Source organism: Orcinus orca, chromosome 13, assembly GCF_937001465.1.
Source record: "Orcinus orca chromosome 13, mOrcOrc1.1, whole genome shotgun sequence".
NCBI lineage: Eukaryota > Metazoa > Chordata > Mammalia > Artiodactyla > Delphinidae > Orcinus > Orcinus orca.
Window position 1 is genome coordinate 43,787,462 of NC_064571.1, and position 72,089 is coordinate 43,859,550.

The 72,089-nt window shown below is 36.5% G+C and overlaps 1 pseudogene; it reads left to right on the forward strand.

The window, feature by feature from the left end:
- Positions 1 to 5,951: 5,951 nt before the first annotated feature.
- On the forward strand, positions 5,952 to 24,645 carry LOC101278191 (proteasome maturation protein-like; annotated as a pseudogene).
- Positions 24,646 to 72,089: the final 47,444 nt, after the last annotated feature.

A 72,089-nucleotide genomic window follows, 5' to 3' on the forward strand; every position in this document is an offset into this window, starting at 1 on the left:
ACCCAAGCAATGATAAATTTAAGTTTATACTTCAAATTATATACAGAAATCAACAATTAAAATATAAGAACTTTTCTATATGTGATACCCAGAGGCTTACCTATTTTTGAAAATGAATATTCAGATATTAATAATAATTCTGAATGGTATGCCTTAATTGTATTACTGATATTGTTACAGTGGTTAGATATGATGCTATAGCCTATCAGATTACACATTTATTATGCAAACTCTAGACCTGCCATTAACAATGTTGAAGGAGACATTCATCATTAAATGATAAAATCCGTTGACTTGAAATAAATAGTCTGCGAGACATTTCTCCAGAAAAGATGGGTTTATTTGGCAGCAGCAGAGAATTGTAATTTGGGGTTTGCAACCATGGTGAGCCATGTGCAAATCCCTACAAGGCAAGGGAGGTGTAATCTTTTATAGAGAGGAATAGGGGGCTGGAAGGGCTATGGTAAACAGAGTCCACGGCTTTTCTTGGGCTGAGCTGTTGCCAGGAAAAGGAGTCTCTTTTTCCTGTTGGGATCTGCTATCATCAAAGTCTATAAGAGCGCCCCCTTCTGGTCTCCTGACTTCATTTAATTGAGATTTCTGTTAATTTCTTACAAATGAAAGCCAAATGGTAGATTGGGACAGAATATTAGCATGTCGTCAAACTTCAATAAATGCCCAAGTCAAAATGAACCATATATTTTTTTTAACATCTTTATTGGGGTATAATTGCTTTACAATGGTGTGTTAGTTTCTGCTTTATAACAAAGTGAATCAGTTATACATATACATATGTTCCCATATCTCTTCCCTCTTACGTCTCCCTCCCTCCCACCCTCCCTATCCCACCCCTCCAGGCGGTCACAAAGCACCGAGCTGATCTCCCTGTGCCATGCGGCTGCTTCCCACTAGCTATCTACCTTACGTTTGTTAGTGTATATATGTCCATGACTCTCTCTCGCCCTGTCACAGCTCACCCTTCCCCCTCCCCATATCCTCAAGTCCGTTCTCCAGTAGGTCTGTGTCTTTATTCCTGTCTTACCCCTAGGTTCTTCATGACATTTTTTTTTCTTAAATTCCATATATATGTGTTAGCATACGGTGAACCATATTTTAAATCTATATCTGCATTTATCTTCTGTATTTTATGTGTTGCTTACTCATTCCTGTTCTTTTTTTTGTAGAGGTACTTATTTTTAAATGACACATAATTACCATTGAAAAATTACATCCATTGTGGAAAATATTTTAATCTTCTGGAGATTATCTAGGAAGTAAGCTGCAAGATTTACTGGAATTCTTTTTTTTTTTTGCGGTACGCGGGCCTCTCACTGTTGTGGCCTCTCCCGTTGCGGAGCACAGACTCCGGACACGCAGGCTCAGCGGCCATGGCTCACGGGCCTAGCTGCTCTGCGGCATGTGGGATCTTCCCGGACCGGGGCACGAACCCGTGTCCCCTGAGTTGGCAGGCGGACTCTCAACCACTGCGCCACCAGGGAAGCCCTGGAATTCTTATTTAAACTTCTCTTTGTTGAATTAAAATTGATTTTACTTAAAGCCTTGTGAACATGTACTCTGATAAGTGTAGATTTTCTCGAATTTTTAAACATCTACTGACTTTTTTGCAGTGTATCATCTCTTTACAGTTTATTTTGTCTTCTTAGATGAGTTAACCATAACCCTAGCTGGCTGACTGAATGAGAAAGTAATTTTGAGAAAGTTAACTGTGTAATTCTTTTTACGATTTTATACTGATATGGGTAAAACAAGATCGTTTTTATGAATTTAAACTGATTTTAATCAATATCCCAATTATACTTCATAATTCATCAATTCTCAAATTTTGTTTATGTGAGGAGAAAAAACTGTTTGGAACTAACTTTCTATCACAAATATCTATATAAACTAATTTTCAACTCCTCCTTAGTTGGAACCATGATTTCCATTTGGAGAAAATGTATATCCCTAATATGACCATCATTTTATATAAGCCCACAAAACCTAGAGGTGATAAAAAAGAAGAAAGAAAATACATACATATACAGCTTTTTTAAATTCAATTTTTTTTATAGATAACCATTTTCAAAAAGTGTTCCTCTGTTCTGACACTAGCCAACTTCAATCAAAATGTGTCTTCATAAATTCATATGTCTTACTGTCTGTACACATCTGATTCAATATTGACCTTGAAAAATGATTTAAGAACACTACAATATGGCTAAACAACATAGTTATCAAATTGTTTAAAAGATAGCAATTGACTGTCAAATACTACTTATCTTCAAGTATGTCTCTTCATTTTTCATTGCTTTTGCATGGAAAGAGAACAAAAATATCACTGATATCAATATATCTATCATCTATATCTATATTATCTATTGATATATATATACATAAATATAATACTTTACATATAGGTATACATGTATGTATATAGATAAAGAGGTATATATGTGTGTGTATATATAAAAGATAGATTAAAATATAGATATAAAACAATTATAATTTTGGTTTTCTACCTCCATTAATTATTTTTAGCCACTTTCAAAAATTAAAAATTACCTTTCTTCTCCAGGCTTCCTTTTTTGACTATTAAACTGTTGAGTGCATGAACCTAAGAAAAACATAATTATAAGGAAAATGCACTATACATATAATTAGAAAAAGAAATATATTAAAAAATCTGACGTCTTTATACCTTTATGTTTAGATCATTTATATTATGCCACATTTTATTCATTCTAAGAAGAAGTTAAAAAAAAATCTCCAAATCAGTTTGCATTTTGCAATCCCCTTTGATCAAATGGCAATCCTTACTTGCCTGCACATGCACATTAAAACTTGTATATGGGTGCCAATGGATTGGAAGAAAATCTTAAAGCCTATTGAAGTAAGGCCACATTATAAATGCTCTTGATGGCAGAAAGGACAATATTTCTGATAAAGCATGCACATTTATGATGCAGAGTTATAAAATGGTTCAGAAAAATTAGACATTGAAAGTGACAGTGTTTTAGTAATATCTTAATTATTTTTAAGTTTTATGTATGCATGAGAGTGATATATGATAAAAATGTAAATAAAAATAAGTCTAAGAGAACTCTTTAAATGTTTGCAAAGCAAAAATACTAAATGTGATGAAAGCTTTGTACCAAGGTTAAATTGTGTCAGTATATTTTATTCACTTATAAATAGTGTTCCATCTATTTACATCTAATTACAATTAATGGGGTCTTAGATTTAATGACATATAGTATTAACAGTATTTATTTATTTTTAAAGTTTCTTCTTTTCTACAGCCATTTTCTCTTAAAGCCCTGGTTTTTTATTTTTCAGCTTTATTGGGGTATAATTGACAAATAAATTGTAAGATATTTAAAGTATACATCACGGTGACTTGATATGCATATACATTTTGTAAAGATTCCTCCCATCCAGTTAATTAATACATCTGTCACTTCACATATTGATCTCTTTTTTTTTTTTTTGCAAGTAGATTTAAGTTCTAATCTCTTAGCAAATTTCGGTTATACTATACAGTGTTATCAACATATTCACAGCCCTTATTTAAATGAAGGAATCTATACAGATTGCCAACAAACACATGAAAGGATGCTCAACATCACTAATCATTAGAGAAATGCAAATCAAAACTACAATAAGCTATCACCTCACACCAGTCAGAATGGCCATTGTAAAAAATCTACAAACAATAAATGTGGAGAGGATGTGGAGACAAGGGAACCCTCTTGCACTGTTGGTGGGAATGTAAATTGATACAGCCACTATGGAGAACAGTATGGAAGTTCCTTAAAAAACTGAAAATAGAGCTACCATATGACCCAGCAATCCCACTACTGGGCATATACCCTGAGAAAACCATAATTCAAAAAGAGTCGTGTACCACAGTGTTCACTGCAGCACTATTTACAATGGCCAGGACATGGAAGCACCCTAAGTGTCCATCGACAGATGAATGGATAAAGAAGATGTGGCACAATATACAATGGAATATTACTCAGCCATAAAAAGAAATGAAATTGAGTTATTTGTAGTGAGGTGGATGGACCTAGAGTCTGTCATACAGAGTGAAGTAAGTCAGAGAAAAACAAATACTATATGCTAACACATATATATGGAATCTAGAAAAAAAAAATGGTTCTGATGAACCTAGGGGCAAGACAGGAATAAAGACACATATGTAGAGAGTGGACTTGAGGACACAGGAAGGGAGGAGCGTAGGCCGGGATGAAGTTATAGAGTAGCATTGACATATATACACTACCAAATGTAAAATAGATAGCTAGTGGGAAGCAGCTGCATAGCACAGGGAAATCAGCGCGGTGCTTTGTGACCCCCTAGAGGGATGGGATAGGGAGGGTGAGAGGGAGACTCAAGAGGGAGGGGATATGGGGATATATGTATGCATATAGCTGATTCACTTTGTTATACAGCAGAAAGTAACACAACACTGTAAAGCAACTATACTCCAATAAAGATGTTAAAAATAAATAAATAAAGGAAGGAAGGAAGAAAGGCATCGAAGGTCAGCATCATGGAGTAACTTGCTCATAGCTGCACAGTTACTAATTTGGTGTATTAGTTTCTTTTTGTTGCTTATTCACACAAACTTAGTGTCTTGAAACAACACAAATTTATTATCTTGCAGGTCGGGAAATCAGAAGTCTGTAATCAGTCTTACTGGGCTAAAATCAAGATGTCCACAGGGTTGTTTTTCTTTCTGGTATCATTTTCTAAGGAATAATCCATTTCCTTGCATTTCCCAGTTTTTATAAGTATCCACATTTCTTGGCCCCCTTCCATCTTCAAAACCTGTAGTCGCTGATTGAGCCTTTCTCATATCACATCATTCTGACACTCTTCAGACTCTCTGTTTCACTTATAAGGTCCCTGTTATTACATTGAGCCCATCCAGAGAATTCAGGCTAATCTCCTTATCATACAGTAAGATGATCAGCAAACTCAATCCCATCTACTACCTTTATTCTCCTTTGACTTGTAACATAACATATTCACAGATTCTGGGGATTAGGATTGAACTTCATTGGGGGCCATTTTTCTCTCTGCTACAGGTCATGAAGAAGGATTTAGAAATGCGTTTGACTACAAAGCCAATGCTCTTTTTCACTGTGCCATATCACTTATTAAGATGTCAATGTGTGAAGTTTTCCTTTGGGAATGTGTATGTTATATCACTCTGGGATGGATAAAGCATGGCCAGTTATTTACTACAATTTTGAGCAGGAATAAAGGGTGAGAGACCTGGCACTACCTCTGTTAATTGATAATGGACATCAAGGGTAACAGATCTGTAGCCCTTGATTGTAGAACATTAGTTTCTTCTAGCACAGCATCCAAAGTGTCAGGTAAAAGCAGAATGCAATTCCGGTAGCCAACTGGTAATGGGAGGGGGGAGTGAGAAAGGGATATTCCAACAGATAAGTTAGGTACAGAGCTTGAGAACAATAGCTAGAAACATATACAATTGAATAACGTGGGAACTAGGGTCACCGACCTGCTGTACAATCGAAAAGCCACCTGTAACTTATAGTCAGCCCTCTATATCTGAGGTTTTGAATCCCTGGTTTCACCCAACCACAGATCATGTTGTACTGTAGTATTTCCTACTGAAAAAAAAAAAATCCACGTACAAGTGGAGGTGTGCAGTTCAAACCCATGTTGTTCAAGGGTCAACTGTACTTAGAAGTATGGGCAAGTAAACAAGACTCCCACCATCTATGTAACTGGGCTCCTGTAACCTGCTAGGGTATAGGGCAGGTTCTGAGCCATAGGACTTGAAAGAACAACAGATTTCAACTCCAAATTTACAAAAAAGAGTCAGGAGTGCTAGGGAAATAATCAGACATCAGAAACAGTAACCAAGGCTGAAGAGCAGATGAAAGCTGGAACAATTATGAGTGGCTGTTGGCATGAGGCTTGGACTTGTGTTTGAGGAAGAAATCCAGTTATCAGAATTAAGATACAGATTAGGGTCAGATGATCTGTAAGAATGATGGTGCTCATTCAAGCTATGGAGCAAGGACTGTTCAACACTTTCTGATTCATATCAGGACTGGCCTTGGGAGTTGAGATGTGTTTGAGTGCAGAGGGAGAGAGAAACATACAAGATTAGCTCTGGGGAGCAAGAAGGTTGCAGATGCTGGGATTAAATCTCTCTCTTTCCCTCCCACTACCATTTCTTTTTCTCTCTGCCTTCTCTAATCTTTTTATATCTTACTTTGCTTCTAGGCTCTCTGAAATTTGTTCATCCATTCCACAAATGCTAGCTGACTATCTATCTACTGTGTTCAAGTACTCTGTTAGTTGTTGGGAATACAACAATGAATAAAATGTAGTCCTACCAGCTGTAAAATATCGTTGCCTGCTATTTGGTTTATTTTTCCTTCAAGTACACAAGGCAACTATTGCTGTTAGTTTTTTTTAGAAACTCCATCAACTTCTTCCTGCTTTTTTCGATTCTTGTGTATCTATAATATATTAAAATAGGTGCCGTTTGGATTAAAATTATTATTTTGTTTTATTTAAAGGATAAATAACTGTAGGGACAAAAATCATAATTCACTCTCCTGCACTCAAGGGGCTAAAATCTCTCCTTTGTTACTTGATTTCCATCTCGTTTATGTAAAACTTCACACACACACACACACACACACACACACACACACACACACACAAACGCCTTTGTTGGATGTAACAGCATTTTATTTAATTTTATTCTTTTTTAAAAATTTTTGAATTTATTTTTTATACAGCAGGCACTTGTAAGTCATCAGTTTTATACTCATCAGTGTATACATGTCAATCCCAATCGCCCAATTCATCACACCCCCACCCCCACCCCCCTCCACTTTCCCCCCTTGGTGTCCATACGTTTGTTCTCTACATCTCTGTCTCAATTTCTGCCCTGCAAACCGGATCATCTGTACCATTTTTCTAGGTTCCACATATATGCGTTAATGTACGATATTTCTTTTTCTCTTTCTGACTTACTTCACTCTGTATGACAGTCTCTAGATCCATCCACATCTCAACAAATGACCCAATTTCGTTCCTTTTTATGGCTGAGTAATATTCCATTGTATATATGTACCACAACTTCTTTATCCATTCATCTGTCAGTGGGCATTTAGGTTGCTTCCATAACCTGGCTATTGTAAATAGTGCTGCAATGAACATTGGGGTGCATGTGTCTTTTTGAATTATGGTTTTCTCTGGGTATATGCCCAGTAGTGGGATTACTGGATCACATGGTAATTCTATTTTTAGTTTTTGAAGGAACCTCCATACTGTTCTCCATAGTGGCTGTATCAATTTACATTCCCACCAACAGTGCAAGAGGGTTCCCTTTTCTCCACACCCTCTCCAGCATTTATTGTTTGTTGATGATGCCCATTCTAACTGGTGTGAGGTGACACCTCATTGTAGTTTTGATTTGCATTTCTCTAATAATTAGTGATGTTGAGCAGGTTTTCATGTGCTTCTTGGCCATCTGTATGTCTTCTTTGGAGAAATGTCTATTTAGGTCTTCTGCCCATTTTTGGATTGGGTTGCTTGTTTTTTTTAATATTGAGCTGCATGAGCTGTTTTTATAATTTAGAGATTAATCCTTTGTCCATTGACTCATTTGCAAATATTTTCTCCCATTCTGAGGGTTGTCTTTTCATTTTGTTTATGGTTTATTTTGCTGTGCAAAAGCTTTGAAGTTTCATAAGGTCCAATTTGTTTGTTTTTATTTCCATTGCTCTAGGAGGTGGATCAAAAAAGATCTTGCTGTGATTTATGTCAAAGAGTGTTCTTCCTATGTTTTCCTCTAAGAATTTTATAGTATCCGGTCTTACATTTAGGTTTTTAGTCCATTTTGAGTTTATTTTTGTGTATGGTGTTAGGGAGTGTTCTAATTTCATTCTTTTACATGTATCTGTCCAGTTTTCCCAGAACCACTTATTTAAGAGACAGTCTTTTCTCCATTGTATGTCCTTGCCTCGTTTGTCATAGCTTAATTGACCATACGTGCATGGGTTTATCTCTGGGCTTTCTATCTTGTTCCATTGATCTGTGTTTCTGTTTTTGTGCCAGTACCATATTGTCTTGATTACTGTAGCTTTATAGTATAGTCTGAAGTCAGGGAGTCTGATTCCTCCAGCTCCATTTTTTCCCTTCAAAACTGCTTTGGCTATTCAGGGTCTTTTGAGTCTCCATACAAATTTTAAGATTTTTTGTCCTAGTTCCGTAAAAAATGCCGTTGGTAATTTGATAGGGATTGCATTGAATCTGTAGATTGCTTTGGGTAGTATAGTCATTTTCACAATATTGATTCTTCCAATGCAAGAACATGGTATATCTCTCCATCTGTTGGTATCATCTTTAATTTCTTTCATTAGTGTCTTATAGTTTTCGCATGCAGGTCTTTTGTCACCCTCAGCAGGTTTATTCCTAGGTATTTTATTATTTTTGTTGTAATGGTAAATGGGAGTGTTTCCTTAATTTCTCTTTCTGATTTTTCATCATTAGTGTATAGGAATGCAAGAGATTTCTGTGCATTAATTTTGTATCCTGCCACTTTATCAAATTCATTGATTAGCTCTAGTAGTTTTCTGGTGGCATCTTTAGGATTCTGTATGTATAGTACCATGTCATCTGCAAACAGTGACAGTTTTACTTCTTCTTTTCCAATTTGTATTCCTTTTATTTCTTTTTCTTCTCTGATTGCCATAGCTAGGACTTCCAAAACTATGTTGAATAATAGTGGTGAGAGTGGACATCCTTGTCTTATTCCTGATCTGAGAGGAAATGCTTTCAGTTTTTCACCTTTGAGAATGATGTTTACTGTGGGTTTGTCGTATATGGCCTTTATTATGTTGGGGTAGGTTCCCTCTGTGTCCACTTTCTGGAGAGTTTTTATCATAAATATGTGTTGAATTTTGTCAAAAGCTTTTTCTGCATCTATTGAGATGATCATATGTTTTTTCTTCTCAATTTGTTAATATGGTGTATCACACTGACTGATTTGCATATGTTAAAGAATCCTTGCCTCCCTGGGATAAATCCCACTTGATCATGGTGTATGATCCTTTTACTGTGTTGTTGGATTTCTGTTTGCTAGTATTTTGTTGAGGATTTTTGCAAATATATTCATCAGTGATATTGGTCTGTAATTTTCTTTTTTTTTAGTATCTTTGTCCGGTTTTGGTATCAGGGTGATGGTCGCCTCATAGAATCAGTTTGGGAGTGTTCCTTCCTCTGCAATTTTTTGGAAGAGTTTGAGAAGGATGGGTGTTAGCTTTTCTCTAAATGTTTGATAGAATTCACATGTGAAGCCATCTGGTCCTGGATTTTTGTTTGTTGGAAGACTGTTTTTTTTTTTTTTTTTTGGCGGTACGCAGGCCTCTCATTGCAGTGGCCTCTCCCGTTGCGGAGCACAGGCTCCAGACACGCAGGCTCAGCAGCCATGGCTCATGGGCCTAGCCACTCCACGGCATGTGGGATCTTCCTGGACCGGAGCATGAACCTGTGTCCCCTGCATTGGCAGGCGGACTCTCAACCACTGCGCCACCAGGGAAGCCCCTGTTGGAAGACTTTTAATCAGAGTTTCAATTTCATTACTTGTGATTGATCTGTTCAGATTTTCTCTTTCTTCCTGGTTCAGTCTTGGAGCATTATACCTTTCTAAGAATTTGTCCATTTCTTCCAGGTTGTCTATTTTATTGGCATAGAGTTGCTTGTAGTAGTCTGTTAGGATGCTTTGTATTCCTGCGGTGTCTGTTGTAACTTCTCCATTTTCATTTCTAATTTTATTGATTTGAGTCCTCTCCCTCTTTTTCTTGATGAGTCTGGCTAATGGATTATCAATTTTGTTTATCTTCTCAAAGAACCAGCTTTTAGTTTTATTGATCTTCGCTACTGTTTTCTTTGTTTCTATTTCATTTATTTCTGCTCTGATCTTTATGAGTTCTTTCCTTCTGCTAACTTTGCGTTTTCTTTTTTCTTCTTTCTCTAGTTCCTATAGGTGTAAGGTTAGATTGTTTATTTGAGATTTTTCTTGTTTCTTGAGGTAGGCTTGTATAGGTATAAACTTCCCTCTTAGAACTGCTTTGGCTGCATCCCATAGGTTTTGGATTGTCGGGTTTTCATTGGCATTTGTCTCTAAGTATTTTTTGCTTTCCTGTGTGATTTCTTCAGTGATCTCTTGGTTATTTAGTAACGTATTGTTTAGCCTCCATGTGTTTGTGTGTTTTACGTTTTTTCCCCTGGAATTCATTTGTAATCTCATAGTGTTGTGGTCAGAAAAGATGCTTTATATGATTTCAATTTTCTTAAATTTACTGAGGCTTTATTTGTGACCCAAGATGTGATCTATCCTGGAGAATGTTCCATGTGCACTTGAGAAGAAAGTGTAATCTGCTGTTTTTGGATGGAATGTCCTATAAATATCAATTAAATCTATCTGGTCTACTGTGTCATTTAAAGCTTCTCTTTCCTTATTTATTTTCATTTTGGATGATCTGTCCATTGGTGTAAGTGAGGTGTTAAAGTCCCCCAGTATTATTGTGTTACTGTCGATTTCCTCTTTTATAGCTGTTAGCAGTTGCCTTATGTATTGAGGTGCTCCTATGTTGGGTGCATATATATTTATAATTGTTATATATTCTTCTTGGATTGATCCCTTGATCATTATGTGGTGTTCTTCCTTGTCTCTTGTAACATTCTTTATTTTAAAGTCTATTTTATCTGATATGAGTATCGCTACTCCAGCTTACTTTTGATTTCCATCTGCATGGAATATCTTTTTCCATCCCTTCACTTTCAGTCTGTATGTGTCCCTAGGTCTGAAGTGGGTCTCTTGTAGACAGCATATAGATGGGTCTTGTTTTTGTATCCATTCAGCAAGCCTGTGTCTTTTGGTTGGAGCATTTAATCCATTCACGTTTAAGGTAATTATCGATATGTATATTGCTGTGACCATTTTCTTAATTGTTTTGGGTTTGTTTTTATAGGTCCTTTTCTTCTCTTGTGTTTCCCACTTAGAGAAGTTCCTTTAGCATTTGTTGTAGAGCTGGTTTGGTGGTGCTGAATTCTCTGAACTTTTGCTTGTCTGTAAAGCTTTTGATTTCTCCATTGAATCTGAATGAGATCTTTGCTGGGTTGAGTAATCTTGGTTTTAGGTTCTTCCCTTACATCAATTTAAATATATGGTGCCACTCCCTTCTGGCTTGCTGAGTTTCTGCTGAGATATCAGCTGTTAACCTTATGGGAGTTCCCTTGTATGTTATTTGTCATTTTTCCCTTGCTGTTTTCAATAATTTTTCTTTGTCTTTAATTTTTGCCAATTTGATTACTATGTGTTTCAGCATGTTTCTCTGCAACACGCAGAGAAAATAGGGAGCAATAATGTATTAATAAAATTTCAGATTTTGTTTTCTCATTTACAGGGTTCTCCTCATATTACTTGAAATTGAAAATATTATCTCAGTGGATTTACTTTCTTAAGGTATCTTTCACTATCCTATCTGAACTCTAGAAGTTTGGGAGAGAAACCATCGTAGACCTTTTAAAAAATTTACTCTGAAATAATTTTAGACTTACAGAATAGTTACACACATAATAAAGGGAATTTCCATATGTATATTGTTCACCCAGCTTTCCCTAATGTTAATGTCTTAGAAACCATTTAAAACTATCAAAAGGAGAAATTAACTTTGATATAATCATATTAATCTACTGATCCTATTTGAATATTGCCATTTTTCCCATTATTGTGCTTTTTCTGACTCAGAATCCCATCCTGGACCTCACATTCTGTTTAGTTGTCATGATCTCTTCCTTCAGTCTAGGACAATTCCTCATTTCCTCAGTTTTTTGTTTTTTGTTTTTTTTTGTCTTTCATGACCTTGACACTTTTGAAGACTCTAGGCCAATTATTTGTAGAATACCTCTCAATTCAGGCTTGTGCCATATTTTCTTATAATTAGGTTATGCATTTTTGCCAAGAACACCACAGAAATGATATACCCTTCTCAGCACATCATTTCAGGAAGGCCATAAAGTCAATATGTCTTATTTCTGGTAGTATTAATTTTGATCACATGGTTAAGGTGGTGTCAGTTTTCTCCACTGTAAAGTTATAATTCTTCTTTTGTAATTGACAAGTCTCTCTTAAGGAGATACTTTAAGACTATCCAAATGTCCTGTTTCTCATAATACTTCTATCCAGTTATTTTATCATCCATGGATAATTCTTGCTTGCCACTATTATTGTGGTATTTGTCTAATGGTAAATTTCTATTTTGTTTATTTCTCCTACATTTGTTAATTGGAATTTCCTATTTAAAAAACAGCAATTTTCCTCCTGCATTTATCTATTTATTTTATTCATCCATTCATTTATACTAATATGGATAAATGTATATTTATTTTACTTTATTTCTTGTAATCCAATATTTTCATTGTTTATTTTGTTGCTAACTGTGTGCCAGATTTAGCCATTGGCAGCTCCTTTGAGTTGGCCCCTGTGTTCTTTCAACATGCCCCCCATTTCTTTGTGTGTATGTACTTTTTTATTGCCAATTCAAGATGTTCCAGGGGCACGTTGTACATTTCTGTGCCCCATCTCTGACATCAGACATTTTCCAGGGAGACCTAGTTCCTTTTATTGGAGAATAGTATTGAGAAGCCAAGGTCTGGGCTAAGTAGTCCTTTTAGAGATTTTATTGTTGAGACTTCAAGTCAGAAACATGTGGTCCTTGATGTGAGTCATCTTCAGAATAATATTTTCCAGAATTAAAACCTTAGAAACTTTACAAAAACACTAAATGAGTGTGTGAATGTGACTCAGTGTGAGAAATTTACAGTGGCAAATAAAACTCAAAAAGGTAGTAGAAATCCATTACGGGAACTATTTAACTTCATTTGTAAAGGAAGAAAAAGTCAGTGAACTTCTGATGTATCAGAGGATAGGTAAGACCTAAAACAGGGCACATTCTTACATTAAATGTAATTATAGGTTAATGTAAGGGACTCTATTAGTCACTAAAAGTTTAGGGTTCTCATCCTTTCAGTGAGAAAATAGAGAACATGATATTACTGTGAATATGCAAGTACCAAAGGCTTTTAATATTGTGGTCCCTAACACCAAAATGCTAGTTGATGAACATTTTTTACATAAATATAAGAAGAATAAAATAGTGTCAAGACTATTTTCACGACTCTGAATTAATGAACTCATTGAGTAACAATAGGTATATTAGAAAACTGTGGATAATCATAGATAATAGACATTAATTAGAAATTATGATAGGGCAAGTAAAAATTTTAGATAATTACCATTTTTAGAGCTTTGCAAGTATTTTCCCTCTCTCTGGCAATATATATATATATATATATATATATATATATAATATATATAACTTATAAGAAAGTGAGACATTTTACTCATTTAAAATCTATTTCTGAAAAAATACAGACTACCTAAACTCAAAGAAAACAAAAATTATTGTGGGACTTAGAATTATAGTGGAAATATTTCCTGAATTATTTGTACTTAAGTTCAAATCCTACTCATATTCTCCTTTATAACACAATTCTCAGATTTGAGGTAACTCATCTTTTCTAAGAGTGTATTTATTATCAGTGTTGTTAGGAATATCATGATATTTTATTATCAGAAAACCTGCTGTAATCACTGCTAGTTTGGTGTACCAACTGAGAATGCTCCAAAATGACACCATTGTATCCATTGGTTGAGTGTTCTCTAATGGGCATGTGACATCTAAGATGCCAGGGCTTGTATTCAACACAACTCACAACTTTATTTGGCACCTTAGATTCACCTGAATTCAACCAAATGACAAAATTATGAAAATATATTGCAGTTCATTGTTAATTAGCACACAATCTCTGAGGGAGATTCCAAATTCCGAGATAGGATACATATACAATTCTACCAAACTGACAATGAGACTTGTCAGTCTCCAGCTATCAATCAGGATCATGTGTTCTCTCTATATACTGTCCCATGACTAATGTTAAGATGTAAAATTCAAATAAAGATTTTAAAGGAAAGTACACAAAATGTTAAAAAAATGAGGTGGAAATGAATTATTTGGGAGGATATTCTGCTTAAAAATTACTAACACATGAATCATGTTTTTTAGAGAATTTCTTGTCAAACTCATCAACTTCATTCTAAGAGTCTCTTCATATTGTTAAATCTGAGGAATTCTAAGTTTAAGAATTTAATAGTTTGTGTAATTGTAGGTATTGTATAACTTGAATCATTGTGATTTCCATTTCACATACCAAAATATAGTGTTTTTAATTTCATGGTATACTTTAATCAACTTTGACCTTTGACAGATAGGAAAATTATTTGTCCAGCTAGTCATTTACATCTATTCCTCCCTTCCCTGTTTATCACTGGAGAGTGGTTTTGTGGGTCAGGTGTGGTGCAGAAAATCAGGCCTCTTCTTCTGACTCAGGATTGAATCATAAACGGGCATATAATCTTAGAAATCCTTTAGTCCAGTGTTTTAGTCTATGTGCCTTTGGAAGTAGTAAAGTGAACTGTTTGCAATGTACTTTTTGAAAAACAATTAAAGTTATGCATTTTAATTATAGTCATAAGATTATGCTTAACAGTTATAATTATGAGAAATTGTAATGCTGTATGAGACAGCTGATTGTTAATTATTTTTCTTCTTTTGGTCAGAATTTAAATCAACTCAGAGATAACATTGGAAACTCTCTTTGTAATTTTCTATGACTTTAATTAAAACAAAACATAATCAGGGAAATGGAAAATGACAACTTAATAAATGAAATTTTTTCATAGACAACAATTTTAAAACATGAATGATTTGGGGGAAATAATAATAATTTTAAAAGGCACTGGTAGTATTCACATGTGCCGTAAAATAAACAAACATTTAAAACCAACCGTGATGTGGTGGGAAACAAAAATTGAATACAGACACTAACAAGTGAATTTAACTGCATTACAAATGAATAACACACACCCACATTGAATGGAGTGGAGAAGTCAAGAACTAATATAAGTATCTGTGGGAAATACTGTAAGGTAAAGTTAAGCTCTGGTCAGTAAAAATGTTTTTCGTAGGGGTATGATTTAGCAATTCTGAAACTATTTTATGTGTATGCTAAAACTTATAAATAAGAAAATGTAGTGTAGATGTAATGAAAGCCAGATTTCTCATTTCTCACTTTTGGAGAAAGAATTTTTAAATATGGAAAGAAGGGAGGCTAGAATGAACCATGTGGTGTTGCATTCGAATTGGAGGTGTCAGTATAAACTCATGGTTTTTGATAGATTAATAGGCAGAACAATAGACATGGTGTGTGTTTGTGTGCATCCACCCATGCAGGGGTTAGTACACAAACACATATTTCCTAGTTCTGTCTATTAATATGGCCTGGAAGCCATGACATCCCAGTAGCAATTAGCATGCCAAGGATCCAGATCTTGGTTTAAAAACCCCATTCTCCAGTAAAAGGAGCTAGGGCTCCTCGAATAACTGTTTGATTCCAGAACTGGGGCAGGAAAATACAAGAGGAGTCTGAAACTTCTTCTCATCCCAGAAAGTAAGAAAGTGTTACAAAGGAAAAAAAAAAGAAAAGAAACAACACAAGAGCCATCCTGAAGGAGCCCTGATGGAAAAAACTGGAATAAGTTTCCCAACAGAATAAAAAGTGATAGTATTGGAATATAACTCAGAATAAAATACATATTCATGGATCCTTACTAATGTAAGTAAATAATCAGATTAACTAAAAAATGGGGGAAACATGACAAACCTTCCTTACAGTAGAATTCTAATGAAAACATATAGAAGGAAGAAGGGAAATAAAGGATCATCATGAGGCAATAACTACAGTCACAGTTGTTACAGACAAAAATCCACCAATGAATACTAAAATTAGGGAAATCTTGGGAAAAGGTTTGAGGAGGAAAAGATTTACATAGTCTCAGGTATGTCCCCCAAGATACTTACCAACTACAAAGGGAAGGACGGTAACTTTATATTGGAGAAACCTAGCGGATACCATCTTAACCTAGCGATCCAGGTAAACATCACTAGGAATAAGACATATTGATATCACGAAGCCCTTGATGTGAAGCACTGAGAAGGGTACAACATTGTTCGTAGTATTTTTGACAATGATGTATAACCTCAATCTGTGAAAACACCAGATGATCCCCAATTTATGGGCATTCTACAAAATTGTTGATGAATACTCTTCAAAAGTGTCATAAGCATGAAAGGCAAGGAAAGCTGAAGAACTGCTACAGATTGTATAACAAGTATAAATAACAACTAAATATAATACAAGATCCTGTATAGAATGCTGGAAAAGAAATATTACATTAGTGGAAAGTTGGTGTAGTTTACTTAATAACATTGTGTCAATGTTAATTTCTTGTTCTCTACAATTTTACTATGGTTGTGTAACATAACATTAGAAGAAGCAGCATGAGAGGTAGAAGAAAACCCTTTGTACTACTCTTGAACACTTATGTAAGTCTAAAATTAGTTTTTAAAGTAGTTAAATAAAATTTTAAAAGGAGCTTTGTAGTAAAGAACTTGGGGACCAATGTCTTCAACCTCCTCATTTTGCACATTAGAGGCCCCAAAATATTAAAGGATTTATCCACAACACAGAGTTTGGGGGAAGTTAAGATGAGATCTAAGGGTGTTGTCAAGTTTTCTGGGAACTTCTTTCCTCTGGTCCAACACATGAAAATGGAGCTTTATTTCTCAGAAATTGATAACTGCTGGTCAGCTTGTCTAAATTAGAGCTTCTCGGTTTCAACTCCCTCAGTGTTTATGCAATGTGAAGATGAATGCCAAAATTGTTTTCACTATCTCTTGTCATACTGACAGTTTACAGTATGCTGAATAAATGTGGCAGTGACAAAAATGCTTTATCTCAAGTAGTCCTGTTTGTCTATGTTGAAGAGTTAGTAAAGCTACCAGACTTTATCAATTTAAGAAAAAAACCCTAAATTTATAAATTTAAAAAGATATATTTAATAATATTTATACACATTAAAAGAGTGTTCAGGGCTTCCCTGGTGGCACAGTGGTTGAGAGTCCGCCTGCCGATGCAGGGGACATGGGTTCGTGCCCCAGTCCGGGAAGATCCCACATGCCGCGGAGCAGCTAGGCCCGTGAGCCATGACCACTGAGCCTGCGCGTCCGGAGCCTGTGCTCCGCAACGGGAGAGGCCACAACAGTGAGAGGCCCGCGTACAGCAAAAGGAAAAAAAAAAAAAAGAAGAGTGTTCAGGGACTTCCCTGGCGGTCCAGTGTTTTAAAACTCTGAGCTCCCAATGCAGGGGGCGCGGGTTCGATCCCTGGTGGGGGAACTAAGATCCCACATGCTGTGCAACGTGGCTAAAAAATAAAAAAAATAAAAAAAAAATTAAAGAGTATTCAACTTTTGAAAGGTGAGTATCAAGCCCCTTTAATTAACTCAGAAAAATATGTTAGATTTATAAAGTAGTAAGTTGCACATGCTAGGAATACATCTATTTAAAAAATAAAGACAAGTTTGTATTTTTCTATGGTCTCAAGACATCAGCTAAGACTTAAAGAACTCTCATTTATCTTTAGAAAAGAGGAAAGAAATATTTACCTTAGAAAGCTATCTTCATTCCTCATTCACTAATCGTCCAGTTTAGCACTCACTCAGTAAATGAACATTATCTTCAGGCCTGATACTGATTTTCTGAAATTTCTTTATTGAAAGGTATTATTCTGCATATGTGCTTTCAAAGTAGCAATTAACAAAAACAATAAAATAAAATATCAAAAATGTTAAAGGTGGAAGCAAGAACAAGTGATTAGCTCCCACGTGTATTCTTATTATTTATAGATACAGGTTGTTAGACATCTGTCTCCAAGCTGAAAATCTCAGAAGGTTAGTTAGCATCAGAACTACTCTTGAGAGTTACATTTATGGTGTGAATTGAGTTAGGCTGGTCAGAGCTGTCTGTTCCTATATAGTTCCCACTACTGAGTTGTCCATTACCTGAGACTCCAGCATGAGAGTTTTGGAGACAGTACATATCCATGTTGAGAAAAGGAAAAGCTTATCTGGCAGCCTTGGGTTTTGGGTTGTAGAGTTTTCACCAATAATTATTTTCGTTGCTTTTTAAAAAACTTTTATTTTATATTGGAGTATAGTTGATTATTTTTGTTGCTTTAGACATAGAACTTTATATCTCTTATTCTCCATTCCCCTTCTGAAAAAGTTTCTTTGAGTTTTATCACTCTACCCCTAGCACTCTAGAAGATGCTGCTAAAATTCACAGTCATTCTTCCTGGAACTTGCATGACTCTGTCATTATGTTACCTTTCCATCTTCCCAGCCATGGACAAAATTCATATGCCAGATTTGAAACTAATTTTGAATATTTGTATGGATTCTTAAGTGCAAGTGAAAAAGGAATGAGGTTTTGTGGCAAATCTCTCTTACCAAAAAGCATACCTTTTTCAGAGATAATATATCCTCCACTTTACATGTTTTACAGTTTATAAAACATTTAATACATACCACTGAAGCTTCTAAATGGCCCCAGTAGATATTAGAATGATTTTATGGAAGTTGAAGCTGAAGACTAGTGAATGGATGCCTAGGATCTTCCATTAGTAAGAATTGGAGCTCATCCAGCTACTATGCTTTCCATGATATCACACTGTCTATGGACACACCAGTTAGCGTAAGTTATTTGAAAGACAGAAAGCTCTGAAATCACATATTAGTTCTTAGGATTTTGTTTTGTTTTGTTTTTTTTTTAATATCTGTGCTTAATAATAAATAGATGGAAGAAAAGAGGGAGACAAATATAACTTGACATTTTATTTTGTTTTAGCCCGGTGCTAAAATGGTGCTTCCTTTGGGTATTTCTATCATCTCCTTGCAGTATTCATATGGAATTAACAGTGGTAGGTTCGAAATTCTTTTATAGGAATACCTCTCTTGACTTTGAGGTATAGAAAGAGAATGGCTATGAATGAACATACTTGAAAGTGAACAGCACATTTTATGAGACTTGAAATACATCAAACCTAAGGTGCCTTACTTCTGAGACTGTTCGTGAAAGGACCTGAGAAGGCTGAATGAGTCTTGTATATGACCAAAATTGAATCTGAAGAAAAGCTGTCTAAACTTGTCATTGACTACCACATTTCTAAATTTAGAAAAAGTGAAAAATGTGATTGTACAGAGTCTCATCCTGAAATCCTAGAAAATGACAGTCCTTAGGAGGTTTAGGGAGGTGGCAAGGGAGAAAGATGGGTATAGGGAACAAAGAAAATCAAAGTAAAACTTCTTAAAGATTAGAAAATATTATTTTAGGTAAGAGAATAAATTAAATCTTTACTCAGGGACTCAGCATTAATAAAGCTGATTAGTCAAATTAAAAGCCTTTGGTTTTGGAATCACAATCACATAAATATGGCATAAATCCTAACTCACAGTTCTGAGCAGCTCCTTAATCACTTTAAATTTCGTTTTCTTTACACAGTGGGAATATGAGTTTATTAGAAATGGTGTTTTGAAAATTAAGGGAAAGGTATGTAAAGGAAGTAATACATTGCTCTGGCAAATCTTTTATTTTTAAGTAAACAAATTTTACCAAAGTTCTTACTAATAAAACTAGGTCATCTATATGGAATATATATATATATATATATATATATATATGATGAAGGGAGTAGGGGGAATTTCTTTTCACCATGTATGATTTAGTTAAGTTTAAAATTTGTACCATGAATATATATTGCTTCGTGAAAACAGTTATTATTTTTTAATGAAGCAAGATTATTATAGACATAAATCTTATATCTAGATCTTGAGAATCTATAAAATAATCGTTAGAAAGAAATATTTCTATGATTTCCCTTATAGAAGCAGTATAAAGGAATAAATGGCCCCCTATCTGCACAGTTTTTCACTTATGTCCCAGCTGAAAGCCTCCCATCAATTTAGTACAAATCAGTATCAGAAAACATTTTGTAAAATCCTTATTTTTTCATTTAAAATTATTCTTAATCATTCTGAAAAGCAAATACTTTTATTATACCATTTTCCAGATAGGTATACTGGACTACAAAGATACTAATTAATTTGTTCAAAATCACACAGTAAATAAAAGAGGTGGGATTCAAATTTTTAAAACTTTTAAAATTTTATTATTTTTTAAAAATAGACTTTGTTTTTTAGAACAGCTTTATGTTCACTGCAAAATCGAGCAGAAAGTATGGAGATTTCCCATATGCCTTGTCCCCAGGCATGCGTAACTTCCCCCATTATCAACACCCCTCACCAGAATGGTACATTTGTTATAATTGATGTACCCACACTGATATATCATAGTTACCCAAAGTCCATAGTTTACATTAAGATTCACTCTTGGGGGCTTCCCTGGTGGCACAGTGGTTGAGAGTCCGCCTGCCGATGCAGGGAACATGGGTTCGTGCCCCGGTCCGGGAAGATCCCACATGCCACGGAGCGGCTGGGCCCGTGAGCCATGGCCGCTGAGCCTGCGCGTCCAGAGCCTGTGCTCCGCAACGGGAGAGGCCACAACAGTGAGAGGCCCGCGTACCGCCAAAAAAAAAAAAAGATTCGCTCTTGGTGTTGTGCATTCTTTGGATTTTGGCAAATGTAGAATGAAATGTATACATCATTATGGCATCATACAGAGTATTTGCACTGCCCTAAAAATCCTCTGTGCTTCACCTATTCATATCTCCTTTCCCTCTAAGCAACTACTGAACATATGCATAGTTTGTCTCTTTTCTGAATATCATATAGTTAGAATCATACAGTACATAACGTTTTCTTTTTATTAATTAAATGTATTTATTTATTTATTTAGGCTGCGTTGGGTCTTTGTTGCTGCGCGCTGGCTTTTTCTCTAGTTGCAGCGAGCAGGGACTACTCTTTGTTGCGGTTCGCAGGCTTCTCATTGCGGTGGCTTCTCTTGTTGCAGAGCAAGGGGTCTAGGCGCACGGGCTTCAGTAGTTGTGGCTCGCGGGCTCTAGAGCGTGGGCTCAGTACCTGTGGAGCAAGGGCTTAGTTGCTCCGCAGCATGTGGGATCTTCCTGGAGCAGGGATTGAACCCGTGTCCCCTGCATTGACAGGAGGGTTCTTAACCGCTGTGCCAGCAGAGAAGTCCACTGCGTAACTTTTTCTGATTGGCTTCTTTCACTTAGTAATATGCATTTAAGTTTACTCCATGTCTTTTAATGGCTTGATAGCTATTTCTTTTTAGTGCTAAATACTATTTTGTTGCCTGGATGCACCCCAGTTTCTTTATCCATTCTCCTGCTGATGGGCATCTTGGTCACTTCCAGGTTTTGGCGTTTGTGAATATAGCTGCAGTAAACATCCATGTGCAGGTTTTTGTGTGGATATACATTTTCAACTCTTTTGGGTAAATACCAAGGAGTGCATTTGCTGCTTGTATGGTAAGAGTATGTTTAGTTTTTAAGAAGCCACCAAACTGTCTTCCAAAGTGACTGTACCATTTTGCACTTCTACTGGAAATAAATAAGAATTCCCGATGCTCTGTACTTCATCAGCATCTGACGTTGTCAGTTCTGGATTTTAGCCATTCTGATAGGTGTGTAGTGGTATCTCGTTGTTTTAATTTGCATTTCCCTAATGATATATGATGTGAAGCATCTTTTCGTATGTTTATTTGCTATCTGTAACTTTTAAATCTTTTTGCCCACAAACCTGTGCATATTAAAAAAAAAAAAAAGCATATGCCAGCAGATGTGAGGAATCAACTCCCAAAGTTAGAAGTGACGGGCTGGCTGACATCAGGGGGCTGAGTGGCTGTGTGCAGAGCAGGCTGAAAGTGAATGCCAGAGGACTTGGATCTCAGCTAATGGATAGTATTCCAGTTACTGAACTTTCAGCAAGTGGACCTTTTGAAAGTCATGATCTTCTTTCAAAATATTTTTCTTATGTGAAAAATTAACTTTTGCCCAGTCATCCTCTTGAATTATTAGAAAAAAAAAAACTTTTCAGCTTGTTACGTACTACTGAACAGTATTACCCAAATTCATATATTGAAGCCCTAACTCCCAAGGTGACTGTATTTGGAGATAGGGCCTTTAAGAAGATAATTAAGATTAAATTAAGTCATAAGGACCCTAATCCAATGATTGATATCCTTAGAAGAAGAGGAAGAGACACCAGAGATTTACACAAAGGCCAAGTGAGGACACAATGAGAAGACAGCTGTCTGTGAGCCAAGGACAGAGACCTTAGGAGAAACCAACCCTGCCAGCATCTTGATTTCAACCTTCAGAATGTGGGACAATAAATGTCTGTTGTTTAGGCCACCTACTTGGTGGTAGCCCCAGCTGACTAGCATACCAAAATAAAATGCTCAATGGAAATGAAATGAATTTATCCACATTAAGAACCATCCAGGGTCTATTTGCTCTAATAGAATTACACATGGAATTCAATGCAGTGGAGCATGTTCAGTATCTTCCATTTTTTCCTAGCTCAGATCTTTAACTGAATATGTTGAGGGGTAATGATGAAGCTATTGGTTTTCAAGATATTTTTAATGATCCATCACAAAATGATGTAATGAAAGAACCCCACTTGATGGTGGAATAATTTTGGCTTACTATAATAAAGGTGTGTGGTTAATTAAAGTAGAGGAACTGCATCTTGTTTATAGTTGTCTTTTTACTATAATTTGATGTATACAATATTAAAAGTACTGACACATGAGAAGTTTTGCCAGAAAATATAAATTCTGCTGCTGTGGAAACACCTCTACCAACAAAATATACACTAAAAACATGAAGCCTCAAATATGACATTTTTATCCGATTTTAAATGATTCAAAACACTTAGCAAATGACACGACAATGAAAGGAACACAGTTATGTTTTCTTGTCTCAAAAACTTTACTTATATATATTTATATCATGTTGGCTTTGCATATGTAGTTTAAATTATTTATTGTATAAAACTTTAACCATATATAGAAATAGAAGAGCATAATAAAGTACTTCACTGTGACCCATCATCAACAATTATCATTACCTGGCCCATCTTGTGTTATATACTCCTACATACTTCCCTTTATCTTATCATTTCTGGAGCAGATATAAGATGTATTATCTGCAAATATATCAGTATGTTTCTCTGAAAGTTAATAGTTTTCTTTTTAAAGATACCCATGATAGCATTATTATTCCAAAAATTTAACAATAAATGCTTAATATCAGAAAAGATGCAATCATTGTTTAAATTTTTCGAACTTTCTCACAAATGCCACAATTATTTTTATATGTTGTTTTAAAAATCAGGAACCAACTAAATTCTAAACATTTCAGTTAGTTGACATATCTCTTAATTCCCTTTTACTATAAAAGATTTTGTAACAGAGCAAGTGGCTTGTTGCCCAGTCCACAATGGAAAGATGAAATACTGAGGCAGTAGTCTTTTCCAGAAAGAAGAGGCTTTATTGCAGGGCGGCCAAGCAAGGAGACAAGAGGCAAAGCTCAGATCTGTCTCCTGGATAGGCTGTTGACTGGGGTATTTATAGTGGAAGCAGGGAGCAAGAGGGAGAGGGGGCCAGGAAATGATTGGTGGAAAGCAAACTGTAAGTTTCTAGAGTTCTCTGTGCAGGTGTGACTGTTCTTCAAACCTCATCATGGGTTGTATGTGCAGGGTTCATTATGTAACATGTGGTAGATTTTAGTCATTTGAGGTCTAAAGTTTACTATGTCATTCTAGTCCTTCAGTGTGCCTGAGCCTGTGTGATGCTTAGTCAGGGTCTGTCAGCAAGTTGTTTCCTTGTCTGTGGTTTCTCTGGTCCTCTGCAAAACAAGCTTGGTATTCTCGATGTATCATTTTGTTTCCACCTTATGGGCCTTGTAACTTAGAGGGCATGGTTTCTGTTTCTCTTCATCTATCTCATTTTTAGGGCTTCCCTGGTGGCGCAGTGGTTGAGAATCCATCTGCCAATGCAGGGCACATGGGTTTGAGCCCTGGTCCGGGAAGATCCCACATGCCGCGGAGCAACTAAGCCCATGTGCCACAACTACTGAGCCTGTGCTCTAGAGCTCTTGAGCCACAACTACTGAAACCCGCGCGCCTAGAGCCCGTGCTCCACAACAAGGGAAGCCACCACAATGAGAAGCCCGTTGCATCGCAACGGAGAGTAGCCCCCACTTGCCTCAACTAAAAAGAAAGCCCGTGCGCAGCAACAAAGACCCAACACACAGCCAAAAATAAATAAATAAATTTATACCAAAACTAAAGATAAAAAGATGACTTGCAACGTATCTGTTGAATCAGAAACAAGATTCTTTGTTCAGCAGTTTCCTACAGTTTAGCTTTTGCTGGTTGCACCCCTCGTGTGTCCTTTTAACATGTTCTTTTTTCTTTGTTGGAGGAGTTTTTGAGAGGTCATGACCAGCCGTTGACCTGTGAGTTGGGCCTGGGCAATCAGAAGCTCCTCACCCCCTCCTCTGTCCTTGGAATATATGTTCCACCCACTGATCCCACAGCTGGAGCTGTTTTCAAGGATGCAACCTTGAGAGAGTAATGTGCTGTTGAGACATCTGGACAGTGTACATGACCAGACCCAGTTAAAGCCTCTGTGTCAACTTTTAAGATTCTAGTGGGCAGGTGTGAAGGTCTACTTGTCTTGAAGCTGCCCAAAACAAACCTGGTAATTAAGTCCCCTTGCTTATTAAACCTGCCACCTACCAATCTGGAGTGGTCTGCCTCTTTCTTGGATCTCTTCCATGTATAGGGGCCAGTTTCAGATTTCACCTGGTAAATTCCCAAGTTTGCAAACCAACACTCATATATATTTTTCTCTCCATTAGAACTGGAGGCTTGATGTGATTAGATTTATTCATTTCTCTTTTTGTAGCAATGCTATTTCATAGTGTTGTGTTTATCTAAAATGAAGCACATAATACCTGTTTTTCTTGTTTTCTGATGTTAACACTAGTTGTTGATCAACATCTAAATTAATTAATTCATTAGAGTATATAAAATGATAGTACATCTATCATATTATTTTATTATATGAAATTCTCCGATTTTTTTTTTGCTATCTAAGGTAAAAGCTTGTTTTTCCATGCAGACATTATACAGTTCCTGCCATTTTTAAGGAACTTTGGTTCATTTTATAGGAAAATGATATATTAAGACCAAAGTCTGAGCACTGGAAATTATTCTCTGCTACCAGGTTGCCAGTGTTTTAAGAACTTTCCAATGGATGTGGATTGGAAAAGTACTTTTTAAATTTTATGTTTAGTGGTTGCATTTCAACTTAATTGTGTTTTATTATTACTAAAATATTATACAATTAAAAATCAAGCTTGCAAGACTATATTAAAATGTGTATATATATGCTAATATATATGTATATATTTATCTGTTTCAACCTAATTCCTGGATACCTTAGGTAAACAACTAGAAACAGTCTTTCTCTATTTGTTCTATTTTGTAGTCTCTCTTTTTCTCTCTTTCTCTCCCTCTCCCCTGCTTCCTCTTACAGAATGAGGAAAGTTAGAAAACTTATTATGGCAGTATAATTGAGAAATGATGGACCAGGGTGGTAGCAGGTGTTGAAAAACAGTCACATTTGGAATATATTCGGAAGGTAGAACCAGCAGCATTTGATGATGGATAGATTGTAAGTGTAGAATGAGGGAATGAGAGAAAACAAGAGTAACTGTAGTTTTGGGCATGAGCAACAGGGTGAATGGACATGCCATTTACTGAGATAGGAAAGACTGGAGGAGAAATACATTTGAAGGGGAAAGGGATTGAGAATTTTTTGGACTTGTCAAGTTTGATATGCCCATTAGATATCCAAGACCAAATAGCAAGTAGAGTTAGATAGAGCCCCCAACCAGAATGTAAGTTCCAAGAAGATAGCTATTTTGGGCTGTTTTGTTCACTACTGTATCTTCAGAGCTTAAAAGAGGCACATATTAGATGTTCAATAGACATTCACTGAGTGAATAAGCAAACAAACAAGTAAGTATGAAAAAAATATATCTTAGAACTTAGCAAATATGTCTCTTCTTATTCCAAACTGATACCTCTCCAGTCCATGTAATTTTAACCTTCTATTTGATCTTTACACAGTTTCAGTTAAGAGCAATCATGATACAGTAGCCCTATTTGCTTATCTATCTCTTCTATTAATTAGAATAGAAGAGATAAATAAGCAACAGGCAGTGGACCTTATCAGTCAAATTAACTATTTAGATTTCAGTCCTTTATTTATACTTGGTAGTTTGTCACCTAATATTTTTGTCTTTCCAAGGTCAAATTTGAAAGACAAAGAAAAACAAATGAAGGCTTTGTAAGGGATTAATGGGTGCTCACTTTGGTCTTGACTGTAGTTAAACATCAGTCCCTGGGTGTTTCATAGTATGTGACTAGGGCATAAGTAGCACAAAGTAGCTTTTCACCTACTCAGATTATCTTTGGCCTTGCTCTGTTGGTATAAGATGGTTTTCTGTGTATTGTGTCCTATTTTAAGGATTTCATGAAGCTTATACTTGGTTTGCAAATAATTTCTGAGGTGACTACAAAGATGACACATTTATTGTCCTTTAACTCTGGTTTTCTTTGGGAATTCCCTGGCAGTCCAGAGGTTAGGACTCGGTGCTTTCACTGCCGGAGTCTGGGTTCTGTCCCTCGTTGGGGAGCTAAGATCCTGCAAGCCGCGCAGCACGGCCAAATTAAAACAAAACAAAACAAAAAAACTTTGGTTTTCATTTTGACCTCAGAATTTTTCGGAGAAGTGCCTTATTGTCTCTACTATCTTGCCAAAGCAAATGTTGGAAAAAATGAGATTGACATTTATTCTAGATGACTCATTACATCATAAAACTGGGTTAGCCCTTGCAGACTTGGCAGTGAAGACCAAGTCATTATTTTTAAATTGTTAGCATATGGGTGGTCAGAGATGGTAACACTCAGGTATGTGTGAACAAGAGTTCTCATTTAGGAGCAGAATGTGAGTTATCCTCCTAAATGAGAGAATGTGAATTACATGCTTTTATCTATCATGGTTTCTAGGTGCTTTACTATGCTATGAGTTTGAGATCCTAGGTTTCATTTGCTATTACTTTGAATTGTTATCAATAGAAGCTGCTGTGGTACTGACTGATTTATAACTAGTTGTATCAAAATTTGTGCAGAATCCTGCAGAATTTTTTCTAGGTACTTCTGAATGTAAACTCTACAGTCATGAATGAAGTGCTATGATAATATTATGCCACTATGATTGTATTCATTATTTAAGGGTATGCTATAATCAGTACATTTTGAGCTGAATTCTGAAAAAAAGTTTTTAAAAATTGTCTATTGTATAAATTCCTTTCTCAAACATGCAAGTTAATTCAGTAGTAATGAGCTTGCTATAAGGAAGTTTATACGGCTGGTTATTCAAAATTTCAGGAATCTTCTCTATATTTATGCTACTATCCAGTTGTTCAGAGTGTATTAAATTAATATTTTAGGTTATAGATGCATTTTTCAGCCCTGTGAAAGTCTTGGTAACATAACCATTTTTATGTGTTTCCCATACATATTCCTCAGAGGTAAAATGTAAAATTATTTGTTAACTACAAACCAAGTAGTCTATCCTTCTAGAAGTCTTTTTCAAGCTATTTTTTAGATCTGAGTTCAAACACCTCTCATAAGGCTTGAATCCCTAAGATCATTATACTGCATTTAAAAATTAATAATGTGCTCATTAATTACAGCCTTTTATTTTAAACATTTTTCATGAGACCTTTTTACAGTGAAGAAAAGTACAATTTTAGGTAAATTCATTAGCATATGAGGGGAATGCCCAAGGGTGGGAGGAAAATAAACGTGCATATTGAGACCTAGAGAAATTTGCCAAATCAAGTGGGAATTTGAAGAAGAGTAATGGTAAAAAAGAGAAAAAATTAAGAGGAGACATAAGACAGATCTGATCAGGTTGATCTTTTAAGGTGAAGGCAAGAATACTGTCTGTTGTGGTTCTCAGCAGAACATGGATTCTAGTTTTTATAGTGCAGAAATTGTTTTTTTTTTTTTTTTTCTGCTAATGAAGATCAGCCTATGTATATTAGTGGAGACTGGGATAATGCAAACATAAATTTGCTCGTTTACTCTATCTTCTTCCCTGTCATATTGTTACAGAGAACTAAATGGGATACGTATAACATCTCATTTTATTTATTTTATTTGCCCTCAAAGTAATTTCTAATAAAGAGTGAAATGACTAAAAACACCTAAAATTTTTTCTTGAATAATTTAAATAGATTTATAGAGAAATATTTGTACTTGTAGTTTGCAAATGGATATTATTTTCTAAATTGTTACACGCCTGCAATGTGCTATGTGCTTGTGTATGTTCTTTTTGTTTTTTGGCTTTTTTGCCCCTAAGCCAAAGAAACAAAAACAAAATTATAGTTGTGGATGAAGTTATAACCCTGCTAATATCATATGGTTATGATATAAAGAAGCATGAATTATTGTTTTTCAACTGTTTAGGTTTATTAAGTTTATGAACTATGGAAAAGGAAGTATAGTACCTACAAACCAAGGTGGGGAAGTTAGATAAACTTAATAGTTGACTCTTCAGTGAGGGTTAACTTCATTGTTTGTTAAAATTTAAGTACAAATGCACATTTTACACATAACCATTTATGAGACACTTGATAACTCTCACCACATCTTTAGAAAATAGAATTGACAAAAAAAGGATGAAAAAGAGATGAGTTTAGTAAATTAAGTTACTAGTTTAAAAATGGTTTTGGATGTGGTTACTGACCATTTCCTATCATGAGCAATGATTAAGCTGCAGATTATATTAAAAATATCACCTTTGAAATTATTTTATTGCCTTCATATGTTCTTAGAAGTGAGTAGGATGATTAAAAACGGGTATTTCAACTGCAAGATTTTAGAATTATGTAATTATTTACAGAGACACTTAAGGTGACCTTTCACTCTGATATTAAGAATAAGTGATTTAACCTGCCAAAGAAACCTGATGAAAGAACTTCAGAAACTGTAGCTTTCTAAATTCTTCAAGGTTTATTAGTCTCTGTACCCTGACACAGCAACAATCTAATAACTATAATGGATTACCTTCCAGTGAAGAAGGTATTTAAAAGCCAAATAGCCACAAAAATAGCTTACAATATGTTAGGAGAATGAGAATTTTTATAGTACAGTACAAACATGTAACCCAAATGTTGCTCATTAGTTCTAATACTATTAACTAAAATTGGAACTGAATAAGCCAGATTGTGAAATGGGTGCTGATTTAAATAGAGCGCTAGACAAAAGAACTCTCAATTTTGGGAAGTGATATATATCCTGATGCAGTACCAGTGTGAAGGAAGAACTTTGGGGGGGAAATAGAATATTATATTTGAAATGTTTTGCAGATTTAAAGTATAGTCATTTCATTAGACATTTGTAAATCAAGATAGTCTTTCAATAGAAAATTGAGTCACTCTTCAGTTGAGGGAGGAACCTAATTGTAAACACAGCAGTAGGGAAGTGAACCCCCTAGACTTCCTAGAGGCTCTGTATGCTTAATGGTGTCAGAGGTACCCCAGGGAGGTGACCCTCAGAGCAACTTGCACCTTGCTGCAGTTTTCAGCATAGGTCTATAGAAGAAAAACATCTTGAGGAGGGAGGTATAATGTAGTGGGTATTCATTTGGCAGAGGATTTAATCTGTCTCTTTATTGGGAGTAAGAATGCTAAGGGATTGAAATGTATGACTTGCATATGAGCCCCCCTACCTCCTTTGACAGCCTTCCCCAAACAGAACACATTGAGATTTTAAAAAAATATTTTCTGACCCCAGTTTTTCATAACATCAAAAATTAACTTGTTTACAGTAAACTCAGAGGAAAGGGTGTGGCCAGAATAGTCCAAGGCCTACTGCTCAAATTTCCTAGAGAATGGTAAATAAATTATGGCAATGATAATGAAAAGTATGAACTAGGTAACATTCTTAGCACTTTACATATGCTGACTTACTCAGTCCTCTCAATAACTTTCAATAGAAGAAGAAACTAAGGCATAATGTAATTAATAATATGCCTAAAGCCACAAAGCAGGAAATCCTGCAATTCAAACCTAGCAGGCTGGTACCATGTCCTCAGCCTTTACTCACTGTTCTGTACTGTCATATAAGAGCTTTCCTTCTTTTACCTTATCCTAGTTCAAAAATTCTAAAGTTAATTCATTGGCTGTTTCTCAGACTCAGCATTCTGTAATATCTTCATTGCAATGGAATATAGAAATGCATTTAAAGCTTTAAGATGGCTTCCAATGAAGATCATATCAGTTCAATTATGTTTCTTTGAACACTACTCCCATGACATGAACTGTGAAGATATTTAGAAACATTTTTAGGTCATAGCCTCCTATGTATTTAAAGCTTATGCAAGTAGTATGAGAAAGAAACTTGTACAGTGTTGTATAACCCAGCTGTTCACATTTCATTCAAAAAGAGACTACCCTCTGCTTTTTGGAGGACACTTCATAAGCTCTGGAGAAATTGATTTTCCCAGAAACAACAGTTGAGAAATAAATACTGGTGGCCTCTGGAAATAGATCAAGTGCTGAGTGGCTTAAGGTATCCTATGCTGAAGTCAAAGTACTTGGAAATGATGGCTGTAGAATCTCTCCTAGGTTGTCTGAGTCATACCTCATACATTGATACTATTTTAAACATTCCCCCTCAACTTTTTTATTTGCCAATACACCTTGCCTTAATTGGAAATATTTAGGTACTTTTGGTCCCTGCTGTGTTTCACTCCATTTGCAGAGGGAAAGCCATCAGACAGCCAGAAAACACTTTGCTTTAACGCACCATCTGCTGCTTACAGCTGGACACTGCTGGTTGTTTTGATCTGTAACAATACTAGCTGTAGAATGGAACCAAGGAATACAGTCTAAAAGATCATTTGATTCTGGATCTTTTCCTCCAACTGTGAGTTCAGAACACAAGTCTATTTAAGGGTTAGAACAACAATGTGCAGTTTTTATTTTACCATGATTTACCACCCCAAATTATCGAAGGTGAGGAACTCCTGTAAATGTTTTCCATTTTTATCTTTGGCTAGAAAGTTTTGCCTTCCAAAAGCAAGTTTTAAGAATACTAGCAACTAGTTGTTGCGTTGGAATTCTAAACGTTACTGTATAGCAACGGAAATTATAGCATTTGGTATGTGGAAATAAACAAAACCCACCCAAATGAGGACAAAGGATATTTATTCAGAGCTTGCTATAGCAAAGGATTCAACTACCATCAATTGTTTTGGCAAAGACTCAGAGTTAGGCAGGGTAGTGGAAAAGATTTACAGTAAAAAAGAGAAGACTTCAGGCAGGCTCTGATTAGAGGTTGTTGGCATGGGCAAGAGGGGAGGTGGGCTAGCTAGAAGTGGGATATGCTATTTAACTGGGTTGAGGAACTTATTTTACTTTCTCTGGTTGGTCCTAAGTTGGACAAAAGTGGAAGTGGGAAAAATATGGAAGCTGGCAATGACCTAGTCTTGACCTTTCTGGGATGATTGCTGCAGAGGTTGCGGGTCCGAGTTCTATTGGCATACATTCGTTTATGGTCTAGCCATTTTCCGTTTGTATATTCAGTATCTCAGGAATCACAAAAACCTAGATTTGCATGTTGACTCTGTTATTAACTGTGTAATCTTGGGTGAAGTATTGCTCTCCAAGCTTTAGTTTCATCCACATATGAAATTAAAATAGTATTACTCATTTTGTAGGGTTATTGTGAGGGAAAATTGAAATTTAAAAAGAAATCACTATATGCTTCAAACATAGTAATCGGTCAATCAATCAAAGCTCTTGTTGCTATTGCCATGCTAAAATGTCCTTTTAAAAGTTCATTTTGAGCAACTTCAGTAAGACGATTCTCCTTTTCAAGATACTGCACTTGAAAGCAGGAGGTTGTCTCTAAAGTATTCACAAAGTTATGGATATAGATAACATAACCTTGAACATGCCTCCCCTCCCAGCCTTTTCATATCCCTTCTCTGAACCACTCAGATATTAGGAATGAAACCACCTCTTCTTTCTTTGAGGAATTTCAGTGAAACTCCTACGTCTTCCTCATTCTATTTTAGTTCTGGTAGTCTGGTTTACATTCAACTCATTTCATTAATCTTTCCACAGAGAACTTTATAGAGAACTCTTATTTTGTTTTATAGCTGCAGTTCATTCTTCTGTGATTTATTAATGTCTGAATATGAAAGTTACAAAATAAATAAACAATTTCAAATTATATTGGCACTATAAATATTTTTGCTTACTATGGAAACTATGTGCTATGATTATATTGATTTATTTATGGTTCAATTACTCTTACTCAATGAAAAATGAGCCATGTCAAGTTCAAATAAATTTTTCTTCTTTTACACTTCCCCAATAGATTTTAGCATATTCTCAATTTTTTCCAAGCTCTCAATTGTACAAATTTTTCTATAGAATATTATTTTCCCACGCAGAGATTTCTCTTCCTGAATCCTCTATCCTCTGCCAATTCTGGGCTCGTGTAGCCTAAGCCTAGTTATTATCCTTGGGTAACTCTCTTCTCACTGTTCTCCTATGTGGCGTTTTTAGCTGCTTTTCTATTATGCCTTCTTCCTTGGTTTGTATCCCAGAGTATGCAAAAGGTGTTGGAGAGATGGCTTTCAGTTTTTCACAATTGAGTATGATGATAGCTGTGGATTTGTCATATATGGCCTTTATTAGGTTAAGGTACATTCTTTCTTGTCGGGAGCCACATAGGAAGTGCCTTTGAGTTACAGCACAGACGAGACCCGTAGTGTCAAGCAAAGTTGATGCTATCGGGTACAAATATGGAGAGGCAAAGTTCTCCTCTGCAAAGCTGATGCTGTCAGACACATATATGGAAAAGCAAAGCTTCCTGAACATAGGGTTTTTTACACTCCCCCTACCCTGTTGAGGCCTCCTGGTGGCTGGTGCCTTGCAATCGGTCTCTCTTGCCCAGTGTTGTAAGCTGGGCCCTCCCTGGAGGAGAAACCTGGGTTCCCGAAGACATGTGACCAGAGCCGGGGCCCCGCCAGTTGGCGAGGGAATCCCAGGGCAGGTGCTGGGCGTGGAGGCCACGGGGGCATAGGCTACCAAGGTGACAGAGAACTGACCTTCTCTGGGGGCACTGCACCTCGCACACCTCACATCTCCCTGCTTGGCCCCGGAGGATGGCTGGTTAGCCAGAGACGGGTAAGATTCCTCAGGGAAGGAACAACCTAAGACAGGCACAGTCGCAGAGGGGCCATCAGGAGAGAACTTGGGGGCCAACAGAGGTGGGGCATAGACCCTCACCCCCCAACTTTGCAGGAGCCTGAACCCTCACCCCTTTTGATGGAGGTCTCTTGTCCCCATGGCTGCTTCGCTTCCCACGCCCAGCTCAGATGGGAACCCAGGTAGCAGACGAGAGACCTGGCCAATGGCAACTGCTCTCCCGCCGCAGCAGGGCTTTGTTTCCCATTTCCTCCGTGGACCACAGCTTTCCTCTGTGTGGTAGCAAGGCTTTGCTCTGTGTGGTTCCCCTTGTCTTCCCCTGCCTTTGCCTAAAGTGATTTTGTAGGATTGCTATTGGGGTTGGGAAAAATGTGTAGTTTTAATGTAGGAGTTTAAGTAAGATTTTAATTTAGGGTAAAAATCAAGAGAAGGATTATAGCTACTTTGGCTTTTTTAATGATTATATTTGAAAGTTTTATTCCCAGGCCAGGGCACTGGACTTGGGGAAATACAATGGTGGGAACATTTCTGCAGCAGCTTTTTACTCTGAAAGAAAAATTGAAAGAGTTATGGCCTCCCAGTGGAGTTATAAACATGTTGGGAAATACCTGGGTATGGTGGCGAGTTTTTATGCAGCAGTGAGTTTAATCAATGAATTTATGGTACAATGCCCACTCCCATGGTTTTTTAGAAGTATAAAAAAATAATGTGTATTGTTTTGATTATTATGGTGGGGTTAGGAAATTTGTAGATGAAATGTTGTATGATTGTTTTTAATTATTAATAGAATAATGTGTTTAAGTTTATGATTTAGTCAAGCAGAATGTGCAGGTACAAGAACACCTTAATCTTCTGAGAAGAATAAAGAAACTGCAGACAAGTTCCTGAAGTTTCTGACGTAGATGTGATCAACATGTACCTAACCACAGAGGATGAAACGGACTTTGACCACAGAAGATGAAAGGGACTCTGGGCGATGGGAAAAATACCTAATTTGTTTTGATTAATTTGCTGATGTAAATCACCTTTGTTTTATGGCTTATGTGGGGGAGTTTTTGGCGTGGGAATGAGGATGTTGAATTTGAAAATGAGATTTTTTATAGTATAAATACTTGGAAATCAGAAGAATAAATTTGGCAGATCCTTGCATCCTCTGAGGTGTCTTGTGTTCTGTCCACGCCGACTCCGTCTCCCCTTTCGGTGAAACCTGTTCAGCTGGGGCTGGTCCCCGGCACTTTCTATACCAATTTTATTGAGAGCTCTTATCATAAATGGGTGTTGATGCTTTTTCTGCATCTAGCGAAATGATCATTTACTTTTAATCTTTTATTTTATTAATATAGTGTATCATGTTAATTGATTAGTGGATGTTGAATCATCCTTGCATCTCTAGAATAAATTCCACTTGACCATGGTGTATGATCTTTTTAAAGTATTGTTTTATTTGGTTTGCTAACATTTTGTTGAGGATTTTTGCATCTATGTTCATCAGAGGGATTGGCCTATAATTTTCTTCCCTGGGTAGTGTCCTTGTCTGGTTTTGGTATCAGGGTAATGCTGGCCTCATAAAATGAGTTTGGAAGTGTTCCCTGCTCTTGAATTCTTTGGAATAGTTTGAGAAAGATAGGTATTGAATGTTTGGTAGAATTCACCAGTGAAGCTATCTAGACTTTTTTTTTTTTTTTTTTTTTTTGCTGTACTTGGGCCTCTCACTGTTGTGGCCTCTCCCGTTGCGGAGCACAGGCTCCGGACGCGCAGACTCAGCGGCCATGGCTCACGGGCCCAGCCGCTCTGCGGCATGTGGGATCTTCCCGGACCGGGGCACGAACCCGTGTCCCCCTCATCAGCAAGCGGACTCTCAACCACTGCGCCACCAGAGAAGCCCTAGACTTTTGTTTTTTGGGAGCTTTTGATTACTGTTTCAATCTCCTTACTAGTTATTGGCCTATTCAGATTTTCTGTTTCTTCATGATTCAGTCCTGGAAGGTTGTATGATTCTAAGAATTTATCCATTTTTCTTCTAGGTTGTCCAATTTGTTGGCATATAGCTGTTCATAATATTCTCTTATAATCCTTTGTATTTCTGTAGTATCCATTGCTATTTCTCTTTTGTTTCTTATTTTATTTATCAGTCCTATCTCATTTTTTAGTGAACCTAGCTAAAGGTTTACAAGGATGCCCACTCTGCCCACTCTTACTCAACATACTATTGGAGGCCCTAGCCAGAACAATGAGGAAAGAAAAAGAAATAAAAGGCATTCAAATTGGAAAAGAAGAATTAAAACTGTCACTATTTATGGATGATATAACTTTATTTATAAAAACCCTAAAAATGCCACCAAAAAACTTTTAGATACAATGAACAAATGTAGTGAAGTTTCAGGGTTCAAAATCAATATACAAAAATCTTTTGCATTTCTATACACTAATAATGAACTAGCAGAAAGAGAAATTAAGAGAACAATCCCAATTACAATCACAACAAAGGAATAAAATACCTAGTAATAAATTTAACCAAGGAGGTAAAAGATCTATACACTGCAAACTATAAGACATTGTTGAAATAAATTGAAGATTACACAAAGAAATGGAAAGATATTCCATGATCATGAATTGGAAGAATTAACATTGTTAAAATGTACATATTACCTAAAGCAATCTTCAGGTTCAGTGTGCTCCCTATCAAAATATGAATTTTCACAGAAATAGAACAAAGAAATTCTGAAATTAATACGGAACCACATAAGACCCCAAGTAGCCAAAATAATTCTAAGAAAAAAGAACAAAGCTGGAGGTATCATGCTCCCTGATTTCAAATTATTACAAAGCATCATGTATTAGCAGTAATCAAAACAGTATGATACTGGCAGAAAAACAGACATATAGATCAATGGAACAGTATTTGAGAGCCCACAAATAAACCCACACATATATGGACAATTATATGACAAAGGAGCAAAGAACATACAGTAGAGAAAGTATAATCTTTTCAATAAATGGTATTGGGAAAACTGGACAGTCACATGTAAAAGAATGAAACTAGACCACTCTATCACAGAAATATACACAAAAACCGTCTCAAAATGGTTAGGGACTTGAATGCAAGACCTGAAACCATAAAACTCCTAGAAGAAAATATAGGCAGTACTCTTTGACATGGTCTTAGTAATATCTTTCTAGATATGTCTTCTCAGGCAAGGGAAACAAAAGCAAAGATAAATAAATGGTACTACATCAAACTAAAAAGCTTTGACACAGTAAAGGAAACCATCAGCAAAATGAAAAAAAACAAGCCTACCGAATGGGAGAAGATATTTGCAACTCATATATCCAATAATGTATTGATATTCCTAATATAAAAAGAACTTATACAACTTAACAAAAAAAAAAACCAAACAGCCCAATTAAAAAATGGGCAGAAGATCTGAACACATTTTTCCAAAGAAGACATACAGATGACCAATAGGCACATTAAAGAATGTTCAACATCACTAATTATTAAAGAAATGCAAATCAAAACTACAATGATATATTACCTCATGCCCCTTAGAATGGCTGTTGTCAAAAAAAGGCAAGAAATAACAAGTGTTGGCAAGGATATGGAGAAAAGAAAACTCTCATACACTGTTGATGGTAATGTACTTGGTGCAGCCACTAAGGAAAACAGTATGGAGATTCCTCAAAAAAATAAGAATAGAGCTACCATACCATCCAACTATTACACTCTGGGTGTTTATCCAAAAAATACAAAAACACTAATTCAAAAAGAAATATGTACCCCTATGTTCATTGCAGCATTATTTACAATAGCCAAGATATGGAAACAACTTAAGTGCCCATCAACTGACAAATGGATGAAGAAGATGTGGCATATGTATACAATGGAATACTACTCAGTTTAAAAAAAAAAATGAAATCTTGCCATTTGCAACAACATGGATGGATTTTGAGAATATTATGCTAAGTGAAATAAGTCAGATGGAGAAAGGCAAATACCACATTATTTCACTCATAAGTGGAATATAAAAACAAAATAAATGAGCAAGCCAAACATAAAACAAACACATAGATACAAAAAAACAGAGTAATGGTTACCAGAGGGGATGGGGGTGAGGGTATGGCAAAATGGGTAAAGGGGATCAACTGTATGGTGATGAGCAGAATCTAAACCTTTGGTGGTGAGCACACTGTAATGTATACAGAAGTTGAAATATAACACTGTACAGTGAAACTTGTATAATATTATAAACCAATAAAACAAATTTTTTAAATAACAAAAATAAACTAATATAAAAAGGTGACCTTGCATGTCTGAAAATATTTTAATTTTGTCATTGCACTTAGTTGTGATTTTTAATGAATATGAGAATGAGTTGAAACTTTAGGATGACAACAATTTAATTCAGCAACTGGAAAGCATTCAAGATTGTACCTTTCAATATCAGATATTGCTAATGAAAAGTTTGATGACAGTTGATTCTTGTTTTTCCTCTCCCACTTTCCCCTACCCTAGGAAACATGTAGGCTTTTCTCTTTATAATATAGATTTTCCTCCATTTCACTTTTCATATACACTTGGAGGGTCCTTTCAAATTGAAGATGTGTTTCCTTTTTCAGTTTTGAGAGACTTTCTTCTATTATTTCTTTGATTGTTCCATCCCTGTCTGGTTTCCCATTTTTCTTCATGAAACTATTTTCAGTCACAGTTTTTTACTCTTTTGATAGATCACTAGACCAGAGGTTTGCAAAACATTTTATGTCAAGTGCCAGATAGTAAATACTTCAGGCTTTGTTAGTGAAGTGGCAACATCAAGGATATTGTGTGGTGCTTACATAATAAGAGAGAAGCTCTGGCTCTGCCCCCTCCCATTTGCCTGTGATAGATCCCATTAAGTGGTAGGCATGATTTGCACTCAGTTGCTAAACACTGGATACACTTTTGGGATGAAGCACAAAGAGCCACTATTCAGAGAGGGAGGAATGTGATGGATGAGGTAAGTGAGGGTGGAGCAGGAAGCCACCTGCGTTTCATTCACTGCCTCAGTGATACCTAATCCAGGTGTGCCCTTCTCTTCCTTAGGAGAGCCCAGCTATCTCAACTTGGGAAGCTGGCTGGAGATGAGGAAATTTGCTGATTCCCTGAGTCCCTAACTGAAATTCCACCATTTGGGGCTTAGTACTTGCCAACTACAGTGTCGCCCCCATGCAGGGGGTGACCAGTCCACAGTTTGAGCACTGTTGTGCTTGCTAGCTAGGGACGAAGGCAGGTGCTGGAAGTGGAGTAGGAATGGGAGTAGAGGGAGATGCCCTGGCTTGGTTTCTGGGACTCAGAGTGCTAACCGCCTTGAACAGTGTTCAGAGGCAAACTGAAAATGGCAGTAGGTCATAGTTTGCCACCCCCTGCACCAAACTTTCATTTTCTTCCTCGTATGTACAATTTCTTTGTCAGGTTCTGGAAGAATTTCTTTTTTATATTTATTTGCCCTTTATTCAGCTTTCTAGTTCCAATTGCAATTACGTTTCCAAGATTACTTTTCTTATTCTGAAACTGGTATTTGTTTTTTGATGCTTATTTGGGATTTATGAATTATCTGTCTTCACGAGTCTCTCTAAGAATAATAGCTTTCATGTGTCTAGGATTGTCAGATTATTAAAAAAATAAGAATAAATAAATGAAGAAAAGTTTTAAAAATACAGAATACCCAGTATTGCATGGGACATACTTATACTAAAAAACAAAACAAACAAAAAAACTTGTTTATTTGAAATTAAATTTAACTGGACATTCAATATTTTATCTGGTAACCCTTCTTCTGACCCTGAGATACTTCACTTTACTTTATACATTCAAGAAATTTATTGAAATATCTTGTTCACTGAAAGCTCTCTTCAGGTTGCCTTTATTTTTGTAGGCTTATGTTTTATTTTTATCCCTTATTATCCTTTAAATGAAATTCAGGGAAAGAGAAAAATAAATGTGTTTGTGTAGACTTTAATGTTAAAATAGAAATGCTTGCAAACCACCCCCCAAAATACTGAGTGGGACTATTCACACTACAAATATATTTTAAATGTTTAAAATTTTCATAAGTTTTAATAATCACTTTGTGATTTTGACAGTATTATGTACCCAAAGTCTAAATCATCTACTTAATTTACTTAAAAGAATAGATTCCATTTTGTTTTAGTCTTTTTCATATTTATCTTCAAAAAAGGAAGGCTGATATGGCTTTCATCATAATAGTGATACTTCAGGGACTGAGACCGAGTGTCTCAGGACTCAGGTATCTTCCCAGCCAAACACAGTAATTCTTACAGAAAGTATCAATAATGACATTTCTAATGTCTTAACAAAATCAAGTCAACCATTGTTTCATCATACAGATCATGAACTTTCTAGAAATATATATAATATTTTATTTTAAGATACAAAAATTATACTTTTTCTGAAATTTATATTTCTCATTATTAATATCAAGAGGAAAACTTTTCCCTTCCATAAAAGGAGTATATTGTAATATAGTCATCTTATTTGTACATGTGCACACTTAAACCACATATAAGAAATATTTTTATCCTATTAGAACCACGATTGATTTATTTTCTTGGTGATACCAAATGGTATCTCAAATTTGAATTTTTATTTTCAGATTGAAAAAGAAGGCAATCTGTGACATTTGAAAACTGTTCTAGCACTCACAGCTAGGCCATGTTATTCTATTAGATATAAATAATTTCAAATAGTACTAATCACAGACAAAGTTACTCTGAGACCAGGATAAATGAGACAAAGCAAGATCACTTCATAATTTTGTCCAAGCACAGACAGAAACAAAGGCACTCTGCCACCCAGAAAACACCAAATGCCTCCTCTCTTGGCCAAAATGAATAACTATTATTTATCAATGACAACTTTATCCTCTTTCTAATCTTCTCTTCCTATAGATAGGATTTATTGAGACAACTCATCATAGACTTGCCCCTGCTTTCTGATAGCAACCAATCTAGAGATAACATACTTCTGTAGACCGTCCCCCAAATCGCCAGCTAAAGCCTAAACCCTATAATAAGTATTTTTAACACCTTCTTACCGAGACCCCACTATCCCCCATATGTGTGTTCTGTCTCACTACAATGAGTATTAAACCCAACTTGCCTAACTGCACATGTGTTCCTGGCCATCTTTGTCTAAAGTACATTGACAATTGTTATTTGAAATGTTCTTAAAACATTATATTCTGATGTAATATTCAAATAAAATTATGATATTCTGGATCACTTTTTTTTTTTGTATCCGATTAAAGGCATTAGGAATCACTATATATCTTAGGTTAGATAATAAAATCTCTAAGGTAAGCAATGGTTGGAGTCTTCATGCTATGCTGAAGGAACAAAGAAAGTCCAGAATCTCAGTAGCTTAATAATGTTTACTACTCTCATCCTACCTTGTAAATCAGCAAGGGGTTCTATTCAATGTAGTGATTTAGGGACCCAGGATGTTGGCAACTCATTTTTGACACATGCTTCTATGGTCACTAAGGTCAGGAAAATAGGACATTGTGAAACATGCAGTGACCACTAAATCTTCTTCCCAGAGGTGACACTCCTTATCTATCAAGATTATGTGGCACAGTTGCACACTTAGTCTTTTTTTCTCTGAACAATTCTGTCAGACTCAGAAAACTAACTTGGAAACACCTAAACCCATTGAGAAGTTTTAAATAACACTAGGTGACTAGATTAAAATTTTTATTTACTTTTGCTGTGAGGCTGAATTTTATCGGACTTATTGACTTATTTTCATTTTATTTGACTTACTGCTCAAAAATTGATCAAAAGCCTTTTTTTCCCTCCTAACTCTGTAAATCCCTACCTCTCTGGATTTTCTTCTGTTCCCTTTCAATACTGCTTGAAAACTGAGCATTTATTTTCTGAATTTACATGTATCTGTTATTATCTTGTCAAAAGAATCCTGTAATCACCAACTTATGATGTTTAACATACTGTTTTCCAACCTCTTCACCTAAAGCTATAAGCTCATTGGTACATTATCTATCTCTTAAGTTATTATAAGTGAGAATTTTACCAAGTGTTTTGTAACTGCCTATCACTGATTATCATCCTCCCATTCTCTAAAAACTGTTGTCTCACCAATCACCATTCCTTGTAATGGTAACATCCCATGCCTTGAACAAAGTTTTGTATCAATCAAGATAAATTTGCTATGCTTTTGGTAATGAATTGTTCCAACATCTCAGTGGCTTAAAACAGCAAAGCTTATTTCTCACTCCTTATCTTTACATATGAGCAAGGAGGCACTGACTTTAGTGACCATTTGGGTGCCCCAATAGTAGGAAAATATAATGTTGGGAAGTCTATACTTCTGTCTGGGAAAAAATGTCTTATTTATATTCATATTTTCTTTGCCAACCCAAGTTACATTGCTATACCCGATTTCAAGTCAGTGAAGAAGTGAACTCCTACTGTGTGCCCAGAGGGGAAAGAATCACAGTACTTATGTACAGCTCAAATGGCTACTACAATGGTGAAACCAATTATTAATCAGATTCCAAACACCTGTTAGTCAAAATCCTACTAATTTTTAAGAAGGAAAGTTTAACATTCAGAGATACATAATTAAATTAAAGGAAGAAAGTTAAAGGAACAAATGAAAGAAAGCAACAAGATTAAGAAGGAAATTCAGAAACAATTCTATTTTTTTCCAGTTTTCTTTGAAATTATATTGTCAATTCTGATGTACTAGTGCAGGCATCATCAACTTCTTTTATAAAGGACCAGATAGAAAATATTTTAGTCTTTGTCAAGTGTACGGCTTCTGTCTTAATTCTTAACTTTGTATTAAAATGCAAAAACAGCCATAGACAATATGTTAATGAATAGATGTGGCTGTGTTCCAATAAAACTTTATTTACAAAACCAAATGTTATGTCAGATTTGGCCCGCAGGCAGTATTTTGCTCACCTCTATAATAAGAATCTGTATGCATGCATATATTTTGACAAATGTGGTGTCCACTAATAGCCAAACATAGAATAAAATCTTTAACTGAAGTATAGTTGATGTACAATATTATATGTTACAGGTGTACAGTACAGTGATTCACAGTTTTTAAAAGTTATACTCCATTTATAGTTATTATAAAATATTGACTGTATTCTTGTGCTGTACAATATATTGTTTAGGTCATTTTATACATAATAGTTTGTACCTCTTAATCCCCTATTCTTATATTGCCCCTCCCCCTTCCGTCTCCCCAGTGGTAACCACTAGTGTGTTCACCGTATCTGTGAGTCCTCTTCTTTTTTGTTATATTCATTACTTTGCCATATTTTTAGATTCCACATATAAGTGATATCATATAGTATTTGTCTTTATCTTGCTAATTTCTTTTTTAATATAAATTTTATTTATTTATTTATTTATTTATGGCTGCGTTGGGTCTTTGTTGCTGTGCATGGGCTTTCTCTAGTTGTGACGAACAGGGCCTACTCTTCACAGGCTTCTCATTGCAGTGACTTCTCATTGTGGAGCACGGGCTCTGGGTTCACAGGCTTCAGTAGTTGCAGTACGTGGGCTCAGTCGTTGTGGCTTGTGGGCTCTAGAGTGAAGGCTCAGTAGTGGCACATGGGCTTAGTTGCTTCTTGGCATGTGGGATCTTCCCGGACCAGGGCTTGAACCTGTGTCCCTTGCATTGGCAGGTGGATTTCTTAACCACTGTGTTACCAGGGAAGTCCCTGTCTTACTAATTTCACTTATCCAGATGCCTTCCAAGTATATCCATGTTCCTGCAAATGGCAAAATTTCATTCTTTTTTCAAAACTTAATAGTATCCCACTATATATATATATATATATATATATATATATATATATATATATATATATATCACATCTTCTTTCTTCTTTATCCATTCATCTATTGATGGACACTGATGGACACTTAGGTTGCTTCCACATCTTGGCTATTGTAAATAATGCTGCTATGAACACTGGGGTGCATGTAGCATGTATCTTCTCAAATTAGTGCTTTTGTTTCTTTTGGAATTGCTGGGTCATATGGTAGTTCAATTTTTAGCTTTTTGATAAACCTCCATACTGTCTTCCACAGTGGCTGCACCAATTTACATTCCCACCAACAGTGTAAGAAGGTTCTCTTTGCATTCTTGCCAACATTTGTTTTTTGGGTTTTTTTTTGTTTGTTTTTTTGGGTTTTTTTTTTTGCGGTATGTGAGCCTCTCACTGTGTGGCCTCTCCCATTGCGGAGCACAGGCTCCGGACGCGCAGGCCCAACGGCCATGGCTCATGGGCCCAGCCGCTTCGCGGCATCTGGGATCTTCCCAGACCGGGGCACGAACCCGTGTCCCCTGCATCAGCAGGCGGACACTCAACCACTGCGCCACCAGGGAAGCCCTATTTTTTAAATTAAAAAAAAAAAATTTTTTTTTGATGATAGCCATTCTGAAATGTGTGAGGTGTTATCTCACTGTGGGTTTGATTTGCATTTCCCTGATGATTAGCTATACTAGTGCTCTGGTGGCTTGTCTTCCACTGTAGGACCGCCAGAATGAGGAGCGCTACATGGGGCTCAGAACTCTCACTCCTGTGGGAGAACCTCTGCAGTATAATTATTTTCCAGTTTGCATGTCTCTTACCTTGGGTGTATGGGACTTAATTATGTCATGAGTCTGCCTCTCCTACATGTCTCCTTGTGGTTCTTTCTTCATGTCTTCACTTGTAGAAAATCTTTTCTAATGGGTTCTGGTCTTTTTCATTGATCAATGTTTTGCAAAATTCAACATCCATTTATGGTAAAAGCTCTCCAGAAAGTGTACATAGAGGGAACATACCTCAACATAATAAAGGCTATATATTATAAACCCACAGCTAATATCATACTCAATGGTGAAAAGTTGGAAGCATTTCCTCTAAGATCAGTAACAAGACAAGGATGCCCCCTCTCTCCACTTTTATTCAACATAATATTGAAAGCCATAAACACAGCAATCAGGCACGTAAAGTAAATAAAATAATTCAATTTGGAAAGGAAGAACTAAAATTGTCACTGTTTGCTGATGACATAATACTATACATAGAAAATTGTGAGGACACCACCAGAAAACTACTGGAGCTCATCAATGAATTCAGTAAAATTGCTGGATAAAAAATTAATATACAGAAATCTGATGCATTTTCATACACTAACAACGAATTCTCAGAAAGATAAATTAAGGAAACACTCACACTTACCATCACATCAAAAAGAATAAAACACCTAGGAATAAACCTACATAAGGAGGCAAAATACCTGTATTTGGAAAACTATAAGACACTAATGAAAGAAATTGAAGACAACACAAACAGATGGAAAGATGTATTGTGTTCATGGACTAGAAGAATTAATATTGTTAACATGACCATACTACCCAAGGCAATCTACAGATTCAATGCAATCCTTTTGAAAATACCAATGGCATTTTTCACAGAACTAGAACAGATAATTTTAAAATTTGTATGGAAACACAAAAGACCCCTAATAATCAAAACAATCTTGAAAAAATAAGAATGAAGTTGGAGGAATCAGGCTCCCTTGACTTCAGACTCTACTACAAAGCTACAGTAATCAAAACAGTATGGTGCTGGCTCAGAAACAGACACATAGATCAATGGAACATAATAGAAAGCCCAGAAATAAATCCGCACATTTATGGTCAATTAATCTATGACAAAGGAGGCAAGACTATACAATGCAGAAAAGACCATGTCTTCAATAAGTAGTGCTGGGAAAACTGGACAGCTACATGAAAAAAATGAAATTAGAACATTCTTTAACACCATACACAAAAATAAACTGAAAATAGATTAAAGACCTAAATGTAAAACAGAAACCATAAAAATCCTAGAGGAAAACATAGGCAGAACACTCTCTGACATAAATTGTAGCAATATTTTTTTGGATCTGTCTCCTAAAGCAAAGGAAATAAAAGCAAAAATAAACAAATGGGACCTAATTAAACTTAGAAGCTTTTGTACAGCAAAGGAAACCATCAACAAAACAAAAAGATAACCTACTGAATAGGAGACAATATTTGCAAATGATATGACCAATAGAGGTAAATATCCAACATATATGAACAGCTAATACAACTCAGCATTAGAAAAACAAACTACCCAATTTAAAATTGGGTAGAAGAACTTAACAGACATTTTCCAAAGAGGAAATGCAGATGGACAATAGGCACATGAAAAGATGTTCAGAACAATGGAATATTTATACTCTGAATGTAAGCAAGGCTTACACTGAAACTTTAATTAGACTCCTGAAGAAGAAAGTAGTATGTAATTTTATGGGTAAAAATATAAAGTTTGGGGGTAGTTAAAATGTATGTACATAATTTTTGTACTCCGCATTGAAGATATTATTAATTCAGTAGTGAACCTTCAAATTAAGTGAGTTCTGTGATGAAAGAAGTATGGTATTAATATGCTATACAAATAATATTTAGACACATACATTGAGCATGTAATATAATAAGAGGAGACAAAAAGCCAAGTTTAAAGGTCTCTTAATGAGTATGTGATTATAACTTTCTCTCCCCCATAAACTCTCTGCAACTGATATCTAGGTGAAAAAGCTCTTTGATGGCAGATATCTTCCTTCACTGTGAAAATCCATGTAAAATTATGGTCTTGTACAAATGTAAAATATTCATTCTGTTCTGCCTTACAGAGCCCAGATGTTTATGAGTACGGAAGAGAAATGAAATTGAAGCACTTAGACATATTTGGGAATCTAATTTAGCTGTCTATGTTATCAGAGTCAGTGGCTCTAACTGAATAGATTGGGCAGTGAAGCATATTTGTTATAAAGAATGCTAAAATGATCAAATTAGGCATGTATTGATTTTTAGAATCAGGTCTAATTATGCAGTACTTCTCCCTGATAGAACTTTGATTTGGGAATAGCGTACATGATTAACAGTGATAAGGAGTGAGTTCTGTTTTAATGATTTATTTGCCTCATTTTAGACTAAGAATAAAGACAGATGAGATGGCTTGGGAAATCAGAAGCCAATACAGAAAATCATGGAATAATTGTTTCAGTAGAGTATGAAGATAACTTATGACCTATGGGTTCTCCCTTGTGTTTGTATAGAAGACACATAGAGGAATATTTATAGTAGTATGGTCCATTTTAACAAAAGGCCAGTAACAAAGTGTCCATAAATAACAGAATAGATAAGTAAATAATATATTCATATAAGAAAACAGTCTACTTTAGTAAAAATGAGAAAAACTGCAACTATTGCATTGATATGAATTATTAAAAATATAATGTTGAGCTAAGGCTGCAACTCACATAAGAATGCTTACAATATGTTTTCATGAAATTAAATTGTATAAGCATCAAAATTAAACAAAATATTGCTTAGAGATGCACAAATAAGTGGAAAACTATAAAGTAATGCAAAAAAATTGACACCGAAGTTAAGACACTGCTTAACACAGAGTGGATAGATGAGATAAGATTGAGAATAATAATATAGGGAACATCTAAAGAATATAATTTTCTATGTCTTACCCTGTCTGAGTAGGTGGGTGTTTTTAAAATTATTATTGTTGAGGGAATCGGGAAGATGGTGGAAGAGTAAGACGCGGAGATCACCTTCCTCCCCACAGATACACCAGAAATACAACTACACGTGGAACAACTCCTACAGAACACCTACTGAATGTTGGCAATAGACGTCAGACCTCCCAAAAGGCAAGAAACTCCCCACGTACCTAGGTAGGGCGAAAGAAAAAAGAATAAACAGAGACAAAAGAATAGGGACGGGACCCACACCAGTGGGAGGGAGCTGTGAAGGAGGAAAGGTTTCCACACACTAGAAGCCCCTTCACGGGCGGAGACTGCGGGTGGCGGAGGGGGAAAGCTTCGGAGCCATGGAAGAGAGTGCAGCCACAGGGGTGCAGGGGACAAAGCGCAGAGATTCCCGCACAGAGGATCGGTGCGGACCAGCACTCACCAGCCCGAGAGGCTTGTCTGCTCACCCACTGGGGCGGGCAGGGCTGGGAGCTGAGGCTAGGGCTTCGGTTGGAGCGCAGGGAGAGGACTGGGGTTGGCGGAGTGAACACAGCCTGAAGGGATTAGTGCACCACGGATACCTCGGAGGGAGTCCGGGGAAAAATCTGGACCTGCCGAAGAGGCAAGAGACTTTTTCTTCCCTCTTTGTTTCCTGGTACGCAAGGAGAGGGGATTAAGAGCGCTGCTTAAACGAGCTCCAGAGACGGGCACGAGCCGCGGCTAATAGCACGGACCCCAGTGACAGGCATGAGACGCTAAGGCTGCTGCTGCCGCCACCAAGAAGCCGGTGTGCGAGCACAGGTCACTATCCACACCTCCCTTCCGGGGAGCCTGTGCAGCCCGCCACTGCCAGGGTCCCGTGATGCAGGGACAACTTCCCTGGGAAAATGCACGGCGCGCCTCAGGCTGGTGCAACGTCCCGCTGGCCTCTGCCGCTGCAGGCTCGCCCCATATCTGCACCCCTCCCTCCCCCTGGCATGAGTGAGCCAGAGTCCCCGAAGCAGCTGCTCCTTTAACTCCGTCCTGTCTGAGCTAAGAACAGATGCCCTCTGGCGACCTACACTCAAAGGTGGGGCCAAACCCAAAGCTGAGCCCCGGGAGCTGTGCGAACAAAGAAGAGAAAGGGAAATCTCTCCCAGCAGCCTCAGAAGCAGCGGATTAAAGCTCCACAATCAACTTGATGTACCCTGCATCTGTGGAATACCTGAATAGACAACGAATCATCCCAAATTGAGGAGGTGGACTTTGAGAGCAAGATTTATGATTTTTTCCCCTTTTCCTCTTTTTGTGAGTGTGTATGTTTCTGTGTGAGATTCTGCCTGTATAGCTTTGCTTTCACCATTTGGCCTAGGGTTCTATCCATCTTTTTTTTTTTTCTTTTTAAAAATTTTTTTTGTTTTTTTTCTGTTTTTGTTTTTTTTTTTTTTTTTTGCGGTACGCAGGCCTCTCACTGCTGTGGCCTTTCCCATTGCGGAGCACAGGCTCCAGACGCTCAGGCCCAGCGGCCGTGGCTCACAGGCCCAGCCGCTCCGTGGCACGTGGGATCCTCCCAGACCGGGGCACGAACCTGCGTCCCCCGCATCGGCAGGCAGACTCCCAACCACTGCACCACCAGGGAAGCCCCTATATAATACACCATATTAACAAATTGAAGGAGAAAAACCATATGATCATCTCAATAGATGCAGAGAAAACTTTCAACAAAATTCAACACCCATTTATGATAAAAACCCTCCAGAAAATAGGCGTAGAGGGAACTTTCCTCAACATAATAATGACCATATATGACAAACCCACAGCCAACATTGTCCTCAATGGTGAAAAACTGAAAGCATTCCCACTAAGATCAGGAACAAGCAAGGTTGCCCACTCTCACCACTCTTATTCAACATAGTTTTGGAAGTTTTAGCCACAGCAATCAGAGAAGAAAAGGAAATACAAGGAATCCATATTGAAAAAGAAGAAGTAAAGCTGTCACTGTTTGCAGATGACATGATACTATACATAGAGAATCCTAAAGATGCTAACAGAAAACTACTAGAGCTAATCAATGAATTTGTTAAAGTAGCAGGATACAAAATTAATGCACAGAAATCTCTGGCATTCCTATACACTAATGATGAAAAATCTGAAAGTGAAATCAAGAAAACACTCCCATTTACCATTGCAACAAAAAGAATAAAATATCTAGGAATAAACCTACCTAAGGAGACAAAAGACCTGTAATGCAGAAAATTATAAGACACTGATGAAAGAAATTAAAGATGATACAGATAGATGGAGAGATATACCATGTTCTTGGATTGGAAAAATCAACATTGAGAAAATGACTCTACTACCCAAAGCAATCTACAGATTCAATGCAATCCTTATCAAACTACCACTGGCATTTTTCACAGAACTAGAACAAAAATTTTCACAATTTGTATGGAAACACAAAAGACCCCGAATGGCCGAAGCAATCTTGAGAACGAAAAACGGAGCTGGAGGAATCAGGCTCCCTGACTTCAGACTGTACTACAAAGCTACAGTAATCAAGACAGTATGGTACTGGCACAAAAACAGAAAGATAGGTCAATGGAACAGGATAGAAAGCCCAGAGATAAACCCACACACATATGGTCACCTTATCTTTGATAAAGGAGGCAGGAATGTACAATGGAGAAAGGACAGTCTCTTCAATAAGTGGTGCTGAGAAAACTGGACAGGTACATGTAAAAGTATCAGATTAGATCACTCCCTAACACCATACACAAAAATAAGCTCAAAATGGATTAAAGACCTAAATGTAAGGCCAGAAACTATCAAACTCTCGGAGGAAAACATAGGCAGGACACTCTATGACATAAATCACAGCAAGATCCTTTTTGACCCACCTCCCAGGGAAATGGAAATAAAAATAAACAAATGGGACCTAATGAAACTTCAAAGCTTTTGCACAGCAAAGGAAACCATAAACAAGACCAAAAGACAACCCTCAGAATGGGAGAAAATATTTGCAAATGAAGCAACTGACAAAGGATTAATCTCCAAAATTTACAAGCAGCTCATGCAGCTCAATAACAAAAAAACAAACAACCCAATCCAAAAGTGGGCAGAAGACCTAGATAGACATTTCTCCAAAGAAGATATACAGACTGCCAACAAACACATGAAAGAATGCTCAACATCATTAATCATTAGAGAAATGCAAATCAAAACTACAATGAGATATCATCTCACACCGGTCAGAATGGCCATCATCAAAATATCTAGAAACAATAAATGCTGGAGAGGGTGTGGAGAAAAGGTAACACTCTTGCATTGCTGGTGGGAATGTGAATTGGTACAGCCACTATGGAAAACAGTATGGAGGTTCCTTAAAAAACTACAAATAGAACTACCATATGACCCAGCAATCCCACTACTGGGCATATACCCTGAGAAAACCATAATTCAAAAAGAGTCATGTACCAAAATGTTCATTGCAGCTCTATATACGGTAGCCAGGAGATGGAAACAACCTGGGTGTCCATCGTCGTATGAATGGATAAAGAAGATGTGGCACATATATACAATGGAATATTACTCAGCCATAAAAAGAAACAAAATTGAACTATCTGTAATGAGGTGGATGGACCTAGAGTCTGCCATACAGAGTAAGGTAGGTCAGAAAGAGAAAGACAAATACTGTATGCTAACACATATATATGGAATTTAAGGGGAAAAAAATGTCATGAAGAACCTAGGGGTAAGACAGGAATAAAGACACAGACCTACTAGAGAATGGACTTGAGGATATGGGGAGGGGGAAGGGTAAGCTGTGACAAAGTGAGAGAGTGGCATGGACATATATACACTACCAAACGTAAAATAGATAGCTAGTGAGAAGCAGCCGCATAGCACAGGGAGATCAGCTTGGTGCTTTGTGACCACCTAGAGGGGTGGGATAGGGAGGGGTGGGAGGGAGGGAGACACAAGAGGGAAGAGATATGGGAACATATGTATATGTATAACTGATTCACTTTATTATAAAGCAGAAAGTAGCACACCATCGTAAAGCAATTATACTCCAATAAATATGTAAGAAAAAAAACACCCAAAAAAATATTATTGTTATGGTGTGTATGGTCTTTTTATGGCTATTTCACAGTTAACAAATAAAAGTGTAGTTTCTGACACTGTGAGCTGTTAATATATTAGAGGCAACTATCCTTCCATAAAATAATTTCAAGGAACGTCAGATATGTGAATCTTGTCTTGATCAACTGCCCTTTCCCCATACACACATATACACATACACAGACACATGAAACCTACATTTTATTCCCTGGTCCTAAATGCAGTTTTAGATAATTAACAATAAATATCAATTTTCCGCTGTTGCAAAACTCAGTGCAAGCAGTCAGTTGACCTAATTGATTAAAATCACATTTTCTCTAGATAAAGTAATTCATTCCTCTATATAAGCCCAAGGGAATAAACATAGTAAATCTTGTGCTATAAAATCAATGAGGCAAGCATAATATGTGTAAAGTTTATGAAACCTAGCTTAGAAACTATGGGTTAAGCTTTCGGGAGGCTTGGATTTGACTAGAAAGAGCAAGTCAGTTAGAAAAAAGAAAAATCTGAAGAAGCCCAAATCCTTGGAGAAGCAAGATGAAAAGGGAACTGTATTTACTCACTGTAAAGGACTTATTATATATCTATTATATGACAGGAAATGTTCTGATTTTAGTGTAAAAATATGTAATGATAGATCTGATGCTTGCCAGGAATAAGAATTAGGATGGATACCTATTTCTTCCCCAAAAATTAATCCTAGAGAAATTATAGAAGGGAACATAGAATCCAGAAGACAACATCACAGCCAACAGAAGTTCTTCTAGGGAGAGAAAGCTCTTTTGAACTGGGATTTGAATGCTCCCGTTCGGTGCAGCAGTTTGCTCAGTAGATATTGAGAATATAAATTGCTAAAAAGCTAGTTCAGTTGTTGTTCTTCTCCAATATGCCGTAAGAGAGTTTTCCTCTTCCACTTTACTGCAGAAACTTGCTCGATTACCAACATTTTTGGACAAATCTTGCTTGGGTATGAGGTTGGTTAAACAATTAGGACTGAGTATCCCTCACTGTGCCCCAAACAACTAGAGTTGGTAAAGTTCAATCTAAGAAGACTTTGTTTTCCCAGATGCTGAATCTCTCTAATGGTTTGAAGGAATAGGGTGTATTAGAAGCAGAAACATCAGAATATATAGATCAAGAATTAAAAATAAGCAGAAAAAAATAAGCATAATAATTATGTTAAAGGAGATTTTAAAATATTGACAATATGAAACAAAAAGGGCCAGATAAAAATACTGGAATGAATATTTAATGGTAGGAATAATAAACAGAGTAGATATAGGGAATAGAGGGACAGATACACCTGAATTAGTAGTAATAATTAAAATTAGGTTGAGGAACTATCCCAGAAGGAAACAAGGAAGTAAAAGAATATTGAAAATCCAAAAGAAAAGTGAAAACAATTTAAAAAACATTCACAGGGAGAAATAATTTAAGAAATGCAAGATAAATTTCCTGGAGTTAAAGAAAAATGAAAGATCTCAATGTTACAGGGCCCATAATATGTCAAAAAGAAGGGAGATAAGGACATTATTTTAAATAGAGCTAAATAGAAATGCCAGAACTAAAAAGTACACTACATTAAATAAAATTAATAGAAGGGACAAAACAAAGCATCCATTATTAACAAAGGGTCCAAAATTAAGAGAATTAACAAAATTAACAAAGGGTTCACAATTAAAAGAATGGACCAAACAAAAGCAGATGAAGAAACTATGCAATCTGCAAGAGAGGGTAAAAATAAACAGAGCCCCTGTAACTCATGGGATGATATCACTTAATGAACATACCTATACTGTAATTGGAATCCATAACAAAGAGAAAAAATAAGCCCAAAGAAAAATATGAAGAAATAAAACAATGTCTAGAACTTTCTCAAATTCGGTAAAACCATAAACATAAGAATCTAAGGTACTCAGTAAAGCTTAAGCAGTATAAATAAGAACATAACACCTCAGAATAACATAGGCAAATTACTGAAAGCTGACAAGGAGAGACAGAGATATAGGTGGATGACAGACAGACGGAAAGATAGATAGATAGATAGATAGATCTTGAAAATAGCCAGAGTTAAAAGACATGTCACATATGGAGAACAGGGTAAAACGATGGCTGTCTTCTCATTGGTAACAGTGGAGGCTGGAAGACAATGGAATGGTATCTTTAAAAGGGATAAATAGCATAAAAACCTGTCAAAGAAGAATTTATATCCAGTAAAAATACCTTTCAAAATTGAAGCACAAGTAAAGATATTTTCAGGTAAATGAAAGTTAAAAACTGCTACTAGCAGAACTGCGCTATAAGAAATGATACATGAAGGTCTTCAGGAAGAAGAAAAATGACGTCAAGTGGAAAATAGTATTTTGAGGATTGACCGAAAAGGACTGAGAATGGTAGATATGTGGATAAACATAAAAGACTATCTTTAAAAAATTTTTAAAACACAACTTACTTTCTGCTGCAAAGTATGTATCAAAACAATACAAAAAAACCTGGTTGAAGATTAAATGGAATTATACTGATTTAAGATTTTTACATTTTACATAATGTGGTACAATATTAACTCTAAAAAGACTGTGATGAGTTAAGAATTAATATTGTAATATCTAGACCAACCACTAAGAAATAATGTAATGAATGTGTAGCTAAAAATAAATTGATAAATTAACATGAAATATTAGATGAATACTAATATCCAATTATACCAAAAGAAGTGAAGAAAAGAGGGAGAGGAACAAAAATCAGACAAACAGAACAGAAATAAGTAGCAAAATGAAAGAACAATACACACATATACCAATAAGTAATTAAAATGTGCCAAATATTCCAATTAAAAGGCAGAAATTTATCAGATTTGATAAGAGGAACCCAACTCTATCCTGTAAAAAACATATACTTTTTAAAAAAAAATATTTATTTATTTTATACAGCAGTTCTTATTAGTTATCTTTTTTTTTTTTTTACATCTTTATTGGAGTATAATTGCTTTACAGTGGTGTGTTAGTTTCTGCTTTTGGGTTCGTTATTGTAGGTCTTTTCCTTCTCTTGTGTTTCTTGCCTAGAGAAGTTCCTTTAGCAGTTGTTGTAAAGCTGGTTTGGTGGTGCTGAACTCTCTCAGCTTTTGCTTGTCTGTAAAGGTTTTAATTTCTCCATCAAATCTGAATGAGATCCTTGCTGGGTAGAGTAATCTTGGTTGTAGGTTTTTCTCCTTCATCACTTTAAATATGTCCTGCCAGTCCCTTCTGGCTTGCAGAGTTTCTGCTGAAAGATCAGCTGTTAACCTCATGGGGATTCCCTTGTCTGTTATTTGTTGTTTTTCCCTTGCTGCTTTTAATATGTTTCCTTTGTATTTAGTTTTTGACAGTTTCATTAATATGTGTCTCGTTGTATTTCTCCTTGGATTTATCCTGTATGGGACTTTCTGTGCTTCCTGGACTTGATTAACTGTTTCCTTTCCCATATTAGGGAAGTTTTCAACTATAATCTCTTCAAATATTTTCTCAGTCCCTTTCTTTTTCTCTTCTTCTGGAACCCCTATAATTCGAATGTTGGTGCATTTAATGTTGTCCCAGAGGTCTCTGAGACTCTCCTCAGTTCTTTTCATTCTTTTTTCTTTATTCTGCTCTGCAGTAGTTATTTCCACTATTTTATCTTCCAGGTCACTTATCCGTTCTTCTGCCTCAGTTATTCTGCTATTGATCCCATCTAGAGTATTTTTAATTTCATTTATTGTGTTGTTCATCGTTGTTTGTTTCATCTTTAGTTCTCCTAGGTCCTTGTTAAATGTTTCTTGCATTTTGTCTATTCTATTTCCAAGACTTGGGATCATCTTTACTATCATTATTCTGAATCCTTTTTCAGGTAGACTGCCTATTTCCTCTTCATTTGTTAGGTCTGGTGCACTTTTATCTTGCTCCTTCATCTGCTGTGTGTTTTTCTGTATTCTCATTTTGCTTATCTTACTGTGTTTGGGGTCTCCTTTTTGCAGGCTGCAGGTTCGTAGTTCCTCCTGTTTTTGATGTCTGTCCCCAGTGGCTAAGGTTGGTTCAGTGGGTTGTGTAGGCTTCCTAGTGGAGGGGACTAGTGCCTGTGTTCTGGTGGATGAGGCTGGATCTTGTCTTTCTGGTGGGCAGGTCCATGTTTGGTGGTGTGTTTTGGGGTGTCTGTGGACTTATTATGATTTTAGGCAGCCTCTCTGCTAATGCGTGGGGGTGTGTTCCTGTCTTGCTAGTTGTTTGGCATAGGATGTCCAGCACTGTAGCTTGCTGGTCGTTGAGTGAAGCTGGGTGCCAGTGTTGAGATGGAGATCTCTGGGAGATTTTCGCCATTTGATATTGTGTGGAGCTGGGAGGTCTCTTGTGGACCAGTGTCCTCAAGTTGGCTCTCCCACCTCAGAGGCACAGCACTGACTCCTGGCTGCAGCACCAAGAGCCTTTCATCCACACGGCTCAGAATAAAAGGGAGAAAAAGTAAAAAGATTTAGTAGAAGAAAGAAAGAAAGAAAGAAAGAAAGAAAGAAAGAAAGAAAGGAAGGAAGGAAGAAAGGAGGGAGGGAGGGAGGGAGGGAGGAAGGGAGGAAGGAAGGAAGGAAGGAAAAAAGGAAAGAAGATAAAGTAAAATAAAATAAAGTAAGATAAAATATAATAAAGTTATTAAAATAAAAAAAATATATAATTAAGAAAAAAAAACCTGACGGATAGAACCCTAGGACAAATGGTGGGAGCAAAGCTATACAGACAAAATCTCACACAGAAGCATACACATACACACTCACAAAAAGAGGAAAAGGGGAAAAATTCATAAATGTTGCTCTCAAAGTCCACTTCCTCAATTTGGGATGATTGGTTGTCTATTCATGTATTCCACAGGTGCTGGATACATCAAGTTGATTGTGGAGATTTAATCCGCTGCTCCTGAGGCTGCTGGGAGAGATTTCCCTTTCTCTTCTTTGTTCGCACAGCTCCCGGGGCTCAGCTTTGGATTTGGCCCTGCCTCTGCGTGTAGGTCGCCGGAGGGCGTCTGTTCTTCGCTCAAACAGGACGGGGTTAAAGGAGCCGCTGATTCTGGGGCTCTGGCTCACTCAGGCCGTGGGGGAGGGAGGGGCACGGAGTGTGGGGCGAGCCTGCGGCAGCCGAGGCCAGCGTGACCTTGCACCAGCTTGAGGCGCGCTCTGCGTTCCGCCGGGGGAGTGGTCCCTGAATCCCGGGACCCTGGCAGTGGCTGGCTGCACAGGCTCCCCAGAAGCGGGGTGTGGATAGTGACCTGTGCTCGCACACAGGCTTCTTGGTGGCGGCAGTAGCAGCCTTAGCGTCTCATGCCCGTCTCTGGGGTCCGCGCTTTTAGCCGTGGCTTGCGCGTGTCTCTGGAACTCCTTTAAGCGGTGCTCTTAATCCCCTCTCCTCGCTCACCAGGAAACAAAGAGGGAAGAAAAAGTCTCTTGCCTGTGCGGCAGGTCCAGACTTTTCCCCGGACTCCCTCCCTCCCGGCTGGCCGTGGCGCACTAACCCCCTGCAGGCTGTGTTCACGCCGCATACCCCAGTCCTCTCCCTGCGCTCCGACCGAAGCCCGAGCTTCAACTCCCAGACCCGCCCGCCCCGGCTAGTGAGCAGACAAGCCTCTCAGTGAGTGCTGGTCGGCACCGATCCTCTGTGCGGGAATCTCTCCCTGCTTTGCCCTCCACACGCCTGTGGCTGTGCTCTCCTCGGCGGCTCCGAAGCTTTCCCCCTCCGCCACCCGTAGTCTCCGCCCGCGAAGGGGCTCCTAGTGTGTGGAAACCTTTACTCCTTCACAGCTCCCTCCCACTGGTGCCGGTCCGTTCCCTATCCTTTTGTCTCTGTTTATTCTTTTTTCTTTTGCCTTACCCAGGTATGTGGTGGGTTTCTTGCCTTTTGGGAGGTCTGAGGTCTTCTGCCAGCATTCAGTAGGTGTTCTGTAGGAGTTGTTCCACGTGTAGATGTATTTCTGGAGTATTTGTGGGGAGGAAGGTAATCTCCACGTTTTACTCTTCCGCCATCTTCCCGGAAGTCTGCCTCACCATTTTAACCTAGTTATCTATTTTATACTTGTTAGTGTATCTGTGTCAAGGGGCGTCCAGCCCTATTTACACCTTGATTTCAGACTTCTAGGCTGCAAACCTCTAAGAGAATATATTTCTGGTGATTTAAGTCACCTAGTTTGCAGTACTTTGCCGGGAAACATGCCAGGAGTAACATTTTAAAAATAAAATTAGAACATTCTGTGTACACTAGTATCAGAAAATGCAAAATACTTAGAAATAAAGTTTTTAAATGTGTGAAATTTCTATATGGAAAACTACATAAATCATAACTAGGAGAAATTAAAGAAGATAAGTAAATAGAGAGATATGATATGTTTGTGGATTGGAGAACTAAATATTAAGATGCCAGTCTCTATAAATTGATCTGTTGATTCAACATAATCTCAATAAAAATCCAAACAGTCTTTTTAAAAATAGAACTTGACAAGTTATTTCTAGAATATATATAAAAGAGAAAAGAAAAAAGAGAAAACAAAATTTTATGTTCAAATTTGAAAATAATATTAAAGTTGGAGGGCTTACACTAAACAGGTAAGCTTATCCAGTGTGCTGTTGGTATAAGGATAGACAAAGTGATGAATAGAACAGAGTAGAGGCTCCAGAAATAGACCAACATGTATCCTGTTGATTGATTTTTTTTTTATAGCTAGGTGCCAAACCAATTGAAAGAGGAAGGGTAGTCTGTTCAACAGATGTGAATGGAAAAGTTAAATAAACATAAAGGGAAAATTTTAAAAAAAATCATCATATCACAAAGAAAATTTAATTCCAGATGTATCATAGATATAAACACAAATTAAGTCTAAAACTTGTAGAAGAAAGTTTCTGTAAGAGAATATTTTTGTGACCTTGGATAGACCAAAGATTTCTTAGAAGACAAAAAATACTGTTTAGAAGAAGAAAAAAAGTATATTGGACTTAAAATCCCTTCTATTTAAAAGCATTGTTAAGAATATGAAAATGCAAATTACAGACAAAAAAATTTGCAATATTTATATCTGACAAAATACTATATATATGTTTTCTCTCCCTTTTAATAAATAATGAAAACACAAATAACGTAATTATATTGATCAAAACACTTGTGGCCCCAAAGCATGGGAAAAGGTGCTTAACATCTTTAGTCTTCATGGGTATACAATTAAATTTTAAAATAACAAATTATTTTACATCACATAGAATAGTTAAAATGTAAAAATGTGCAACACAAAATGTTGGCAAGGACATGGAATAGTTGGAACTCTCAGTCTTTGCTTGTAGGACTGTAAATTAATGCAATTACTTTGCCAACCTTTCGGTCTATTTTTTATAGTGTTAAATATATACCAACCCTATGACCCAATCGTAAGATAAATTAAAACATATATCCTTAAAAAAAGATTTGTGCAAGAAAGTTCATAGAAGGTTTTCATTTTTTAAACAGTAGCCCAAAACTGGAAATAGTCTAAGTGTCCGTCAATCAGAGAATGGTTAAACAAATTCTGATATGAAGTACTAATAAACCCAACAGTGTGCATGAATCTCAGAAGCCTAAAACTGAGTGGAAGTGGCAAAACACAGAGTGTATACTGTATGATTCCATGTATATGAAATTCTGGAACATTCCATACTGATCTGTAGAGATAGAAATAAGAACCATGGTTGCCTATGGAGAAAGAGAGATTGCTTTTAAGGGGACTCAAGAACACTTCCTAGGCTCTAGGATGATAGAAAGATAGATAGATAGACAGACAGACAGAGGTGCTAGTTACGTGGGTGTATACATGTATCAAAACTTATAAAATGGTACACTTCAAACATACACATGCATGCTCACACATGTACACACTCCAGTTTATTAGATGAATCTGACAGCAAATCCTGATATCTCATTTCTGTTCCTTTTCTCAGCAGTACTTTTTTATAAAAGTTAAAACAAATTGAAATGCAAATCTGTTTCCAAGCGTGCCATACTAGTGGGTCGTATCCTTTTTTCTGGTCTAATTGAAGTTTCACACAGTTCATACCCTTTTGGAGTTACTGATCCATAATTATGCCCCAAATATCGCACATTTCAACTGATTGGCATTACTTATTTCTTAATCATTGAGGCCCAATGTGTAGAGCTCTTCATGAGGTTCCCTTTTATATTTTGTTTACCACATACCCACTTAGCTACAGGGCATATTGAACCCCACCTGTGTTTGGTTGTAGCTTCCTCTACTTCTCTCCTCCCCTGCAACTTTGGCTGATTAGTAATTCCAGCTAGTTCACAGTCATTTTCTTTCTCTAGATCATTTATAGAGATTAAAATCAGAAGAAGTCCAAGGACGAATTTCAGCAGGACTCCAGATATGTTCTCAGTATATAAGTATGTGTCTATTAACAAGGAAATTAGGTAAAGGAAAACGTCTACTTGGGTAACTGTTGATGGGAAGTAGAGGATTATGTTCAAGAGTTGACAAAATGGGGGCTTCCCTGGTGGCACGGTGGTTGGGGGTCCGCCTGCCGATGCAGTGGACCCGGGTTCATGCCCCGGTCTGGGAGGATCCCACATGCCGCGGAGCGGCTTGGCCCGTGAGCCATGGCTGCTGAGCCTGCGCGTCCGGAGCCTGTGTTCCGCAACGGGAGAGGCCACGGCAGTGAGAGGCCCGCATACCAAAAAAAAAAAAAAAAAAAGCTTTAAAAAAAAAGTTGACAAAATGATATATGTCCAGAATCCATAGCAACAAAGAAGCTCTACTGTTCAAACCCTGGGTTAAAAAGGAAGCTATTTGGGGAAGATAATTTTTAGGGTAGAACATTCAGGTACCCAAAATTAGCAGAGGGCAGTGTGATCACTGTACAGACAAGCGTTTTATTAAAGATGTGGGAGATTAGGCTACCACAGAGAAAAAGGTGTTAATGGAGTTATCAGGTAGATTTTAAGATGCTATTGAAGATCTTGCAGAGTATGTGCAGTGGACAGCAGGGCTTATCTGATACTGGATCAGCTTTTCTTGCAGCTCAACAGAGTTATTTAATGTCTTTAATACTTTAAGAAAGTAGAAAAAGGCTGTGCATTTTAAAAACCTCTCATATGACTCTCAGCCTGACTTATACAGGCTCTCATGTATCAGAGTGTGGCATGATTTATTAAACCATATTGCTATTTGTGAAATGTGTTCAGTTATCCAAGATAGAAGATAAAAGTCTTCCTTTTATGTTTCTATCCATTTCTAACTGCCAAAAATCTTTGATTCTTCCCTAAAGTACTTCTCAGATCATCTTCTTCTCACCAACCCCACCACTGCTACCTTTGTTTAGAACCTAACTCATGTCTCATAAGATCTACTGAAAAAATTTGAAATTTGTCTTCTTTTACCAATGAAACATTTATTTCACAGAATGTCCAATAATGACGAAGCAGATAAAGATAATGCTACAGTTACTACTGCTTCTGCTGCCTACTGCTATGTAACACCAACAATAGGCAAAGTGCTTCACGTACACTATTTCAATTTTCCTGGAAGACAAATGGGATAATATTCTTATCTTTTATTACAGTTGGGGAAATAGAACATTGAGTAATTTACTCAACTTTAGGTCTCACATATCTAGTAAATGGGATAATATATTGTATTAGTTTCTTATTATTGATATAACAAATTACCCTAAACTTAGTGGCTTAAAACAATACCACATGTGTTATAGTTTCAGAGGTTAGAGAGTCTAAAATGGGTCTCAGTGGGCTAAAATCACGATATTGAGCTTTTCTGGAGAATCTGTAGTAGAAGCTATTTCATTGCCTTTCAAGTCTGCAGAGACTGCCCTCATCCCTTAGCCTTTACTCCTTTCCATCTTGAAAGGCAGTAATGGCCAGTCACATCTTTCTTACCTTGCATTTATTCTGACACTAACTCTTCTGCTTCCCTCTTCCACATTTAAAGGACCCTTGTGATTATGTTGGGCCCACCTGGGTAACACAGAATAAGCTCTCATTTTAAGGTCAGCTGATAAACAACCTTAATGACGTCTTTCCATGTAGCCTAACATAGTCACAGGTTCTAGGGATTGGAACATATACATCTTTGGGAGACCATTATTTTGCCTAATGCAAATATAAATTGAGGTCTCTCAGATTCTGCGTTACTAATCACTATTCAATTTTAGCAGTACATTCTAACAGAGAAATACGATTGTGTTGTACCCCTGATTAATGACTCTATGGTCCTTTAAGATAAAGTGTTAACACAACATGTGAGGCCCTTCATAATTGAGACTCTACGTATTTTCCTAGATTAGTTTTTCCACATTCCGCACCATGTTTTATGTATAGCCACACTGACATGCTTACTTCCCACTGAAAGCACTGGTTTTTCCTACCTGCACAAATGTGCACACTCTAATTTGTGTACCTGTCATATCCTCCATTTTTTTCTCCACCTAGAAACTCTTTAAGGATGGAACTCAAGCATCAGTCCTTTTACAAAGCCATCTTTGATGTTGTGGGGAGAGTATACCTCCCTTCAATGTGCTCTAGTAAAATTGTGTGTACTCCCTGTTTATAAAGTGTAATTTTCACCCTGATTTTTATTACATATATAGGCCCCTCAATGAAGTCTGGGGGTATCGAATTAAGGACCATATCTTTTTGCCTTTCTTTTTTTGGAAACAGAGTTCTTAGAAAGTGGTGGGAATAAATAAAAGCTAAGTGAATAAACAAATCCATGAAATAGATCATATGTTATGGCTCTAAACTTTTTATTTTTAAAGTTTTAAATTTTGTTTCTACTTGTAATTTATGTAAACCCTTACAAGGGAGAGAAAAGCTAAATCAAATTTGAAAAAGCAATCCATGAACAAATAGGGTGTTTTTTTATCAAGTGACCATTTAGTACGTAGCTGTGTACATAAAAATACATATTGTGTGTGTGTGTGTGTGTGTGGCCTCAAAATACTGGTAAGGAGAGTCCAACATATGATTTATGTATGAATGTATAATTATAGAAAAGTATACAATTCTAACAGGTAAAGCACTATAAATTTTATACAGTAAATTTCTCTAAGAAGTCCATTCAAAGAGTTAATTCTTATTTTTTGTATCTTTTTCCAGATACAAGTTTACAATGTCAGAAACTATTTTCATCCAGTTTAAATTTTTAAAATAAAGGTCTTATGTAATTAAATGAAGACCACTCAAATAAGGATAAGCTGAGGCTGTTTTGTTCAGAGCTTGCTATAGCAAGAGAATCAGTCACTGTCTTTGTGTCTGGCAGAGGTTCAAAGGTAGGCAGGGGAGTGGAAAAACTTTAGAGTGAAAAAGGGAAGGATTTAGGTATGCTCTGAAGATTGTTGGCCTGGGGAAGCTGGAAGTATTCTGCATAGAAGCAAAGCATCTGATATGATTGGTTTCAGAAGCATATTCAGTTTTCTACTTGGTCCCAAAGTAGAAATAGGGCCAAAATTTAGGGAAGCTGACAGTTACTAAACAAATTCTAAACAGTATGAATATGAGTTAACTGCTGCAGAAGTATGGTTTGGTTTCCTGGACTGGTTGCTGCAGAAATTGTGGGTCAGAGTTCTGTTTTCATATATGATCTGAAAATGTTCCATTTGTATATTCAGTCTCTCAGTACCTTTTTTGGTCATTCTCTAGCTTGTGAGAAGTCGAGCAATTCAGGAAAAGCCAGTAATGCAGATCTTTACCACTCAGAGATTGTTCAGTCATCTGCATAGTCAACTCTGTCGCAAGATGTCCTTGATTCTTTTTGTTGTTGCATCATCATAGCAATCATCTGAGGAGAAACCCTCTGTGCAGAAACATTTAAGACTCTGGGTAGAATTCACTGGACCAGCAACTTGAACAATATGAAAATAAAAAGTAATCAAATTATAATAACAATCCCTATAAAATGCCTCAGAATAAGGACCCCCAGTTGCTCAATCCAGGTGAAGAAAACAAATATCATAGGCCATGAAGATAAACCCTAGACAACCAAGTAGCTTTTCCCTAAGGTGATGCATAACCTGTTCTACCTTGTCGGTTCCATTGATCCAAGCACAGCAAGAAATATTGCAAAGGTACAGGTGCCACCACACCTAGCCAACAAAAAAACCTGGAGAAATGTGATTGTCCATCATTACTTATGCCAATGAGTTGCGTGAGACTGATCATTTTTCGAGGTGAGGCAGAGACGATATCATTAAGAACTTCTCCCAGAGTTAGTGATAAGTTTCTTACAGTCTTTTCTGTTTGTATTAATACTACTGATGGGAACGCTGTTCTGATTCTTTGCATAAATAATAAGGTAGTAATTCCCCCAGGTAGACTGCCTGAGTAATCAAGGGTGGCCTCATTGTGGAGCTTATATCTGAGCTGCAATTTCTAGGCTTGGTGATTTATAAAATTAGGATCTTAGTGTATAGACAAGCCTTAGAATATTATTCCTAATGGGCATGAGGTGTTATTATGGGCAAACAGGATAGGTGCCATGGCATCAAAGGAGATAGTATCCAATAGAGGCATGTGGAGATACAGGAAAAAAAAAAAAAAGTGTTCACAGACTGGAATGAAGGCCTTACATTAGCTGGGTTACATGTAAATTTTTAAAATTAACATGTTAAATTTAACATGTTTAAAATTAACATGTTAAAATTAACAGTTAAATTTTTCCAGATGGCAAGTATTTGCTCGTTGTTCTCTGAACGTTGTTGAATTCAAATTTAGAGCTGTTTCTTGTCTGGTCGATAGATTGTAATAGTTTGGTTTTTTTTTGTGGGAGAGAGAGACACTAACAAAACAATGGTTTGATTAGTTTAACAACATTTGTTCATGTTAAGTGAAAATAGAAATACCATTGGCTATAATGGCTATATTATGGTCTCATTTGATGAGTCCAGCATTGCTCAGAGGTTTTTTTTTTTTTTATTTATCATTAGGGCCTTGTGAATAGATGGCAAATTAAGCTGTCAGCAAGACTGAAGTCAGTGGCGTTAGAATGAGAATGTTCTAAATTAACAGGTATAGTAAGGAGGGAAGAAAAGAGGAAAAGGGTCACTATGAGTGGATGACAAACAAGGGTCTATAGGACATGAGAAGAATGATTATGATCAAGCATATGAAAGAGAAAAAAGAATTAGATATGAGTGTTGGTCACACATCTTGGGAGGAAGCTCTTTACTCTTTGAAGTCATTCACTTGTTCCAAAGATCTTGGATCAGCTGTCCGCTTTCAAATATCAGCTGCTTCTAGGGGATCTCTGCCAGTTCTCAGCTTGAGGTTCCCTGTTGGAGTAGACTTCCAGTTGTGAAGAAATTGAAATTTCTTCTCAGTTGTGAAATTCAAACCCAAGGTTTGATTCCCCGGAGTTTCCCTGTATTTGTTCTTCCCAATACCTGATAAAGTCTCTCCTGAAAATGTTTAAGAACATATTTTCTGTGATCTCTCCTCCAACAGATGAAATCTCTTAGTTGACATTCATGAAGAGTCTGTTTAGGAAGATGTGGAAAGGCAGCCTTAATGTGTACAGTACATGGATATAGTACATGAACTCCTTTCAATATTTTGCCCTGTCTGCATGCAGTAGGGCAGAGTCTAGTGTCAGAGATAACTTTCCTAAAGGCATGGCCTACCAGCTACCATTTCATTAGTGGATAACTAATATGTTCCTTCGACTGTGGCCCAAATGGCTATAAGGTGTGGTGCTAGTACCTCTGGTCACGGAAACTCAAGGATTTCTGAAAGTTTTGCTGATTTTAATTTAAGTATGCTATTGACCCTTCCAACCTTTCCAGAAGATTTTGGGTGGTAAGGAAAGTGTAATTTTTTGAGCAAGGGCTAACACTGTGTGTGCATATGTGTGTGTGTGTGTGTCTGTGTGTGTGTTTGTGTGTGTAGGGTCTATGATGAGTTTAAATAATATTTAGTCTGTCAGGAGAGAGTGCTTTTCTCTCCTTAGATAAGTCATTCCCTAAATAATGAACTGTGTTTTGACAAAATTGTAATTTATCTTTTGAGACTTTGTGTCCCTTTTCTGATAAGACTGAGAAAAAATAAGTGGAATCTTTTCTACAGGCTTATATGTTCTCTGAATAATGTGGAACATCTACCTATTGTATCAGAACTGAATAATAGAGGTAAAGTTAGATCTTTTAAGTCCTGACGGAGGATGTGGGGAAAATTTAAGGGACAACCACCATTCTACTCTTTGATTCTATGAACTTGAATATTTTAGATACCTCATAAGTGGAATCATATAGTATATGTTCTTATGTGACTGACGTATAGTCACATGTGGTTTTAGTGGTGACCCATAGCAGAGTTTTTCCAGATGTGGTGAGAACAACAAACTCAACAGGAAGTGGGCTGGGCTTGAGCAACAGTTGTATAGGGCCTATGCCTGTGTTCTCCCTTGTGATTTTCCTTTCTATGACAAGCAAAACTTCTGTACAACCCCCCACCCCGCAATGGACGCACAAAGGGATGACATTAAATGGCCTGATTCCTCCAAGGATGCCAGCAAATGGGAATGTATAACAGAACCCAGGAATCTTACTGTGAATAAATAGCCAAGAAAGTCAGCACAACTAGAGTATTTCCTATAGTGTCTGTCAACTGATGAATAAATAAAATGTGCTGCATAACCATAAAAGAAGGAAGTACTATACATGCTACAACAGGAATGAACCTTGAAAACATTATGATAAGTGAAAGAAGGCATCACAAATGACCACCTATATTATGTAAAATATTCAGAAGAGGCAACCCTGTGGAGACAGACGATTCATGAGTGGTTACCTAGGCCTGGGGCACATAGGATAATTGGGAGATACAACTGGGGCTAAAGGATATGAGGTTTCTTTTTGGAGTGATGAAATCTTCTAAAATTGATGAAGTGACAGTTGCACAACTCCATAAACATTTATTGTACACTTTAAATGGATGAGTTTCATGATATGTAAATTATATCTGAAAGAGCTGAAAACCCCACAGATTTCTAGTCCTCACTCCTAGAATCTCTGAAAAGCCAAAGAAAAGATAGAATCAGTAGGCCTGACATTACACCAATAGAAATAATCAGATTTATAGAAGGGAAAAATGACTTTTTAAAAAATGGACAAGATCCTCAGTAACTTGTAGGAGAATTTTTAAAAGCTAATAAATAGGTAATTGCTGTTCCAGATGCAGAGGAGGAGAAAGAAAAACTATTTGAAGAAATAATGACTGAAAATTTATCAAATTAGGTGAAATATATAAATTTACAAAATTTACAGATTCAAGAAATTCAAGAAGTTGCCCAAACGGGATAAATTCTAAGAAAAAAATGCTTAGACACATCATAATCAAATTATAACTGTTTAAAAAACAAATGCAAGAAAAAACATCATGAAAGCAGCTAGATTTTAAAAATGACATCTGAAATATAGGGGTACAAATTACCAAATTATGGTTAAAACAACCTGTTTATTTGTTTGTTTACCCCGTTAGAATAGACAATAATGGGGGCTGGGTCTTTGCTTTCTCTGAAACTCCAGGAAGTAATACAATGCCTAACACAGGGCAGATAGAGTACATAGATGCTAATTTGAAGATTTCAAGATCTATCTAGCATTACCACACTAATATAGCACTTCAAACAGGCAAAATAAATATTTACAGAGACTCAATGTGATCAACATTCTCTGCCCATGACCTATTTTAATTCTCTTAACTGCCATGCAAAGTGTCATTTTATCAATCTCCAGAAATGGAAAGGGTTTAATAGTACACAATACTCAGTTGAGCAAAATTTATTTGCACACCTGTCTGACTCCAACATTCGTGATCCAAGTCTAAAATCATTTTCTACACCTAACTGCCTTTCAAGTTCTCAATTAACTAACATTCTTGGATGGCGTTTAAGAAAAATACACTCTTTAGCATGCCCTGGCTTAAGGGAACTTCTTTTAGTAATGTTCCAACGTACTTGAAAAATTGTATCTTGGAAATCGATATGTTCTATTTAAAGCAGTTTTGATTTTGATGTCTTAATGGTCCCAACAGTGGAAGATTAAAAATCTATTGTTGACTCTCCTGCCACGTAATACCTAAGGCCAATAAGTGATACAATTTTCTTTTGAAGCATTAGAGCTCTCTGGATTTATAAAGGAATCAGAAAAGAAAGGGAGAAAGTAGAATTGGCAGCTGCAAATAAGGTGGCCATAGCCTCTCTGAGACTGAGAGTTGTTCCCAAAATGCTTTGCTTAAAAAAAAGTGGCTTTTTTTTTTAAATCCTGTGGCTTTTTCTCTTCTCCTTTACTTGCAATGTCTCAAGTACTTGCTCAGTTCAATTGCGAGTATCACGTGCATCTTCATTCTCTAGATTTTGCATCAGCTTCTTGGAGGCTGCTCATGTGTTATTGACAAAAACAACGTATGATACCCAATGTGTGCCGCTTTACAAGCAAAGGGCTTCAGGAGTCTATCTGCCCCAATAAAGAGGTGTGCCCCAAACAGGCAAACATTCTAGGAAAAAGGCACGTAGGAGAGTGAGGATTCCATAAATCAGTCTGGATAAGTACTATTTTAACTGAGAATGTGAGCACTATTTTAACTCTGAGGTTTAAAAGACCATGCTGATTTCATCAGTATGTAACTCTTTGTTTCTTCGGATTTGGAAAGAAGAATTGAAATTGGTTTTATAAATCAAACTAATTCATGGGAAGAAATAACTTTCATACTCCTATAGAATACCCTGGTGAGTGACAGGGTTTACGAATAGCTAATAATTACCATATCTAGAAGGTGATATCTCCCTATTCCTTGAAAAGAAAAGCTAGAACATACAATGTTTACATTTTCTTGTCTGTAAAATTTTATTCATAATGGTATCTATTACAGAGGGTTGTAAGGTTAAGCAAGTTAGAAAATGTAAATGCTAGTATTATTATATGATCGAAATAAGTAATACATGAAAAACATCAGAAAACCAATAATTTAATAAAATACTTAAAATAATAACAATTATCAAAGGGCAAGTCTCTCTGAAAAAATAATTCAGAAAACCAAATTGCACGTTGTATGAAAAAAACCTCCTGATTAAACATCAATTGTTTCAATCAGGTGTTTTAAATTTCACTAAACACAACCTTGAATCTTCATTTGGGATAAAATTTAATATACACCTAAAATACATTTTGTGTTTTCCTTCTTCAAAAATTAAACTTATCTAAATTGAATACTTGAAGAGTTATAAAACAGCATACCTTTCTCTTCTTCTTTTGTACACAATTTATGGCATTTCATTCCTAGAGAAGCATAAGGATTTCTAAAAAATTAACAAATTGAGTAGAGGTGACACACCTTTACTAAAGAATTTGTCTTGCAGTTTTGGGGAGTAGCTTTCGTGTAAAATTCCTCAGTAGTTGATACTTAGGACCTAGAAGTTTCCATGTACCCAAGTGCCTGAATTTCTCTTTATAAGTGAATCTTCCTTTCAATGTCGGTTTGAATTTGCTATTTCAATTTCTGAGGCCCAGTGTTATTCTCATCATGCTATTTTTGGTACTTTAACCAAAACATATTATTTTCTTTGCCCCTGAGTCTTTCTTCCTCCTATATCCTGCCTCAGTCTTAGCCACCTGGAAAATTTACATTCCATCAGGGATTACATCTCCACTATAACCCATTGCACTTGGTACGTATCTTCTTAATGGCAAAAATACTCTTTCTATATTTTGTTTTTATATATGATTTTTTACTTGACTATTAGTTGTTTGATGAAAGGAAGGGACCACATTTAAATTTTTTTAATATATTTTTTTCAAATCCGCCAAACCTTTCCATATATTAGGAGCTCATGGCAAAGATAGCTAGTAACCTACCAAACATCCATTCTCTTTACCAGACTCCAAATTTTATCTTGGTCCATTGTTGCTAGAAATGAATGCTACATTTCCAATGATGTTGAACCTAGATGTGGTCCAGAAAACATGTGTTGGGAAGGGATTCTGGGAAGGTTCTTTCAACGGATCTGACTCAACTGAGAGGAACATCATTTTTACCCCCTTTTTTTTTTTTTTATTAGACTGGAAATTCAGATGTGATAACTAGAGCTTCAGCAGCTATCTTGACCTTGAGAATGGATGCCACATGGTAAGAGGTGAAGTAGAAGATGAAAGAGACAGATCCAAGAGGCTGTAAAGCTAAGGTAGGAGCCCAGAGAGGGCAACATTCATTTTTTTTAATGTGGGAAATTAAATCTTTGAGTGATTAAACCATAATTTTTTGGTATTCTGTTACTCAGTCAAATTCAGTCTAAAAGTGACACAGCACTAAATTAAAAACAAAAAAAAAAACGAAAAATGTTAAATGCAACATTCATTTTTGTATGTGTTCAAGATAAAAGAAAAAGGCATTTTGAAAATAATGGCATTTTAAGTACTAATCTTCACCTGGTTGTTTGAAAAAATAACAAAAATTTAACAAATCATCCATGAAAGTATTACCATGGCAACATTGTGATACATGTGCTGTCCCTTGACAGAGTTGACTCTGAACTTTGAAAATGATCTCTTTTGGCTTTTAGAACGCTATCAGCACCAGCAGCAACTTACAGTTGTATGACTTTTTCTTAGTGTTCCTCTGAATCCTCTTCCTTCATACCCCTTCAAATGCATGGCTCCTTAGAGTTTTATTCTTGACTTTTCCTCTTCTCATTTGTTATACAGTTTCTGGGTGAGCTCCTCAGCTGACAGAATGTCAACTACTGAATTTATGGGTTTATGGGTCAAGACCCAAACCTGTATGTCTAATGAGTGTCCTTTAGGAATTTCAAAATGACCACTGGTACAAAGATCTCATTTATTTCTACTTTCACTCTCTATCCCAGCCTCCTCAATCTGCTTCTCCTATAATATCCCTCAGTTTGATCATTTGTACCACTGTCCTTACCTAAACTAGAATCTTAATCTCTAATTTTTTTCTTTCCCAGTCATGACTAATCAATCATTAATTGCCACCTCAGAAATGGAGGCTGGATTCTTTATCTCCTTCCTACCTAACAGGCTTTTGAATTCGATTATTGGTCCTGAAGCAGCCTCATTACCAACTTCCTGACACTTATTTCTCCTTCTCATAGTTCATTCTCCACTCATAGCTCATGGTACTACTGTAAATTATCTTTTTAAAAATAAATACATAAATTTTAAGTATGGTCATGTGTATTGGCTGCTCACTGCCTACGAGCCAATGTTCAGATTCTTTGTCTCGTCAGGGAAGGTGCATCATGACATATCTTCAGTGATAGGTTCTATGCCCCAGCCTAACTGAACTTCCTCAAATACACTGTGTCCTTTCACACTTTCTAGAATATTCTCTTGCCTCTGCCTAAAGGTTCTTCTCTTTTTTTTCCCTTTCTTCTGTCTATTGTGCTCTTTTTCATAATTCCAAATTCATATTAAAGGTTGCTTTCCCTATAATGCCTTAATCAGTTCTACTAAAGAGTTGGTTATTTTCTTATGTGTGGTACCCTAAACGCCAGGACAACATTTAGAAAACTTTAGTATATAGTTTATGAACTATGAATTTGTGAATTTGTCTCCCATACTGAACTTGAGGTTCTTAAGGATGTAGGTGTTTTTTTAAGTATTATTTCTCATATTTTCCTGAGATTTAAAAAAAGATGCTCAACATGTTAATTAAAAAGATCCTTTTTTTTCTACATGAGGGATAAAAATGAAATGTAGTCAATCTTTAGACTTACAAGACAGACACTCAGCAGTGGTTCACAGGGATGTACATTGTTCCTTAAAACAGATTTTAGAAGATTTTTGCTGGCCAGCTCTAACATATAAAGGACACATAATCATTGAGATATGTTGCAACTTTAGAATGGACCTACAGTGGGTATCTCTAGCCTTTATTAAAACAAAATTCATTCAGATTATCTCACTTTAATGACTGCATGACTAAGCACACTACTCTTAAAACAAATATGTCAGAGTAAATTGTACCTATGGGTAAAATTTCTGTGAATAGTATGGCATTTCACTGTCCATGGAATTTAGATGGGTCTTTTCATCTTAGTTTCAAAGTTTGAAGAGGTTGATCTATGAGTTTTACTTTTGTCTGCACTGATTGTATTGCTCCTAAAAAAGACTACATTTTTAGCTTTGAAGTCTAGATCTTGATTTACCCAAAGAAGAGGATGAGAGAAACTGCTTCTGTTGGGTTTTCATTTACAGAACAACCTGACCTGATTTTGAAGCTGAGTGAGTGGGAAGGAGATAATTTTCAATCCCTGTTAATGCCATTTGGATGACTAGGGCACTATCCCCCTAAAAATGGAACCAACAAAAACTTCACAAAATCCTAATAGCAGTCATCCAGTTATCTTTTCAATCATACCATGTATCAGAGATAGATTATTAAAAAAAAGCCAGACCATTAGTAAATCTTCATGCCCCTTTCCCAAATCAGTCAGCTCCTCTGTAAAATATAATGATTTCCTCAATAACAACCCCTGCTGTTTCTTCTCTAAGGAAAGTTTGCAACATCAAAATGAAAATAAGTAAGAAATCAAAATGGCTGTAACGTTCTACCAGATATGAAGTTAAACTTGTTCCTCAGCTTGATAATAATATGACTTCTTTCAAGGAAAAACCAAGTTTACAAGTAGATAACTTTGGCTTTTAAAAGTAGCATTTATTACACCAGAATTGTCCATGTTTCTCTTTTCACAAGAGATACTACTGTGTTGGTACTACTATATATCAACACCCATACTATACTAGCTAAGGGGCAGAACAATCATTTGTCTTAACAGCTATTTAAAATAGTTAATATCAGAGACTTCTGCCCCATAAATTGAAATATTGAAGATAAAAGAAAATAGAAAATAAATAATGTTGATAAATATATTACTTGCATTGTCCAGCCCCAGTTACAGTGCTCAGTTATGGAAATATATCTTGATTAAATTTTATTTTTAGTCACATAATAGGGTGCATTATGAA